The 72,089-nt window shown below is 40.4% G+C and overlaps 1 protein-coding gene and 1 pseudogene across 1 annotated transcript; one reads left to right on the forward strand and one right to left on the reverse strand.

The window, feature by feature from the left end:
• Positions 1–22,946: 22,946 nt before the first annotated feature.
• On the forward strand, positions 22,947–40,881 carry LOC121779030 (annotated as a pseudogene).
• A 7,116-nt stretch (positions 40,882–47,997) lies between these two features.
• On the reverse strand, positions 47,998–50,841 carry LOC121779031. The gene is made up of 6 exons (XM_042176383.1): positions 50,745–50,841; positions 50,431–50,640; positions 49,950–49,975; positions 49,630–49,894; positions 48,617–49,492; positions 47,998–48,416 (listed from the first exon to the last, which is right to left on the reverse strand). The coding sequence occupies exons 1-6, from the start codon at positions 50,839–50,841 to the stop codon at positions 47,998–48,000; spliced, it is 1,893 nt and encodes a 630-aa protein (XP_042032317.1).
• Between the last annotated feature and the right edge of the window lie 21,248 nt (positions 50,842–72,089).

The raw sequence follows: 72,089 nt of genomic DNA on the forward strand, positions 1-72,089 counted from the left end.
ATTCTCCACTCACTATATGCACGAGGGGTTCAAGAATCATGGATTCAATGATAAGATGGGGAAAGGTGGATCAAAAATTAGTCCTTTCTCTTGAAAACAAACGGTAGGAATGACAATTGGTTGATTCATCGATGGATCTTGAGTTTCCAACTCGAACGAAGAATCTGTGAAGGATTGAGTGAGAGGGAGAAGGGGCCTGTGGGAGGAGAGGGAGAGGGAGGGAGGCGTGTGAAATGGGGGCTAGGGTTAGTTTTCCTTTTTATGTTCTAGGATTAATCCCACACTTAAATAAAACAATTAAAATTGCGGGAGAATAAAATAGAAGTCAATGAATAAGTTCCACAATTAATAAAAATAGGCGTGTAGTGTGGGGGAGGGATTTTCAAAAATTTGGTTATTTAATTAGCATAGAAATTGATTTGGTATTTACTTGGAGAGAAATATACTCACAAAATAGGTAAAAAGATATTGAGTATCCCATAAATAAGGTAACAAGACAAATAAAAAATCTCCAAGTAGGAAGGGAGGGAGGGGGCGTGTAATATGGGGAGAAATAAAAGAAAAAATTCAAATCCCCAATGAATTAGGCATATGAATTAATATGATATTTATTTGGATAGGAGGGATCCCACAAAATAGGAACAAACTATTAATTCCTTTAAAAAAAGGAGGGGTCAAAAATAATAAGGTCTCAAAGAAGGAATGAGTCAAATCCTAATTAAAATAGGATATGGAGAGATTTAATTGGATTTTAATTCAATGAAGGAAATAAAACAAAGTAACAATTAAATCTACAAAATAATTTCTTCTCCTAATTAATAGGAGATTTTCAAAAATTTCAAGGAATGGGGCAAAGGTTGAAAATCATGTAGAATAACATAGGGACAATTTGTTTTGGACTTAATTTGGATAAATATCCCAAAATAATTAATTAAATCCAAAAGAGAAAATATTATTTCCAATAAATAGGAGGGTCGAAAATTCTAATAAAATGGCTAGAACAAAAATGCATGATCTCATTTAAACTAAATTCCCACATTGGAAAATATATCACATTATTCCACATAACTCACATCAATTAATTTCACATCTCTAACTCAATCGCATATAAATCAAACTCCATAAATAATTTTTCAATTAACATCCACATTAATAAAAACAAAAGTAAGTCACAAAATTTCGGGTGCTACATATTCAGAGAATGAACGGATCAATTCGGCAGATAGACGGATCAAGAGGAATGAAGTCAAAAACTGTCACGACCGCACTTTTTAGAGATAGAAAGCCTGGTTGATCGGTACTATGGGAGGATGAAAGAAGCGGGGAAGAAAGGGGAAAACTGTGCCACAAAGAACGCAAACTCAACTTTTACATTACAGCGGAAGAGTCAAAGAGCAGATAACGTCGTGTATGGAGACATGTCGCATCCGAGTACTATTCTATCAAAGGATCTTCATCGTCTATGCTCAACACCGCCCGCCGTCATCACTGCTGAACCTGCACATTTTTTAAACATATGCAGGGCTGAGTACTTGGTGTACTCAGTGGACACATGTCGAAATATATTTTACTGAAAAACTAGTTTTATCAAGCCACTCTTGAGTGAACTCGGGGTTTTAAGTAAAAGATCCGAGAACACTAAATCATTTTTCTTTTCTTGTCAAAAGCTGAACATAAAATCGACAAAGGCTAATAATTCACAAGCACTCGTAAGCAACACATAATCACCTCACTTTTCTTTATCAAAAGCGGTCCATTTTCCTAGAACATATGCCATATATAAACTAACTCCTGGTGAAATGGAATTCATAGAATTTCCTGGTGAAACGAATTCACAAAACTCCCAGTGAAATGAATTCACGAAACTCCTGGTGAACCTAATTCACAAAACTCCTGGTGAAATGAAATTCACAAACTCTTGGTGAAATGAATTCACGAAACTCGTGGTGAAACGAATTCACAAACTCATGGTGAAATGAATTCACGCAACTCCTGGTGAAATAAATTCACAAAACTCCTGGTGAAATAAATTCACAAAACTCCTGGTGAAATGAATTCACAAACTCCTAGTGAAATGAATTCACGAAACTCCTGGTGAAATGAATTCACAAAACTCCTGGTCTAGTAGGGACATCGCATCGATAGTCAATCAGATAGGCAAAGTTCAAAACAAAACATGGCTTGACATAACTTTCGCAACTTTATTTTCCTCGTAACATATTTGGAACAAACTCATTTCTATCGGTCAAAGCCGAACTCAAATCTTTCAAAACTTCATTTTCCTCGTAAACATATTTGGAACAAACTCATTTCTATCGGTCAAAGCCGAACTCAAAACTTCAACAAAAGCTACACTTCATAAGCACTCGTAAAGCAACACATAACATCATATAATAACACCAAGCAAATAGCATTTCACATTAAATAGCAAGCTTGCACTTAACATCGTATCTTAAATAGAAGCATACGAAAATACTTTTCATAACAACTGTAAACATACCTTAAACAGAAAGCCTTAAAAATATCTTAGTTTGAAAGCCCACTTCGTTTGCTTAAAACTCCTTAACTTGGATTTTCCTTACTCCACCTTTAACTCGCGGAGATAGCCTTGCTTAAGGAATTCCTCTTGTTTGTTGAATTGCTCTCTTGCCATTCCTCCCAACCCTTGTTGCTCCTCTTATGAATTGTGAATTTTGAGTATCAGGAAGGTGTGTGAAGGAAGGTGGTGGGTTGCTTTTGTAGGAGAAAAGTCTTGGCATTTTGTGGATAATTTGGGATAAATATTCTTTCTCTTTTGAATTTGAGATAAAAGCTTTACTACCCCTTTGGTGTTAGAATTGGGAAGGATGCTCTTGTATTTCTAGCTATGGATTCCTTCCCCTTTTAGCATGACAAAAAGGCATATTGCCTAATCGGTGTAAAGCATTGGGGAGAGTTAAGGAGATGAGGTCACCATCACTTAGTCCTTTGTCTCTATTACATCTTTGAGAAGATATGGAAATCACCAAGCATCATTTCTATCTTTTATTTGGTGCATTTGTTGTACACTAGTTTTGGTTGGGCAAAATCTTACTATTTTTGTGTTTCATTTGATAGGTTGGAGAAAAATCCTTGGCTTGTTGTGGGGTGTAGGAAACGAGATGGACATGGAAGAGATCACCTTGTAGATCAACCTCCTTCATCAATTGTCTTTTTCTTAATTTATCTTCCTATAAGGACTAGACTTTGTAAAGTAGGAATTGACTATTCCTTAGTTGCATAACACATGTATCAAGGCATTCCAATTATAGGTGAAAAGTAGCTTCCGTTATTCCTACTTGTTCAAAATTCTTGGCATTCCCTTTTCCCAATAATTGTAGCTCACAATCCTTGGAATTCCTTGCACTTTAATTCCATGAGGCATAAGAACCAAACAAAGCTTAGGTCATTCTTTAAATCCAATTTAGCACGTGCAACATAAATTCAATCGTCTCCTCATCCTAATTTTTTTTATACTCCAAAATCTGTGCACGAAAAGCCTGGGTGTTACAAAAACTGCAGTGCTGAGTTGATCAAGTCAGAATCAAATGGAGCCAACAGGAGTTCCCCACATAGAAGATGGAGCTAAAGACCCCTCCCCAAAAGCCAAGGGTAGGAATGACATTTCGAGAGGATGGTACCCTAGGGATTAGAGCCCTACGCCTTTCTATAAATAGGAAGCCAAGTGCGAGAAGGAGGGGGGACGCTTACACTTACACAGAAACACATTCTTGAAATTCATCTATCTTCTAGGGCTGAAATGGTAGCTCATTTTACTTCATATTCCTGATTTCCGTCACACACACTTGGGTTCTAGTTTAGTTTTAGTTGGGTGGTAGTTTATCAAAATTGAAGTTATGTAACACCGTTCCAAGAAGGAGCGAAGATACAATCTTTCTATTTCGTTGTTTTGCTACTACAATTTGCTTTTGACTACTTGTTGCTAGTTGATTTGGTTGATTTTGGAAGCTTTCGAAGTTATGAATTCAGCTTTACTCGGCGTGTTTAGTTTCTTATGCATGATCTCGTTTATTTACGTATGCTTCTGATTTCTAAGTATATTGTGGTTAAGTAGGTTTATTGTAAAAGATCTGTTGAATCTGAATAGCTGTTTACGATTTTCTGTTTGATTGCTGAGGATTTCTGAATGGAAGGTGTATGGATGTTTAGATCTGGTCGTTTGTAGTATAGTAGAGTAGATCTAAGCAGGTTTATGTTGATTGAAGGCGTGATCATGTTTGATTTAGCTTCAAAATTGTAGATCTGGTAGTGGATTTGTGATTTCTGCATGATTACGGTTTAGTTGGTTATTTACGTAGATGCAATTGGTTTCTTAGCGCAGATTTAGTTTTACAAGTTTATTATGTTAAGTTTGTTTAATCACGAGTTGTTCATTAGGAAGGAAATGTTCGAGATTTGATTATACGTTGTTTTCTTTTTGATGCTGTGAGGAAGATGAAGTTGTTAGAAAAGATTTACTTTATCGTGCGTTTTGCAGGAGACTGACACTTGTTCACTTTTACTTTGTTTAGCCATTTCCAGAAATTTCAGTACGAGTTGATCAATTAGAGTTAAGTTTTGTTTTAGCGAATGGATCAGTTTAGTTAGTTTAGTCTCTCAGTCCATGCTATCAAGTAGTTTAACTTAAACCCACCCTTTGAAGCGTGGCAATAGCCATCCCATTTTGTCCTCAACAAATGTAGAACACACCGTCTTTGTGGGATCGATCCTTACTTCCCTTTACTAATTAATAGTATTGTGGGCTATAATACAAACTACAAACTTTAATCCTATACACTCCTTGTAAGTAATCAACGGTTAGCAATGTGATTCATATATCAATGTCAACGCCTAATACAAATTCTGTCAATGGAGGGAATTTCAACAATGTCAACGCCTAAAGTTTGTATAGTTTGTATTATAGAGGGTTTGTAGATTATCATGACCCATATGTGTATATATATATATAAAATAATAATTTAATATTCTTTCCTCCTTTAATTTTTAAAATTTATATAATGATGAAAACACAATTAGATATTCAATTTCAAAACAAAATTTCATACTCCCTCCTCCGTCCGCAATTACTTGTCACTAGTTTCCATTTTAGTATATCTGCCAATACTTGTAACTCTGTTTTTTACTACTTTTGAAAAGGACCTCACATTCCACTAACTCATTCCTACTCACATTTTATTATAAAACTAATATATAAAAGTAGGACTCATATTTCAGTAACTTTTTCCATCCACTTTCTACTATATTTCTTAAAATCTATGCCGGGTCAACTTGTGCCAAGTATTGGCGGACGGAGGGAGTAGTATTTTTTTATATGATAATAATATTCATTCAAATTAAAAAATTTGGTACTCCCTCCGTCCACATAAAATAGACAAAGTTGTAAATGATATGAGTTTTAATGCATAATTGGTAAAGTAAGAGAGAGGGAAATGTAGTGATTTTAGAGCATCCACAATAGGGCGGATATCCGGGTAGACTAGCACTAGGACTAGCCAAAAACACCTCATGTCATGTCACTGGGACTAGCCACTGCATTGCCACATAACTAGGACATCCCATTGCACAATAGTGAACTAGCACTAGGACATCCCAACAAACAAAATTACAAATTCACAAATACGAAATTAAAATTTCAACACAAATACGAGGGAAATGCAACCATTTTATATAAATTAAAAAAATATACATAATCAAAATAAAAAAATTTTAAAAAGTACAATTTACCAAAAAAAACAACGATTTCCACAAATTACATTATAAATATCAACGTCCACTCCTCCGCGCCCACAACTCTTCAATTATATCCTGCTAGAGTCGAATATGAGCTTCTTGTTGGCGCATATCGGCAAATGCACGGACCCGATCGGCGTCCTTGTGAGGTATCCCCATTCGTACATTGGCGATGGCCACGCCGTGGCTTGGACCGGCAGCATCAACATCTTCATTGGTCCAATCAGTCAGTTCTGGACCTTCTTGTTCGACGATCATGTTGTGCATGATAATACATGTGTACATGACATCAGCAATGCAGTCGTCATACCACAACCGTGTTGGACCCTTCACCGCCGCCCATCGAGCCTGGAGCACACCAAATGCCCGCTCCACATCCTTGCGCACTGCTGCCTCTTGTCATTGCGCAAAGTAGATCTTCTTTCGATCTATTGCGCCAAATAGTAGCCCATATCGTGCTGGTTTCCGTCGGCGACGAAACTGATGGCCGGACCAATGCCCATGCACTGCTCGTTGAAAAGGGGCGACGTCTGGAGGACGTTGATGTCGTTGTTCGACCGGCTATCCCGAAGTACGCATGCCAAATCCATAGCCGGTAATCAGCCACGGCTTCGAGGATCATCGTGGGATTCTTGCCTTTGAAGCCGGTCGTGTACATCCCTTTCTAGGCGGTGGGGCGGTTGTTCCACTCCCAATGCACACACTATATGCTGCCTAATGAAAGCTCGTAATGTTTGTTGTTTATTATCTAATTGTCGTAGTTATTTTCTGAGTTCTCCTGTCGTTGTGGATTGATCAAATCGAAAGGTCAAACTTATCCAGCTGATCGTCTTTACCTGCAATCACTTGTAAACGTACCTGTTGAACATTTAAATTGATCAACTGGACTTAATTCAAACTTATCTTGTGTGCACTTTCAAAACCTTAACCCACAATACTATTAATTAGTAAATGGAAGTAAGAATCGATCCCGCAGAGACGACGTGTGATACGGCTAATTTCATGCATAGGTTATAGGGTAAAATTCTTGTATTTGCGGGGTCTAACACATGTTTTAAGCCAAGTGTGTGGAGATTTTCGCCAGATCTAGGAAAAGAAAAGGGCAATTGCATGGTCCAAGGAAACTGGCGAATAAGTGAGCAATTTGAAGAAAAATTACAAGACGGAGGAAATGAATGAGCTGAAGAGTAGAATGGAGATTTCTACGAAGGCTTCTAGAAGATTATGTCCGCACCTATATAAAGAAGAAAGCATGCAATCAGAAGGGACCTTCTCGGTGGAGGCCTTATGACCAGATTGTAGCTCTAGCTCACTCACTTCTACATACCTTTGGGTTTCATCGGGAAATTGTAGGGTATTCTCGGGTTTATTTTGCTAGTTAGTAGTTGGGTAACACCGTCCTTACAGAGGGCGAAGAAACAATTTAATCGCTTTCATTTTACTTTACTGTCGTGAATTTTACCGATCTTCGCCGTTCGAAGCTCGGCCCTATTTGCTGTTGCATTTCCGTTGTTTATGAAATTTCTATTTCTGTATTTAAGTTGTTGATTAATTTCGATCGTGGATGCCATTTATTTTGAGTTTGATGATGCTGCGGAATTGGATGTTTGATTTTTGTGATGATCGGAGCAGATCGTTCGAATCAGAAGTTATGGAGTTGATTTTGTTTGTTGTTGGGTTCGGAATGCTTGGATCCGGAGTGGACTAAGCATCCGGCGGTTGGATCTGAAACAGGGTGATCGGAGTTGATGCCTAGCTTTCGTGTTTTCGTTTCATTCCGTCTAGTTTATGTAGATCTATTTTATTTCCGGCTAGTCGCAAGTTTCCGACGTCTGAATTTTTACATTCTGTTTGAATCTGGGTTCGTGATTTGTTTCTTCATGTTCGTGTTTAATTCAGCTGATGAGGTGCATGTTGCTGTTAGTTAAAACTTTAGTTAGTTAGTTGCAGCTTTTTCTTCCGTACTTGTTATTTCTGGAATTTGGTCCCCACTGTTACTCGCTTTCTGTTTGGTTATATTAGGAAGTTGTTTGCTCAGTCTAGGAAGTTAGTTGGTTATTTTGATGTTCGTTGCCAGCGTGATGTTTACATTTCCTAGGTTTAGTGTTTGATTTTGTGCCTAGGTCTAATAGTAGTTAACCTCAACACAATATGCGTGGCAGTAGCCGCTTTCTAAACCAAAGTCTTTAGATGCTTTCTTACGAGTCCATCTTCGTGGGATCGACCCCTGCTTCTCTATACTAGTCTATAGTATAACGGGTTAGGGATCTTTGAAACACGAGCTTTGTGTGTCCAACTACTGAGTCTTCTATATTCCCTTAAGTTCCTAGACCTAGTGATCTAGTGGATTCATTGGAGTTATTAGCTCGACCTAGAACATTAGAACGCACACCGCACACACATCGTCGCTCGATGGAGTTTCAAATGGCGTCGTTGCCAGGGATGGATGGCGTAATTTGTGATTGTGTTTAGAGATTTTGGCGTATATAGTTTTAATTTTTCTTTTTCCTTTATTTGCAGTTTATGAGCAGAGGCTCACGGTTTGGACACTGGGGTGACTCATTTGAGTGGAGGAACGATCAGTTTATTTGGCAAGTCAAGGACAGAGCATCTACAGTTACCACCAGATCGGGATTATCTACAGGAGATCCATTTCCGTTTGGTTCAGAATGGACGAGAGTTGGAGTTCGTCAGGAATGGAGGATCCTAAATCGTCTTCAGAAACAAGTACAGAGGAGGCGGAAATAGGGGACATGGCACAGGTAGTCGATCAAGATCCGGAGATCGGTTCGCTCACGGCCTATCTAGATGGGGAGCCAGCTCAAGCCATAGTGATGAATCCACGACAGAGAGCCATTGAGATCAAGACGAACGTGCTCGGCATCCGACCAACATTCTCTGGGCGTAGGAATGAGTGCCCGTATGAGTTCTTAAATGAATTCAGCAAATTATGTAGCATTCAGAAGATGCCAAATGATGCTACGGAGGAGGATTATCGCATGCGCGCGGTTCCTTTTGCCTTGAAGGGGGAAGCCAACACGTGGTTATTAAGGTTACCCCCAGATTCTATCCACACATGGAGGGACTTTAAATTGGAGTTCCTAGATTACTTTTTCCCCTCCAACAAGACAAATGCTCTGAAGAAGGAGATTGTGGAGTGCAAGCAGGACTACGACGAGTCGTTGAGCCAATATTGGTCACGATTCAAGGGGTTGCTGGACGCCTGCCCGAATCACAGAATGATCGAGGCAGAGATTTATTATTTGTTCTATGAAGAAGCAAACCCTGAGTCGAAGGATTTGATGAACTCCTCGAGCGGGGGAAATTTTACGAAGAAGAGGGGTAGCGAGGCAAGAGAGATTCTGGGAAAGTTGATAGAGGCTAAAAAGGCATATGACAGCCCAAGGAATGTTATGAGGAGAGGATCTGTAAATGCACTGAGAGAGCAAGAAGACGAAAGAGTCGAGGCAAGAATAGATAGGCTTGAGAAAGCACTGTTGAATGCAATCGAGAAAACTAACTCACCAGCCTCACAAGAAAAAGAAAAGTCTCCAGGTCCAGGAGAAATTTCACCTCAACAATATTACGGTCCTCACGAAGGAGAGTACCAGGCCCAGGTGAATGTGATGGATAGTTGGAATCCCGATGGGAGTTGGAACCCAGGAAGACAGAGAGACGTACCCTGGAGGAACCATCCCAATTTTAGATGGTCTGACAACGAACAGAGCTAGCCAGCACCACAACAGAATATCCAGTTTGCACCTCAGCCCGAGAGGCAGGGTAACTGGTCTGGAAGGAATCAAGAAGGGCAGCGAAACTGGAACAATCGAAACCAGTGAGATTATTCGAATTGGGGAAACAGGAACCAAAACCATCAAGGGAACTCCTATGTACCACCGCACCAAAGGAATTTCCAAACCACTTACCAAGGGCAGGGAAATCAGTACAACAATAATTCAGGAGGTCAAGGAAACATTCGCCAGAGTCAAGGAAGTGGTCCACATTTGGATCCAGGACCAAGTTCTGGCCAGCCTAATTCAAAGACACCGAGGAATCTGGATGAAATGGTGCATGACCTCGTCAGTTCTCAGCAGCATATGCAGAACAATTTGCAATCGAACAATGACGTAGTACATAAGCTCCAGGATGCTCAATAGGAACAGAAGGCAGCAATGGATATGTTGGCAAAACAAATGTCCCAGATCGCAACCTCCTTGAGCGAGATGCGAGGAAACGAGGGGAAGATTCCTGCCTTAGTAAGGCCGCCAGACAGAGCTAACATCTATCAAATCACTTTACGATCTGGGCGAGGTTATGAAGGTCCAGCGATAAGGAAAGAGGCAGAAACACCTTCCGTGAAGGGCAATGAGAGTAAGGATCTGATTCCTGAGACCGAGAATTTGGAAGCAGGGGGTTCTAGGAATAGAGATGACCTTCAGGAAGGTGATTTGGGGAGACCTTTACCAAGTGTGGCCGACCCATTTTTCCTAGACCCAGAGCTGGAAGTAGAAAATGAAGTAATAAGGAGGGATCCGGGCAAATTTTCAGCTGAAGATTCTACAGGTGCAGTGAAACAAGTGAAACCGTTCCCACACCGAGGAGAAGCTACTAAGAAGAAAGATGAACCGGTGGATTTTATGGATATCTTTGGAAAGTTGGAGATCAACTTACCATTCTTGCAGGCTCTGAAGTTGCCGGTATTCAGTAAGTTCATTAAGGAGTTCATAGCTGGGAAGACCAGACCCAGTGAGAAGATTCTGATTGGAGAAAATGTGTCAGCAGTAATTCAGAAGCGAAGGATGCCCTCGAAATGCACTGATCCAGGTATGTTCACATTACCTATTTCCATCGGTGATGTAAACATTGAGCATGCCAAGTGTGATCTAGGGGCGTCGATAAATGTTTTACCGCTTTCCATTTACAAGAAGCTGGTAGGAGTAGGGATGGTAGATACAAAGGTGGTAATCCAATTGGCGGATAGGTCGTGCATTTGTCCAGAAGGAGTTTTAGAAAATGTTATTGTCAAAGTGCATGATTTTCTTTATCCGACCGACTTCCATGTTATCAAAATGAGTGATAATGAATCTGCTGAGTCTAGCGGTGTTCTCCTAGGAAGGCCTTTTCTCCATACCGCTGAGACGATAATTGATGTTTTTGATGGGACCATATGCCTGGATTATAATGGGGAGAAATATACATTTAGCATCGATGAAGCAATGAAGAAACCATTAGATGTTGAAAATTTGCATACTATCGATGTTATTAATCCCCTGGTCCAGGAATATCTTGAGACTGAGCTGATGCAGGAGCAGGTGGTTAATTCAGTATTAAGTCACTCTATTGACAGAGAGGTAGCTGGATGGTGCGAGGCAATGAACACAAGGGATTTGTCAGATGAAGAGCTTGCCGAAGCTATTTCAGAGTTCTGCACAAATCCGGAGTCAACTAGGTCAAGAGGATCAGCTCATGTGGCTAGTATGGAAAATTTTCCCAGGTTTTGAAAGGGAATAAAAATTGATGAAAGAAATTATCCCTTGCCCCAGGAAACAAGCAACCCCAAGAAGGAATTGAAAACGCTTCTGCCGGAACTCAAATATGCTTATCTAGAAGCAAATGAGACATTTCCAGTAATCATCAACAGCAGCTTGACCAAGGAATAGGAAAAGGAGTTACTGGAGGTAATCAGAAGGAACAAGAAAGCGATAGGATGAACTCTCTCAGACCTAGTTGGAATCAGTCCTGATCTTTGTATGCACCACATTAGGCTGGAGGAAGGTGCAAAGGCCTGTAGAGATCCCCAACGCAAGCTAAATCCGAACATGAGAGAGGAAGTTCTGAAGGAAGTTTTAAAGCTGCTTTCACTGGGTATCATTTACTCTATCCCAGATAGTGAATGGGTTAGTCCGGTCCATATGGTACCTAAAAAGTCAGGGATACAGGTAGTTAAGAATGACAAGAACGAATTGGTGCCCACTCGACTAGTTACTGGGTGGAGGATGTGCATCGATTATAGGAAGTTGAATGAAGCGACCAGGAAGGACCATTTTCCCCTACCTTTCATTGATCAGATGCTGGAAAGGTTGGTAGGTAAGCAATATTTATGTTTCCTTGACGGGTACAGTGGATACTTCCAGATCTATGTAGATCCCGAAGATCCAGAGAAGACTACATTTACTTGCCCTTTTGGCACGTATGCTTATAGAAAGATGTCGTTTGGGCTGTGCAATGTGCCAGGCACTTTTCAACGCTGCATGATGAGCATCTTCTCGGATCTGCTGGAGGATTATATCGAGATTTCATGGATGATTTCACCGTATATGGGAACTCTTTCGATTCTTGTTTAGCAAGTTTGGATACAGTATTGAGGAGATGTCGGGAGAAGAATTTAGTCCTCAATTTTGAAAAATGTCACTTCATGGTACCCAAGGGAATCGTCCTGGGGCATGTAGTCTCAGAGAAGGGCATACAGGTGGACCCAGCAAAGGTCGATGTGATTTTGAAATTGCCTTACCCTACGAATCAGAAAGAAGTTAGGGGATTCCTAGGGCATGCAGGGTTTTACAGAAGATTCATAAAGGATTTCGCGAAGATTGCTCACCCGCTCACCCATTTGTTGCATAATGATGTTGATTTCATTTTCAATGAGGAGTGCAAGGAAGCTTTTCAGCTATTGAAAGATAAACTAGTCTCTGCTCCTATCATTAAAGCGCCCGACTGGAGTCTACCGTTTGAAATAATGTGTGACGCAAGTGATTACGCAGTAGGGGCAGTGCTAGGTCAAAGAATTGATGGGAAAAGCTATGTGATTTTTTATGCATCGAAAACACTCAATCAAGCTCAGAAAAACTATGACACCACGGAGAAGGAAATGCTGGCGGTCATGTATTCATTTAAAAAGTTTCGACCATACTTACTGGGGTCGAGGGTGATAGTGTTCACTGATCACGCAGCTATTAAACACTTACTGGCGAAGAAAGAATACAAGCCAAGGTTAATCCGTTGGGTGCTACTCTTGCAAGAATTTGATTGGGAAGTAAGAGACAAGAAAGGAACAGAGAATAAGGTAACAGACCACCTGAGTCGGATGGGAGAGACAGACGAAGCAATACCTGATGCATTCCCGGAGGAGCATCTGTATTACATGGAAAATTTTGCTAGACCCATCAGATGGGAAGAGATAATGGCAGTAACAGGTCCAGGGGATTCTGAAAAAGGGAAGTGTCGACTGAACGCCGAACCTTAGTTCGCAGACCTAGCAAACTATTTGGTCACTAGAGAAGTACCCAGTTCTCAAGAAATCACCCGGGCCCAGAAGATGAAACTGAAAAGCGAAGCCAAATACTCCCTCTGTCCCATTAGAAATGAAACGTTTTCCTTTTTGGTCTGTCCCATTAAAAATGAAACGTTTCTAAAATGGAAACAATACTCTCTCTACTTTTTCTTCTCTCTTACTTTACTCTCTCTTCATTAACTCACAAAACAACACTACATAAAACCCCATGCCGAAAAGCAAATGTTGCATATTTAATGGGACGGAGGGAGTACTATTTTTGGGACGACCCATATTTATGGAGAATGGGAGCCGACCAAGTAATAAGGAGGTGTATTCGAGATTAGGAACAGAGGGATGTGCTGAATCATTGCCATGCCCTAGCTTGTGGAGGTCACTTTGGACAAAGGAAAACTGCGAGGAAGGTGTTAGATAGTGGCTTCTATTTGCCTACGTTACACAAGGATGCCTTCGAATTCTGCTAAAACTGTGAAAGATGCCAGCAGACGGGAGGAATTTCAAAGAGAGATGAAATGCCGCAATTCCCAGTGATTGTCTGTGAGATTTTCGACGTTTGGGGAAGGATTTCATGGGACCATTTCCATCTTCATATGGGAACACTTATATTCTTGTGGCTGTAGATTACGTTTCGAAATGGATAGAAGCAAAGGCTACCACTTCATGTGAAGCCGAAGAAGTGGCCAAGTTCCTTAGAACCAACATCTTCAATAGATACGGAGTGCCGCGTGCAATCATTTCTGACCAAGGGACGCACTTCCGTAACAGAACAATAGAAGCTCTGATGAGGAAATACGGGGTCCACCACAGGCTTTCTACCCCGTATCATCCTCAGTCTAATGGACAGGCCGAGATTTCCAATAGGGAGATAAATGCGATATTGGAGAAGACGGTGAATCCGTCAAGGAAGGACTGGAGTAAGAGACTTGGAGATGCATTGTGCGCATACCGGACAACATACAAAACGCCTATAGGAATGTCACCCTACAGGTTGGTTTTTGGCAAGATGTGTCATCTTCCCGTAGGAGTGGAGCACAAAGCATACTGGGCGGTCAAGGAAATTAATATGCGACCCCAGTCTTGTGAGGAAGAGCGAAAATTGCAACTTCAAGAGTTGGAAGAGTTGAGACTGGAGTCATATGAGTTCGCAATGTGGTACAAAGAGAAGACAAGGCTATGGCACGACAAAAACCTCCTGGTCAAGGAACTCCAAGTAGGGCAGAGAGTGCTCCTTTTCCAATCCAGGCTCAAGCTGATGCCCGGGAAGCTAAAGTCCAAATGGGTCGGGCCATACACTATTGTTGGCCTTCGAGCAAACGGAGCTGTGGAAATTCAGGGCAGTGCTTCAAACTCTACTCCTTTCCTTGTGAATGGTCATCGGGTAAAAGTTTTTAGGGATAATTCTGAGTTGTGCGTAGTGGAGGAAGTGCCACTACGTGCACTCTCTGTTATCGCCTAATCGGTCTGATGAGTAAGTGCTTTCGATGAATTCCCGGGTCAGGTAAATGGAAATGCATTTTTAACCTATACACTGAACCAGGGGATCTCGAAGAGCACTCGTTTGAACGTGTAAATAGTTTAACTGCTTTCCTAAAAATAAAAAATTACCAAACAAAGAAAAAAATTCTAATCTTCCAAAAATATTTTCGGAATGCCAGATTTCTTTAGGGAAATTGCTTTGTCACCTTTGAATCCTTGACCTAGGAGTCTGGCGTTTCATTTTTGTTGTTTTTGGCTAAGTGTGGTATTGCGAGAAGGGAGCGTTTACATGGGGCAGAGAGTTTTAGTTTGGGAGGGAAGTGGTACAATTCGAATTTCAAAGTCACACTTTATGGGAAGGCGTACGGTTGCTGACCTCATGCCTGCAACCGCCTGCAACCGTTCCCATTCCTATCTAATACCTATTTTCCTTCCTTATTCTTTATTTCTCAAACCAAACTCTCTCTCACTCTAAAAAAACCCCAAATTTCTCTCTCTCGCAATACCCACATTTCTTTAACCCTAATCGGAATTTTCTTCCAAGTTTTTCAGTGATTTTCAGATTCAAGCCATGGAAAACAAATCGGAAGCCGGGAAACCTACCACATCTGCCGACGCCGGTGCGGCAGCGTTTATGTCAGACTTAATGCAGAAGTTCGGTGGTCCTGAAGAGGCGATGAAAGCCTTTGCCATGTTTACAGCAATGATGGGACAAACCAAACCGTCCGTCGTAATAACCGCACCAACAACAGCACCACCACCACCACCCACTATTCCCGAAGGTTCGGCGACTCGGCATGACGTTTTGCAAACAATAACAGAGCCGACCACCAGTGTGACGGATGCGGCGGAAGGTGAAGAAACAGGGGGTGAGGCGGATCTGGCGGCTGGGTTCGAGTGTTTAGCGGTCGGAGACCAAAGGTCAGCGTTTGTGGTTGAGGGGAAACCCCTATTGTTTCTGCTTGGTTATCTGAGGGGGAAACCCCGTTTAATGTTGTCAGTCTTGGTGAGGGGGAAACCCCTGTTGTTCTTGTTGAAGTTTTGGAGGGGGAAACCCCTGATGTTACTGTTGGTGTGTCTGAGGGGAAACCCCTGTTGAAAATTTGGAGGGGGGAACCCCTGTTCTTGATAGTAATGCTGGTAAGGGGGAAACCCCGGTGAAGATTGTGGGCGGTGAAGCCTAGGAGGAGAAACAGTTGGTGGAGGGGGAAACCCCTATTTACATTGAGGGAGCAACCCCTGAATTGTCTGAGGAGGCGGTGGCCCCCGTTACTGAAGAAACCCCGGAGCCCGTCGATGGGAAGGTGAATCTAGTGGTAGATCTGACAGATGTTCCGAAAGAGACGGTTTCACCGGTAGACAAACAGAAAATTAGGCGGTAGGCTCGGCGAAGCCTGTTGGACGAGATTGATGATATAGCCCAACCTACTGGAATGGAGAAGGCAGATTCTCCTGGACCTAGCGACGAGGAGGAGCGCCGCCAGGCGGCGGAGAGGAAAATGAAGGGCAAACATACAGCTACTTCCTTGGTCAAGAAGTCAGAAAATTAGGCGGTAGGCTCGGCGAAGCCTGTTGGACGAGATTGATGATATAGCCCTAACACGTGAGTTTTTCTCTACCTTCCGACTAAAGCCCACCACAGATTGGGATGCAGATTCGATCACTTTCCGTCTGTTTACTGAAGAACACGAGATGAGTATCCGCGAATGGTCTCTCCGAATGGGATTATTCACTCGTGCGGAGGATGACGAGGGGATTTGGAACGATCGGATGGTAGGAGCGCCGAAATTTACTCCTGATTTCAAACCACAATCTGCATGGGAGTTCATCACCCATCCGAAGTTGGGACAGTTCAAAACAAGCTACTCGAAAGGGTTTCACATTGGGAATCACGTACTTCGTTTTGCTCAGACCTTTATCAGTTACAATCTTATGGGTACTGCCAACTCTGCCTTGACTACGGCGGATCTCTACTTCACATGGTGCATGGCCAAAGGAGTCAAAGTGCACCTAGGCTACTGGTTAGCCCAGACGTGTCATCAAATGGCCGTCAATCCTTCCAGACATATGTACACATGTCACCTCTTAGGGGCTTACTTACAACGCAACACAATAATGAAGATCGCCAAATCTGCCCCCGAGGTAGATATGTGTGAGCCCCCAGAGGTTTTTAATGTGGAATATTTCTTCAACAAAGGATTGTTATACATGTCTGGAAAGGATGTGTGCTTTTACGAAGTCGGCAGATTGGTGTCCCAGGTCAAGCAGAAGCAGGACGTTATTGAGTCGAAAGCTAGTTTTGAGTTTGAAGAGATGAAAACGGAAGTGAGTGTTATGCACAAGGAATTGGGTGCAGTTAGAAAAGAAGTGGCAGAGATCAGGACAGAGCTAGGCGGAATTAGGGATGAGATGCTGGCCCTCAAGGGGCGCATCACTATCTTGGTGGGAAAGTCATCTACACAGAACGATCGGATGGCGGAAGCCATCAACCTGATGATGATGATGACAAAATGGCTGAAGGAGAAATTTCCCGAGCCACAAATGAAATTTCCTACTGGACCTAGCAGTGTGCCTAAGCAGCCAGGGCCAGGAAGATCAACTCCCCAGTATCCTCCACCATCGTCAAAGCCCTTGACAGCCCCGTCTGCATCAAAGCCCGTTTCAGTTAAGAAGACCGTGTCTAGACCAAGTGAGAAGGAGTTAGATAAGCCGGAGTCGCCGGCGAGAAAGAAAGCAAAAGTAACCCGCCCTTACGTTCCACCGCAGTTTGGCTCCCGTGGGAGCCAAACCACGAAATAAACCCTCCTTGACCAAGTAACTTTACTTTTATTTTTTTTTCTTTTCCTCTTATTTTATTTGTTATGTGTGTTTATTTGTTGTTTTGTGTTAGGTGTTTTTTTTCCGGCATGCTCTGTATATATTTGCTTGCGTTTATAATTGTCTTCTCCCACTTAGCCCAATCTTTGGTCTAAGTGTGAGAAGTTTGTGTTCTTTTCAAGCATGTTTTGGTTTTGGTTCTGTTGGAATTTCTTTCACTCAGCCTGATGTTCGGTCTAAGTGTGAGAAGTTTGTGTTGTTTATGAGTGATGTTTGTTTTGTGTTTGTTTGTCTGTTGTGTGTTGTTCATACTTCCATATTTCCCCCATTCACTAGGATAGCTTGGGGACAAGCTTGAGTGAAGTGGGAGGGGGAGGAAGTCAGTGCAGTATGTGTTTTTGTGTTTAGGAGTCTTTGGGTCTAGTGTTTTTGTGTACCGCATGAGCGAGTGGATATAATAAGGTAAGATCCCTTTAGTAAGAGCAATTGAAGATATGATGCATGTCAACTTTGATGCCTTTTTTCCTTAATAAGTTGAATTCGGTTTGAATGAAGTGAGGACGATAGAAGACGCCTTAGATGACTTAGTTGTGAAGCCACAACATAAATGTGAGTTATAAGCCTATACACTTTGAGCTGACTTGTATAAAAAGGGGCCACCACTTGATGCTTAGGGAGTAGAGTCAGAAGGAGAAAAATAAAAAATTGGGAAATGGAGGTATAAGCTGGACGAAGTCCAGGAAATGGAGGTATAAGCTGGACGAAGTCCAAGAGAGGAATAAAATTTAAAAAATCGGAGGTATAAGCTGGACGAAGTCCAGGGGAAAATATAAAAAGGGGGATAAAAGAGAAAATAATTCCTAAGGGCAAGAAGCAATAATAACCTGACCCAGGAATTAAAAAATTAGAAAGGATGAGATTGTAGAAAGGAGAAACTCTCATAACCCGACGCATCAGTGGTATAACTTTGACCTAAGAGTGATTCGATCCTAACATCCCTGGTGAGGAATGAGTGATCGAGTGAATCCAACAAGTGGGAAGTCAATAGGCTATCTTGACGAACTGACAGACCGACTAGGTAGAAGAAGGAAAGGGGGAGGATTTGAAGACTGTAGACGAATCGGATTGACCTTAAGCTTGTGGGGACGGCTGCCTAAAAGTTGAAGCTGGTTCATGCCTTTGTGTTTTTCTTCGTGTTTAAGTGTTTTTTTTTTCTTCTTCTTTGTGAGTCTGTTTTATGTCTAGGTCTAGGAGTTTGTTTTTTAGAGTTGGTCATAGGATAATCTTGCATTGAAATTAGCCTTATTCCTTTTTCTTGTCTTTATACTTGAGGACAAGTATGGTTTAAGTGTGAGCAGTTTGATAAGGCTAATTTCATGCATAGGTTATAGGGTAAAATTCTTGTATTTGCGAGGTCTAACACATGTTTTAAGCCAGGTGTGTGGAAGATTTTCGCCAGATCCAGGAAATGAAAAGGGCAATTGCATGGTCCAAGGAAACTGACGAATAAGTGAGCAATTTGAAGAAAAATTACAAGACGGAGGAAATGAAGGAGCTGAAGGATAGAATGGGGATTTCTACGAAGGCTTCTAGAAGATTATGTCTGCACCTATATAAAGAAGAAAGCATGCAATCAGAGGGGACCTTCTCGGTGGAGGCCTTATGACCAGATTGTAGCTCTAGCTCACTCACTTCTACATACCTTTGGGTATCATCGGGAAATTGTGGGGTATTTTCAGGTTTATTTTGCTAGTTAGTAGTTGGGTAACACCGTCCTTACAGAGGGCGAAGAAACAATTTAATCGCTTTCATTTTACTTTACTGTCGTCAATTTCACCGAGCTTCGCCGTTCGAAGCTCGGCCCTGTTTGCTGTTGCATTTCCGTTGTTTATGAAATTTATGTTTTCGTATTTGAGTTGTTGATTAATTTAGATCATGGATGCCATTTATTTTGAGTTTGTTGATGCTGCAGAATTGGATGTTTGATTTTTGTGTTGATCGGAGCAGATCGTTCGAATCAGAAGTTATGGAGTTGATTTTGTTTGTTGTTGGGTTCGGAATGCTTAGAACCGGAGTGGATTAAACATCCGGCGGTTGGATTTGAAACAGGGTGATCGGAGTTGATGCCTAGCTTTCGTGTTTTCGTTTCATTCCGTCTAGTTTATGTAGATCTATTTTATTTCCGGCTAGTCGCAAGTTTCCGACGTCCGAATTTTTACATTCTGTTTGAATCGGGGTTCGTGATCTGTTTTCTTCATGTTCGTGTTTAATTCAGCTGATGAGGTACATGTTGCTGTTAGTTAAAACTTTAGTTAGTTAGTTGCAGCTTTTTCTTCCGTACTTGTTATTTCTGGAATATGGTCTACACTGTTACTCGCTTTCTGTTTGGTTATATTAGGAAGTTGTTTGATCAGTCTAGGAAGTTAGTTGGTTATTTTGATGTTCGTTCCCAGCGTGATGTTTACAGTTCCTAGGTCTAGTGTTTGATTTTGTGCCTAGGTCTAATAGTAGTTAACCTCAACCCAATTTGCGTGGCAGCTGCCGCTTTCTAAACCAAAGTCTTTAGATGCTTTCTTACGTGTCCATCTTCGTGGGATCGACCCCTGCTTCTTTATACTAGTCTATAGTATAACGGGTTGAGGGATCTTTGAAACACGAGCTTTGTGTGTCCAACGACTGAGTCTTCTATATTCCCTTGAGTTCCTAGACCTAGTGATCTGGTGGATTCATTGGAGTTAGTAGCTCGACCTAGAACATTAGAACGCACACACCGCACACACACCGCTCGATGGAGTTTCAACGTGTTCTACATTTGTTGATGACAAAATGGGATGGCTGCTGCCACGCTTCATAGGGTGGGTTAAGTTAAACTACTTGATTGCATGGACTGGGAGACTAAATTTACTAAACTGATCCATTCGCTGAAACGAAACTAAACTCTAATTGATCAACTCGTGCTGAAATTTCTGAAAATGGCCAAACAAAGTAAAAGTGAACAAGTGTCAGTCTCCTGCAAAACATACGATAAAGTAAACATTTTCTAACAACTTCATCTTCCTCACAGCATAAAAAAGAAAACAGAGTATAATTAGATCTCGAACATTTCCTTCCTAATGAACAACTCGTGATCAAACAAACTTAACATAATAAACTTGTAAAACTAAATCTACGCTATGAAACCGAGTGCATCTACGTAAATAAACTACTAAACCATAATCATGCAGAAATAAAAAATCGACTACCAGATCTACAACTTTTGAAGCTAAATCAAACATGATCACGCCTTCAATCAACATAAACCTGCTCAGATCTACTCTACCATACTACAAACGACCAGATCTAAACATCCTCATACCTTCCATTCAGAAATCCTCAGTAATCAAACAGGAAATCGTAAACAGCTACTCAGATTCATATGTGAATGTGGGGTAGGGGGTATTTATATAAAGATAATTTTCGAAGTTAAAAAATAAAAACAAAAAAAAAAACAAAAACAAAAAAGCTTTGCATCGTCCGCGTCTGGGCGGACGATGGCGCGGACGATGCATCAGGCATCGTCCGCACACCCACAGTGGCGGACAATGGCGCGCCCGAAGCATCGGGCGGCCTATCGTCCGCCCCATTGCGGATGCTCTTATATAAAGTCAAATATGATGTAATTCCATGTGTGTGTGTGTGTGACTCAAACATATGGATGAATTACTAATATTTAAGATGAAGTCAAATATGATGTAATTCCATGTGTGCGTGTGTGTGACTCAACATATGGATGAATTACTAATATTTATGATGATGACGAGTTCTCTAAATTTCTAGCTATATAGTGAATCCAAAAGGAATTAATTTGAAAATTAATAATGTTAAATTAGTATAATTTTGTTGAATTCGGTCATTTATATTTCGCTCTCTTTTTTAGCTTCTTTTCATACTATTGGATTATACTATAATTAACTAATAAAATATAAAATACAATCTAATAAATGATACTAGATGCTTATGTTGTAAGATAAATGAATATATTTATGGAAGAATGATGAATTATTGAAGCATTGGATTAATATGGTTTCAAGTGAATATAGATATCTTTACAAACATATCATCGTATATTCAATATGAGGAAAATGAAATGGATTATGAGGAAAATGAAATGGATCGTGCTATGCACGTGGGCTAATACTAGTTAGAATAATACTCCACTTAGTTTTATAACATGAAATAGGTGTAACAAAAAATTAAGTGTTAATGATTTTTACATGATATTTTATAAAGTGTAAATGATGAAATTCTTATAATAAAAAAAACAAAAACAAAACTAGTATAATCATGGTATATGAGATTTCATCACTATTTACACTTTTGAATAAAACAAATCAGATTAATAGTTAGTGATAAAAAAACTTGAAAACAATTTTATTCAAAATTATTTACATATATTGACTAAAGAGATAATGCCTCGTGTGGTGGGGCCATGTGGATGGAATGATGTGAATTAGTAATTGCCTAAAGATAATTGTAGGAAGAAGAATTGAAACTGAAGAAACAAGTTAGAAGTACATATCTGCATTTCGTTCATTATTCTTTGCGTTTCATGCGCAACAGGTTGGGCTGTGTTTTAATTTTAAATAACAGTAGAGGATCCGTTCCCGTTAATTAGAGAGATGACGACGGAGCATGTGGTGGCAGTGAAGCCATGGTGTGGGGTCGACATAAGCGGCGACAGTGGTAACTTTTGCCCTGGCCCGTGAATGGGCAATGTCAATCCGGTCATCCCAACAGGTTTCTGACCAACCCTATGGTGCGGAATCGGGGTCGCCGGGAATCGGAACAACGACCGGAATTGCACCTACTTGAACTGAACCACGAGAAGGAGAATAGAAGGAAGAAAGAGTAAATTTCATTGATATTCTGAGAATGAGCTTACAAATGAGGAGAGTTCATCTTATATAGATGAACTCTCGTAACTAACTCTCACTTAACCGTAACTAACTTGCAGTTACAATCAACTAACTGAGCTAACTCTTCTTCATGCCATGTGTCATCTTCCTTTACTTCCATGCACACGTGAAGAACTCGTTTCATGCACCACCCTAATCGAATTTCAGGTTAATCGGGTGCGGACAAACTAGGTTGTGATTTTTATCGAGTTATAAATATTCAATGCTAACCCTAAAAGTTCGGGTTTCAAGATAGCCCAGTGAGTTAGTCAGGCTGCAATCGATAAAATTAATATGTCATCAATATAATAAATAATGATGTATCCCTATCTACTTGCTCTTGCTTTAGGGGGAACACTTATGTCTTATATGCATGTACTTCTTTGATTTGAAATTTTAAGTCTCTAAATCAAAATTTCACGCCTCCTTCTCAAATTTGATTTCTTCCTCTCTACCCTTATGAGTTAAAAATTGAACCACTCTAAAGTCTAAAATATGAAAAATAACCATCTTGACGTAATTCATGAGATGCCACTGCATATGATTTTCTACATCTCATTTTTATAATGTTTATTGATGTGTGCCTATCATATACATTACATGCTGTAGCATCATGTCTCCAATTTGGAGCTAGCAAGTTGTTATTAACGTAATTTATTTATGGATGGTGCTTGACTAAATTGTTTCTTGTTATACCGTGTCTTATAAGTTATTTCAATCCATTTTTGTCCATATACAGCTCTGCGCTTGTCCAAGTTGAGATAAAGAATCAAGGTGAAGATGCTTTCAAGCATGAACTGTATGGAGACACCATCACCGTGGAGCGTAGAATCTCAGAATCTGCTGGTGGCAGCATCACATTAAAAAACAGTCAAGGTTTTATTTGCTTGGTCTAATATCTCATTTGTTGTCGGTACATGTCCAGAAAAAGTTGAATATTTCCAATATCCCTGCCTAAACTGCTATATTAAGAAATATATGTACGAGTAGAAGTGATTATGAATTTGTGAGCTCATTTGTTCAGATGTGTTGATGCTTTGTCTTAGCAATAAATATGAATTTGTGAACTCATCAAACAATAAATTAGTTTCTCACCATTTTACTGCAACTTACAAAAGAATTAGTGCTAAAATTACCATAATATTGTTTTATATGCATATTTTTATCATAATTGTGAGTGGAATGTGTTAGTGAAAAATGAGGTCACTGAAATGGGACAATTAATGGGGAATGAGGAAAATGGCAAAATGGAACAAGTAAGGGGGACCAGAGGGAGTAGTAAAAATTCACTTTTTATATAGGAAGAAAATTACAGTGTAACATTAGCTTTGAAAATTTACACTAATAAAATCTTTCTTGATACTTGATTGTGTTGATTTTTTTTCACACTGCTCAGGTGACAAAGTGATTTTTCTATGATGTGTTCCTGCATTTGTCAATTCATTGTAAAAAAGATTTTTGCCCAAGTTGGATTACTGATGATCATTGACAATGACATCTGTTCCTTTGGAAAACTGGTGTAAGAAAAACCCTTAGTGAGAGGTTGTTTCCTTTGAACTTTTCATTTTGAGAAATTTCAAATATATAATGATATTCTTGAAGTTCGTTTGTGGCATATTTTTACTCATAAAAGTCAATTTGTAATTGAATAAATGGGATGTTCTATAATGCCTATACTTCAGTTTTTCTGTTGAGTTTTCTCTTATCTGCAGGTTGGTTGATGGTTTATTTCTATAACCGAGAAATTAAATTTTGTCAAGAAAATGTTTCTCTCTCCTCAATCATGGGGATTTATTTTTCTTCCTATATGCTTGTCTGGTTCCATCCTTCCTATGTGCTCTTTTTCCAGAAAATGATTTAATTGTGGGGATTTATATGACATCTTGGTTATCTTCAATTTTTATTAATATCTATTGCTTGTCTCTCTTTATTACTTAGTTAATAATGACAACTATAATATTAAATATTTGTATGCTATCCTGATTGCTCACTATCCAGGTAGAAAAATTGGCTCCAAGAGAGAGGATCTCCGTGAGATTGTAGAATACTTCAATGTCAGTACTACTAACCATTTCAATGCATTTTTTAAACTTATGAAAGATGAATTGATTCTGCTGCATCTTTATCTCATTTTACGTCATTGATGACCTGAAAAGCTATCTTTTTGTTTAGTTAAATGATATGGACATGTTATTGACTTGGTTCTCTGTCCCTTATCTAAGTTCTTGTGTCTGACCTTGTTGCTGATTCAGGATGCTCTCTCACTTGATGTTTATAGATCAAACTTTATTGGGTCACTAAGTTACTTAGCAAATGACATAGACATTTGACTGAAAGGGTGACCACAGGCCTATGATGGACAACTTCAATAGCTTTTACTTCACCTCAACTTAAAGAATATATGTTTGAGTGTACACATATGACATATCTTCCTATGCTGTCTGGTTCCACCCTTCCATTCCATGTTGCTAGTGAGATAGCATTATATTGACACCTTATCTCCCGTCCTTAAAGTATGCCATTCTTTGTGTGTTAATGTCTTTTAGGCTCTGGAAATAGTTTACTAATGCAAATATTGTCAATATGTTTTAGTAGTTGGTTAAGTTTTATATGATGCAGCGTTTCATGGAATGTTTGATGCTTTAGTGTGCTCAACTATCTTTCCCATTTGAGAATTACCACATTATACTAGTGGAGAGAGAAAAAGATCAGATCAAGAATTAATTCTGTCATCTGCAATGCTGTCCTCAACTAGACCAATGGTTGGACTATCATTTTGTGTTGATATCGTATTATCTTAGGTACTGCGGTATCAATTCAGGAGAGGAAAATGCTACTAGCTAGAACTTATGTGCCTATTACAATTATGGGATTTGTTTTTACTCTTAGGGATGTCAATCCACTCTGAGACTAGTGCATTGGCCATAAAAGACCGAGAAAAATAAAGAGTTTTATAACCTTGAACTGAATGGTTAGAGGGATTGGAAATCTAACTCCATATATTTTTAGCCACATGTTACTCAGTTTGAGATTTCAAGTATTGTAAGAGTTAACTATATAATTTCAAGTATTGTACTCCCTCCGTCCCAGCTAAGAGTTGTATGCTTTGACTGTGCTAGTTAATATGAAAATTCCATGTGTAATTTTCCACTGAGCTTTTTTACCAGCATTGTCTGTTTGTTGGCAAGAATGTAGCTTTTGCTTAGCTTTTTATATGTCTTGTGCACTGAGAAAGCATATATGTCAAATTTAAACAGATGTTGGTCAACAGGGTTGAGCTGTCATGTGCTGCGTTGCTTTTATTTGTCATTGACAGTGGCAACAAAATCTATTAATGAACATGGCTTTCCTTTTCTTAGTACATAGATTTAGAACCTATGTTCATATTAATGTGGAATATCAATATAAATATTTCAGGTAGTGTCTTTACTTGGGACATACATGTTTGGGATTTATTGTAGCCACTTTTGGTGTAAATGATCATAGTGCTTTGATGGGATTTCGCTACTGCATCTCATGATTCTCATTTTAATATTTCATTATTATATTGTTCAATATCGAAAAAGGTCATACTTCTCAAATATGAGTGTGTTCTGGGAACTAAAAGGGACTTAATACATTTATTGGATAGTTTCATTTTCTAATCTAATTATTATTCTCTAATCTAATTATTATATCCTCTCCCCACTCTTTGCCTTCAGTTTTTATGGATGATACTACAATCTTTCTGTTAATGTGGTTGACCTGTTTCCGCTATATAGATTGATGTAGAGAATCCATGCACAATCATGACACAAGACAAGAGTAGAGAATTTCTGCATTCAGGCAATGACAAAGACAAGTTCAAGGTAACAGTGAACTTGTAATTAACTACTTTGCTACTTCCACATAGCCAACTGAATCTCATTAATTTGGATAAATGTAATCACTAGTTTTAGTTATAACAAAACAAGTAACACCATCTTTACAGTTCTACTTCAAGGCAACACTTCTTCAACAGGTGGATGACCTACTAAGCGGTATTGACAAGCAGCTACAAGATGCAAATGGCCTAATTAGTCATTTGGAAGATTCCTTAAGGCCGGCAAAGAAGGAACTTGATGAATTACAAGAAAAGATAAAAAACATGGAAGTTATGGAGGAGATGTCACAACAGGTGCAGCTATTAAGAAAGAAACTAGCTTGGTCGTGGGTATATGATGCTGATAGAAAACTTGATGTGCAACATAAGTTGATTGAAAAGCTAAAAGGAAGGATACCTAGCTGTCAAGCAATGATTGACCAGAATCATGTATGTGGTTTTTCTATCTCCTGGAAAAATCTTTTATGTGTTCTTTGTCTGTGTCTCCAAAGTGACCTGAAAGCATATTGCGGAAGATCTTCTGTGTTGATGTTTGATTTACCGCCACTGAGTAGTGATAATAAGCTGCTGGTGATGTCATTGATTGCTTTGGTTGTAAACGATTTAGTGGAAACTCCCTACTCTTCAGATTACATAGTAAATTCTTATTGGGTTGTTTCCAAAGATAAGACTAGCTAAATGGTGACTATTAGTGCATCCATCCTGCTGGGTTCGTTTTTGGCCAAATTTATTTTGCCAAATAACCTGAGATGCCGGCTGAGATTTGATTCAAAGAGTTGGCTAACTGATAATACCCACATTGCTTATTGCAGCACAAGATGGAAAAATTGAATGATCGATTGGCAGCAAAGAAAGATGAAATATCAAATATGATGGAAAGAACATCTGAAGTTAGAAGATTGAAGGAGGATCTACAGCAAAATCTTTCTATGGTATGATATTCTGTATTACACTAGATTCTTTTAATTATCAAAGGCTGATGAAAAATGTATTCTTGCTCAGATCTCCCATTTCCCTTACGTTCTAGTTTTGTCATTCATTCTCTATAACGTTCTTTTGCCTGTGCCAAATAACTGTTCTTTAGAGTCTGCCTCGACTAAATCTTGAAGTGTATATCTTCTCCTTTACAAGTTTCTTTGAGAAAAATTGTTTGCCTCATCTTGTTTGGTAATTGCTTGAACTTCTTTTCTTCTATACACAGCAGCATAATCGGTGTACTCACTCTTGTAGAGTTCTATAGCAGTATATTGTTTTTGTGACTAAGATCCTGAAATGTAAAGATTTTATTTTAGGCTGTGAAGGAGCAGCTTGAGCTAACAGGGGAACAAGAGCGCATAAATAGGCAAATTAATAATATGGTTAAACAGGTCAGATCACTCGAGAGGCAGATCCAGGAAATGCATGAGCAGTATCAGCAAAATACACAGGTAACACACTTGCTGAGATATGATATACATACCAATTGGCCTTTTAAAACTAACATTGGTGAAACAAACTAATCCAAGGTCATTGGTGTTACTTTGAGTCTTGAGATATGCATTGATGTTATTTACCGTGGGAATCTAATACAGATTACTCCATAAGTGCAGTTTCTCCCAATGCCAATATAATTTAAGAGTTCAAATGTGCTCCTACATTACCCCAAATGATTAATTATATATTCCAATACAATTTTCTTTTACAATTTTTTTAGAAATTAAGTATTTTCTAATTTAACCCTCTGATATAATAAGTTATATGAATTATATTTTCTAATATATTTTTTTGAGAAAATATTTATTTCCTTGTAATTTTAAGCTTGACATAAGAAGAGTTTCTTTTCAAGAAAATAAATAATTTTTTTCTCTAAATGTTTTTCTAAAAATATAATTATTATTTTTATTTAATTAGTTATATGAATTATATTTTAGACTTAAGTCCAAAATCGGTAGAGTACATTTAACCAAAAAAACTTTTTGGTCCTATACATTATGTGTAATAGCCTCTGGTCCTAAACAATATGTTTTGGTCCATATTTAATGGTTTTGTAAAAAATTAAACGGTCAACCATGTTTTGGCCTGATTATGGGTTAAATATTATTTTAATTAATCAAACGGAAGTACAAAGTTGGTCTTGCACATTTGTTCAAAAAACCTATTGGTCCTATACACTGTTATGTTTTGGTCCATATTTACCCCAGTAATTAATCAGGTCAACGCGGTTGATAGTTAGTTTTTGACAAACCTTTACATATGGACCAAAACAAATCTAAGATGAGAAGCTAACACACTCAATGGGTCGAACCAAAAGTTTTTTTGCACATTTGTAAGAGACCAATTTTGGACTTTAGTCCGGATGTTTTGATATAATTAGCTATATGAATTGTATTTCATGATCTAATTTTTCAAAAATAAGTTATATTTTCTTTTACTCCCTCCGTCCCCAAATATGCGCTTTGGGTTCGGCACAGATTTTAATGCAAAATTGGTAAAGTAAGAGAGTTAGAGAGAAAAAGTAATTAATATTGTTTGTGGAGAATGGGTCCCACCTCATTAGAGAGAAAATAGTTTCCAAAATTAGAAAGTGCATATTCTTGTGGGACGGAGTAAAAAGAAAAAGGGTGCATATTCTTGTGGGACAGAGGGAATATAATTTTTGGACCAATTCATAATGTGTAGGACCAAAAAGTGAGCTTGGGAAAATATTTGGGACCAAAAATGGATTTCAGACATTAAATTTATTAGGTTAAACTGGTTAGTTAATAGTATATGGTTAAGTGGCCAAACTGGTCAAATGCATTTGACCATCAATTTTATATGGCTCCAATTTTTGACCGATTCATATTGTTACAGACCCGATGCTACCAAACATAATGTTAAGGAACAAAAAGTTCATTTGGGCAAATGTATAGAACCAATTTTGGACTTTAGTCTTTCTAAAGCAAGTGCCTCACTACTTTCCAATAGCTTATGGCTAAAGCTACTTTTAAATTTTATATTCATTAAATGAATATAAAAATACATACATACTTAAGAGATAATGCCTGACGCCAAAGTTCTTAGGTTCGAGTCCTCTATGGTACAGTCTTTAAATTTATATTCGTTTACCCATAAAAAAGTATGGATACTAAATCATTGAACTCAGACTTGTTTTTAGAGTGAGTTGGTGTTTTGAATGTGACATATTAATATGGGATCATAAGGAATCTGTTCATAAAATGTACTCCCTCGGTCCCAATGTAGTTGAGTCGTATTCCTTTTTGGGTTGTCCCAAGTTAGCTGCGTCGTTTCCTTTTATGTCAAAAACTTTATCTTTTCTCATACTTTATTCTCTCTTCATTTCTCTTACTTTATTCCCTCTCTTACTTTACTCTCTCCACTTTAACCTTTAACACATCAATTTCTTAAATCTCATGCCCAAAAGAAATGCCCCAACTACCTTGGGATGGAGGGAGTATATCTTACACCAAAATACAACTGAACCAGATATAACTTGCAAATATGATATGGTTCAATAGGCTGAAGAAAATGAGATGGAGGAAAGGCTTAGGGAACTTCAAGCTGAAGTTGATAAAGCTAATGTCAACATTCAGAGGTAGCATTCCATTCTAAAATTCTTTCATCTGCTATGTGCTAGCTTTCATACTTTCAGAATTCAAAGGTCTTTTCATCAAAATGAAATCGTCATTCAGATCGAAGGAAGAAGAGGAAAACATGCAGCAGAGGATAGCTATGTTAGAAAATGAAATACACCAGATTTTCATTCAGGTAATGGTATCTGTATGATGCGTCAGCTTGTGCATCTTTAAAATCATGCACCAGGACAGTGCAAGCTAAAGACATGCAATGGAATTGCATACCACGAACTGGTTGTATGTTCTATATGTGTGGAAATGTCAAAAGAATTGAAGTCATTAGTCTTTACATTGTCCTTTTTTGTTCTCCCCATGAAATTTAACAAATTGAACTTTCGCAACATGTCATGTTTCTAAATGTTTCCAGTTCCTGTTTCTTTTCAAGAAAATCTTCATTTATGGCATAGACGAAGCTACACTAGCCCCCCCCAAAAAAAAAAAAATTTGATGTTGCCCCCAACAGTTTCAGTTTTATCTATATTATGTATATATATCGAATCTTGCTAACAACATCCCTTTATATTATTTTACATGCCTATTCATCTTCTGTTTTTATTTTTATTATTGTAAAAATTACTACTCCCTCCGTCCCACTATAACCGACACAATTTTCTTTTTGGGATGTCCCATTCTAAATTGCACATTTTTTAAAATAGAAACTTCATTCACTCTGTCTCTTACTTTATTCTCTTTCAACTTAACTTACAAAAACAACATTGCATAAAATCCTGTGCTGAATAAGAAATGATCCACATAGAGTGGACGAAAGGAGTATATGATTATGTTATTTTCATCTATGTTATCTCTTAATGGGAACATCACTTTAATTTGCACACACCCATTTTATCTTTACAAAATATATACTACCTCTGTGCCCTAAAAATAGAAATAATTTGTATTTATTCATTCATTTTCTATGTTTAATTGTACTTCATTAGTTTCCACTAAATATATTCAATATTTCAAAATATATATGTGGCCAAAAAATTCTACTATTATTTTCTAACAATGTTTTTCGATTAATGATGCCTAGAAACATATCAATAAATTTAACAATGGCACATGGTTGCATCCGACGATGCCGATACCGATACCGACACCAATTTTTTTCATAATTGTTAAAAATGATTCGGGAGTAAAATTGTTTGAGATGTTCATATATTGCCACGTGGTGAGTTGAATCGATCACAATTGCAGAAAGAGGGAAAATAAGATCAAGGAGTGAAGTGGTTTCTGCATATGTGATTGGTTGGACACACCTTGTGGCGATATTTCTGGACCACTGACTTTTTTGGCCCACTAACTACTTAGTCACTGTTCATGGAATAATTTAGTCAGCATGTCCTTCTCCAGATTGAAGATGTCGATAAAAGCAATCGTGATATTTCCTCACGGATACGGGAAATCCAAATGCATCAAAGGAATAAGGTCTCGATTCTCATCTTGTTGATATTCGTATATTCTGTTACGTTTACATTGTTTTTTTTTTTATCTCAGTTTCTTTTTCTTTGAAGGTTACTGCATTTGGAGGAGGTCGGGTAACGGTTACCCGGTAACCAATCTTTTACAGGCGATCGAGCGGAATCAGCATAAATTTAGTATTCCACCCATTGGTCCCTTAGGTGCCCATGTGGTATATTATACAAGTTCATTGGCATACTTCATCCCGCATGATATTGATGCTACCTATTTATGCTTGTTAACGGATCTTCATGGTTTACTGTTGGTTTTTGTAATATATACTTAATTTTCTGCTTTTGTTTCTCCATATATAATTGATGAAAATGTAACCAATTAGTGCTTTTGGAGGATGAAAAGGTTTGTTGTTGGATTCTGGTGAAAAGGAAAAGTAGATAACTTCAGCCAAAGTTTGGGAGCCATTTAAACAAGCCATAAATCTAGTGTACCAGAGTTTTTCTTGATCAATTAACTTAAATGTGTATCTACATGGAACATACATAAGGGGATCTGTTTTTTGATCTTTTATGAGTATCATAATGTTGCATTTGTTCATTGTCAAAGTAATCACCAGTTCACCACCATCCTTTTTCCTTTTTTTTTCATAAAGTATCTGTACTGTTTCAGTGATTGACTCAGTAAGTTATAGGTTGTGATCCCTTCTTGTTTTTTGATTAGAATCTAGATACTTTTGGACTTTAACTGATGACAAAATGGAATCATATTAAAATGACTCTTTTTCTCAGTGACTTGATGACAACATCAAATGCTTTCCCCGTTCTCTGTGTATGTCATTTTTTTTAACTTGTTAAAATTTCACCCAAGAGCATTATGTGACTTAGTTATTAATTCATTGACGAGGACATAATTTTCTAGTAAGGAGATTACTGTCTACCCTCACCCAGATCCCGATTCTGGTGTAACAGGATAGACACTTTCGTTTTTGGATAAAAGGATCACTTAGTTGTTTTCAGGCATGTGAGGCTTCTGAAATATTTTGAGGTAGTTTAGGTCTTTACATTGTTGAAAAATTATTGCAGGAATTGGAACATGGAGACATGTGGGCTATTGCTATTGAAACTGCAGTTGGCAGGTTGCTCAATGCTTTCATTGTCACGGATCATAAAGATTCTCGTATCTTAAGAGCATGTGCAAGGGAAGCTAACTATAACCACTTACAGATTATCGTACATGATTTTCGCAGACCGAGGTTGCTTGTTCATGTCTATGCAGTAGTCAATTTCTGACAATGATTTGCAGTTCCTATTGGCTCTAATAGTTTAGCTGTGCCTATTGGTAGGATCAACATTCCAAATCACATGCTGCCTCAGACTAATCATCCCACTGCATTGTCTGTTCTGCATTCAGACAATTCTACAGTACTCAATGTTTTGATTGATATGGTAGGCTTTCAGCATTTTCTTGTTCTATCCCTGGTTTTAACTAAAATAAAACTATTATCTTAAGGTTTTGCACTATAGTGATGGTTCATTCCTTGTATTGTTTTCTTTTGTTATAAAAATATAAAATAAAGGAACATTGCATACATTCAGAGAGTTACTGCAGACATATTTTTTTTTGGAGAAGGCTTTAGCTGTTTGGTTATGCAGTGTTAAATTTGATTTTCCCCTTCATGTTTAATCAAGAGTCTTCCTGTTTATATTTTGTTTCTTCAGCAGGGTATTGGTGTTATTACCCCCCTTTTTTTATATTATATGTGCATCTTTTGCAGGGTAATGCTGAGAGGCAAGTGCTTGTCAAAGATTATGAAGTTGGTAAAACTGTCGCCTTTGATCAGAGGATACCAAACCTTAAGGAGGTTTACACATCGGATGGGTACAAAATGTAAGCTAATCTGGAACCCCTGCACATCCGAATAACAAGAGTCTTCTCTTGCCTTTTTTATACCATTTCTTTGTAGGAATGCATCACACTAATTCATCTTCTGCTGCAAAATTTAATTGATCTTGTTTCAATAGAAAATCAATGGGATGTTTAGTATTGATATTATGCTGTTTGGTACAGCCTGTGAAATACTCCCTCCGTCCATGATTAAATGTCCCATATTTGACCGGCACGGGTTTTAAGAAATTGTTTAACTTTATGTAGTAGTAAAGTGGGTAGAAAAGTTAGTGGAAGGTGGGGCCTACTTTTATATATTGGTTTTATAATAAAGTGTGAGTGAAATAAGTTAATGAAATGTAGGGTCCACTTACCAAATTTAGTAAAAGTGAAATGAGACATTTATTGGCGGACGGACGAAAAAGAAAAAAATGGGACATTTAATGGCGGACGGAGGGAGTAATAAATTGTGAGTAAGTTGGCAGATTTTTTTGAAATTTTGATGTACTACTTGTGAAGCTAATATTAGTAACCTACTAAGTCGACAAAAGAAGAGAGTAAGTAGGAATTTTGATGGACTAATTATTTTATGAGTTTTTAACTTCTTAAGGATAAAGTAAGTGCATTCATATTACAAGTATATTGATCTAAATTCTTATTTATATAAGTTTCTTACATAAACAAGTAATGTTCCTATTAAATTGCTTCATCTTCTTGAAAACACCGTGTTTTCTTTATGTTGATTACAAATTAAGTTCCTGTTTTCCATCTATCCATGTGCCCCCATAAGTGTGGTTTCTACTTTCAAGTTTAATTTTTGGGTGGAAGTCAATTATAAATTAAAGGAATTTTGTAGGTTTTACCGTAGTTCAGCTCAAACAATTCTTCCCCCAAACAAAAACGTTAGGGCTGGCCGTCTTTCTGGTTCATTTGATGATCAAATTAAATATCTGGAGAGAGAAGCTTCAGAAGCAAAACTAAAAGCCCAACAAGGCCGTGGACAGAAACGTGCCAAGGAGGAAGACTTGACGGATCTCCGAAACACGTTAGGCAATATGAAGGTAACCCCTCATACCCTCCAACTTTGGAGTCAGTAATAGTCTCTAAAATATTGCATTAATTGCAGTCTCAGTATTAGCGATAGAACTGTAACATTAAAAGCCTGTAGATAATTCTTGCTTATCATTAAATCTTAATTGCAAATTCATGATGTCATGTAACACCAAAGCAATTGTAAGTTTTCTGGACTTAAACTGCCATTATGTAGGTCCAACTTCCAAAGCTGCTAGTGTAATCTAACAAAATTAAAGATTAATCTTCTACACTGAAACATACTCCCTCCGTCCCCAAAAAATAGGCTAGTATTTCCATTTTAAGTCTAAATAAGAAAAGTTTTGAACAGTTAATAACATGGGCCCCACAATCCACTAACACCACTACCACTACCTTTCTCTCTCTCTCTCTTACCTTTTCTTATCTCTCTCTTACTTTACCAATTGCACATTAAAACCCGTGCCTTATACAACTTTGTCAATTTTTGGGAGACAGAGAGAGTATGTTTTAAGGTAGGCTTCCTCGGGCCATAAAAATAACATGAGTCATTTACTAAGACTAACATGCGTATAATATCAATAATATAGTTAACACTATATAAGAGCTCTTAACTTGCTCTTAACTTACTAAACTCTCTCTTATGCTGAATGCTAGAGGATTATTATTATTTCATTAAGACATAATAGTTTGTTGAGGGGAATAGATATTCCATGTAAGGAGCTAAATGATATTGTTTGAATCAATTGGTAAAAGAACCTTAACAAAGCTTCACATTAAATCAAGACATGATCGTTTTGTAATAAAAGACTATACTCCCTCTGTTCCAACTAAGTTGAGTCACTTCTTTTTTGCACTCGTTTTGAAAAAATCATACTCCCTCCGTCCCATAATAGATGTCACACTTTCCTTTTTAGTTTGTCCCACAAAAGATGTCATATTTTCTTTTTTGGAAAAAGTTCTCTCACATTAATATAAATATACTATTTTCTCCCTCCACCTAACACACAAAACAACATCTCTTAAAATCCCGTGCCATTCCCCAAGTGTGCCATCTATTATGGGACAGAGGGAGTAATAAATAGTTAAAGCGGATATATAGTAAAGTAAAAGCAAGAATAATGTAGATAAGACTCAACTTAGTTGGGACAGAGGGAGTACTATATAACAGGGCATTCTTAAAAGAAATTCAAGTAAAAAAGTAAATGAAATTAGGATAAATATCACTTTGACATATAGTCATATTGCTTATGGTATTCAATTTATGAATTATGCTAAAATTGTTGGTACATTTTTTTGTATTTTCTGAAGTGTTGCTTCGTTATGCTGATTCATAGTTGGTCTAAATTCTTGCAGAGAAGGCGCATGGATCTGGAGCGGCATTGTAGGTCAAAAGAATTAGACCTGAAAGATGTGAAGAAACATCTTTCCTCAGAAGCTAATGGAGCAGATGATTCTAATCTGGACGACATTCGTCAAGAGATATCTGTGCGTCTTTTTAATAATTCCACCTTAATCCTTGGCCTACTTTCTAGAGCTAATTAAATAGTGTAGCTAGAGAGATCTGGTCTGTATATTGGGCATCTTATATAGTTATCTATTCATGTTTTCTGACTTGGAATTTATGTGCAGAAACTGCAAGATGAAATACAAGAAAAAAAAGCTTTACTAGCAAAAGTTCATAATAGGGTGAAAGAAGCCGGAACTAAAGCTAATGAACCTAAAATGTCACTGGAGAATCTTTGTGGTATCCTCTTTCTGTATCAATTAGTTATGTTGAGTCTTATTGGTTTCTTTATTCCTTACTTTAGCATTTATAATGTAGATTCGGCAAAGACAGAAATTGAGGCATTAGCAGAAGCAGAGAATGAATTAATGATGATTGAGAGAGATCTAAAAGAAGCAGAAAAGGTCCATTTCTTTGCCTTCTTACTTATTCTCTCACTGTTTCCCTTCTTTTTGCTACAAGTTCTTTGACGTTTACCTATATGATTCTTGTTCAGGATAAAAAGCATTATGAAGGAGTTATGCAAACAAAAGTCCTTGCTGACCTAAAAAATGCTGAGGCAGGGTATCGGGAGCTTGAGCACAGCTGTCAGGTGCTATGGAAAGAGATGGATTACATTTTGTGTTTGTAGTTGATATGGTGGTGTCTTTAGTAGATATTTTAAGTTTCTTCAAGTGCTAATATATTTTTACTTTTCTAATAGCTTGCCTTGCCGCATCAGTTCTAACACAATTGTTTCCGATTTTACTCCCCTGCGATCGTCCTTTTTTAATTGCCCTATTACCCATTTAAACCGACATTACTTAATCACTGCATTCATAGGTCTCAATTGTAAGTTTGTTCTCAAATAAAATCTACACTTGGTTTATGATGAAATTGCAGGAGAGTCGTCGTAAAGCATCAATTATAATTCCCGAGGGTGAGATTGAGGCATTAGGATGCCTTAAGGAAAGCAATCCCGAGACCCTCAGTGCTGAACTTACTAGGTTGACTGAAAGACTTAAGCGTGAGGGCCAGAGTTAAGTAAAATATTGAAATACATAGACATTGGGTTGATTTGTGCGTCTGTGGTTTGAAATGGTAGTTTCTAATGCAGATTTCCGGAATCAATTGATGATCTCAGAATGTTACATGAGAAAAAAGAGCGTAAAATATCAAGAAAACTGCATACTTACAAAGCCTTCAAGTGAGTTAAAGCATCCTTAATGTCTCACGCTTGTTCTTTGCTATAAAAGTGGTCTATAGTTGTTTTGCATCTTGAAGTATGTTAATTTTATATGAAAGTTCATTTTAGGCATTTGAAAAGGCACTAAACGTGAGATGGGGCAAATTCCAGAGGAACTCAACTCTTTTGAAGCGTCAGCTAACATGGCAGTAGGACCTCTTCTCTTTTTGATTTTTGTCCCCTCATTAGATGTATCTTTCTTTCTCTATTTGTAGGAGGACAATGATTTGTGATCTAATGATTATATCTGATAGATTCAATGGCCATTTGAAAAAGAAAGGGATCAGTGGTCAGATCAAAGTTAGTTATGAAGAGCAGACTCTCTCAGTAGAGGTAAAGTGCTTGAACTATGAAACTCTACCTGATCAGAATGGTTACTTTCATGTCTCCAATCTAAAAATCAGTGATATGTGGCTGGATAATTTCCCTCATTGTTCCTATCTTACCAGGTAAAGATGCCGCAAGATGCATCAAGCAGCACTGTTCGTGACACTAGTGGACTTTCAGGTTTGATCCTTTGCAGATATATGTTTCATGTTTTGACTGCTAGTGGACAATATGGAGAAACCAATTTTGTATCATTTGTGCTAATTTACAATAATTGCTACTCCCTCTGTCCGTGAAATATTATCCAGTTTTGCAATTTCGGTCCGTCCGTGAAATGTTGTCCACTTTGTTTTTTTTCTATTTTTGGTAAATGGACCATACTTTCAACTAACTCATTACACTCACATTCAATTATAAAACCAATATATAAATATGGGACCTATATTCCACTAACTTTTTCCACTCACTTTTTCTTCACTTTTCTTAAAACCCATGCCAAGTCAAACTTGGACAACATTTCGCGGATGGAGGGAGTAAGAGCTAATTTGTATATTGCTGCAAAACAACCAGCTCTTTGAACATATTCTGTAGAAATGATAATATACTATGTGTAGATATAAGGTGTGAACAAAAATAAAGAATGAAACGTCTCAAATTGATTAGAAATAGGGTACAATACTTAGATCATCACTTTCAAATTAGTGTTAGTTTGCCGAATTAGCCAATGAGGATAGTCAAACTAATAGTAAGTTGGGAGCTTAATAAAACTAATACGTACCCAATTTTTAGACTTTCGGATGAGTAGTGTACCCTATTGTCCACACCTCTCTTCAATTATCTCAAAATCCCTAAATCCCCCTTCGCTTTCTGCATTTCTCTCCACACTTCTCTCTCTACATTCTCTCCACACCGCCCCTACCTGACGCCAACTGCTCACATTGTCGTGCACTGCTACACCCTTCCTCTGGATCAGAGTGAACCGCGAGTCCGCGACTGCCCATCTGCTCGAGCTGCCTGACCAAACCTCTACTTTGCTTTTGCCTTTTCCCGCTCCGCCCTTCCCTAAAATTTAAGGGCAACATGAGTGCAAGTTTGGTATACAAATTTGGTTCCGATTAATTCTGTTGCCCCACTGCCACCACAGTGTTTGCGGCAGTGCCTAAGTTATCAAACACACCCCCCCTGTTCTTATTGCCGCAACATTTCGATCCAGAGTTGCCTTTCTGTTGGTCTGAACCCACAGTTTTTCTTCTTGGCTTCCGTATGCCATTTCCACTACTGCCGGCCCTGCCTCAGTACATGATTCCTCTGATAAATTGTTTGGTTTTGCATGCAGCCTCATGTTCTCAAACATGAACATTGTGCTGCAATAATTATATTGTGATTATAATGGAGTAGTGAAGAGTTATTACAAGGAGAGGTTACAGATGGTGGAGTGGAGTTTCTAATTATTAGACTATGATCATTATCGTAATATTTATTTCCTTAGTCTTTTTAATCTTTTGAAGGTCCTACATGTAGGCCCCTTGAGGTTTGTGAGCAATGTTCAATCATTTGTTTAGTTTAAGGAATAATATGTCGTAGAGCCTCATTAGATGAGTGTCCTCATAAGAGTATTATCATTTGTTTCGTTTCAGTTTATATATTAATATCAACTATATTTTATATTCTTATTGTTCGTTGCCAGCCTTCTTCGTCTCTTTACTCTTAACAACTTTGGCATGTCTGGAATCCAAAGATTACGGAAATGCACAATGCCAATCCACAGTGCTAATGCTAATGAAAAGACAAAAGTAAAATAGTTAGTTTAAAACTCAGGCAATGCCTCTCATACATCTCGTTCTATCTGCATTTTAGATTTATCATTTAATTGTCTGAACTGGTTAGAACAGCGAGTAAATACTGTTTGATCAATGATTAAATTAATGCATTGCACATTTCTTTTGGCTTGTGATTCCTAGAATTTTGTCATTGGCTTACACTTTTATATTAAACAGAAAAAAGTAAAAAAAAAAGTTAACTGAAACAAAACACAATCGGGTATGGTGGTATTGCTTGCGATTAACTGTTATTTGATGTTTCAACAGGTGGTGAGAGATCCTTTTCAACATTATGTTTTGCCCTTGCACTTCATGAGATGACAGAAGCACCTTTTCGGGCAATGGATGTATTCGATGTATTTTTGGTATGTCCTCCCTCAATTACTTTTGGCTTCCTATCCACAAAATGCTTCTAGATTGACTATATCCTATGCGTTTGTCATTAATTTAAATTTTCTCTGATTATTGTAAATCATTTGGAGTTGAGGGTTGACATGTTTTAGGTTTTGATATATTCTGAAAATTAAGGATACAGAAATTTTGGGAATCCTTCAATATATACCATATAAAATTACTTCAACTGTGGAAGGAACTGCATATTTATTAATATATGATACAATGATGCAAAGAGCAAATATCATCAGAATGTGTTTCCTCACTGGTAACAATAAAGTGGCATCTGTAGGTTTCTTCGATGGTTACAAAAAAAAAGCAAGTTGATGCCCAATAACCTAGCTAAATACACTGAATATATAGTACTTTAAACAAGAACCGTTTTCATAAGATTTCTTATATGCATAGAAAAGAAGAATGAGAAGCATATCTATATGCCTTGTACTGTACCATACAAGTTTATTGAATCGTAGTGGTCTTTCAGTTATTCAGTTTGCTTAACAGAAATTCGTTTTAGTTTAAAGTAAATATTGGTTTCGAGTCTTGATGTTCAGCTGAAAATCATGTTACTTGTAGCCCAGAATTGAATATTGGCTTTGGTGGTGCTATCAATGTTAATGATACATGTATTTCTTCGATCATATACTTCAATATGATTCACATGACTCACAGTGTCTTCAAGTACGATGAGGTTCATGTAGTCAGTGCTCATCATTATGATATCTGAAACTAAACAACTAGATAAGAGCCATAATTTTATATGCTGCTCTAAATTGCAGGATGCAGTTAGCAGAAAAATCAGCTTGGATGCTATAGTGGATTTTGCTTTGGCCCAAGGTTCTCAATGGATATTTATAACCCCACATGACATCAGGTAACAGATCATAAATCAACCCATCCATTTCCTTACGCTTTCCTAGACTTTTATTTACTGTGCAAAATCCTGCTGGCTTCTATTTAACAGCTTCGAGCATAAAAAATCGGGTTTTGTGTCATTAAACTATACGTTTAGAGCTATGTTAATCGTGCAAAATGGGTAGATCTCAATGATGAAATTTCTAGTTTAGTGAAAATTAATATACTTGGGCATACACTCAAATCCATAGTCTTCTGCGCTTTGTTCAGTATGGTTAAAAATGATGAAAGGATCAAGAAGCAACAAATGGCTGCTCCTCGAGGGTGACTCTTCAAAACTGCAACTCGTATCACAGGGTGTTTCGACTATCAGTTCTGCCAATTATCTAGGTTTTTTTTTATCATCTCTGTTGGGTGGTCTCTTCGCTTTAGCTATGTAAGTTTTTCCCATTGGTGTTTATGGGTTCAGAAATGGCACAGATTCTTGCTTGCAGTTTCACTTAGTCTACGAGTCATGTTGAGGAGTGACTTGGTGTGAACTTGCTTTCCCAGACAGCATTGTTTTGCTCACTTAATTTTTGCCTACTTATAGCTCTAATCCATCTTGAAATTTACATCTAATACAAATTTTTTCTGAAAAATTCATGGTTTTATTTATACGTGAAACATGATATATATATGTATGCCCGATCTGGCCTCATCCGAATTATGAACTGTTTTTTTTATATTTCAAAAAGGGTTAATTATGTTTTGAGCCATCAGTGTCCTGAATTTAATTATTTGAGTTCCAAGGATATTTTTTGATACTCGAGGATCCCCTCTTTGAATATACTTTGTCCACCAAATATTGTTTACATGACTCAGCGTGAGTTTTAAGAAATTGAAGAAATGATTAGTGGAAAAGTTAGTCGAAGGTGAGTCTTATTTTTATATACCTGTCATAGACTTTGGTTTAATATTGAGAAATGGATTTGTCCACTTTTTGAACTTTTTTCTACCAAAATACATTCCAGCCTTTAAATATAAATAATTTTTTTATTTGCAAATATTTTGAAACCTTTAAATAAAACTTAATGGACATTTTAGTCTATTGTGGTGATAGAAATATAAATAAATTTTTTATTTGTAAATATTCTGAAACCTTTAAATAAAATTTTAATAAGTTAAATTATCCTATGTAGGAATATTGTATATAAATTTATTTTATTTCTTTGCACATTTAGAAAAGAAATGGTAAAAGTCTATTGTTACAAATAAACTAAAATGCCCCTTTAAGATTGGAGGGTAGTTTGGACTAGAAAAAGTCGAAAAATGCAACACTCCACCATTGATATTAAATCAAAATCTACGTGTGGCAATATTTTTTAATGTTTAGATATCATATTTAATAAGTTTAGGTAAAGAAAATATAGTTCAGTCATATAAAAATGATTCAATGTATATTTTGAGTGTAACACTCCATATCCGGCTAATTTAATAATTGAATAAGTCATGTCACATTTAGGTATAAATTTCATATTAGTATAAAATCCTTGATTGTATAACCTTTTTATATATAAAGATGATTAATTTCCTTTACTTGGAAAACGGAAAAAATCGCAATATAATGTCTATATATATTTATACAATCGGGATAACTATTTGTATAATATACATGTTTAACAAAAGTGTATGAAACAACTAAAACCTTCCAATTATATCACACTTCCTATATGTGCTACAATTAGCAAATCCAAAAGTATTACCCAAACGCAAAAGTTTAGCTAGTGACCCGAGTTGAGCAGCTATACAAAAAAGCAAAAGGGCTAGTCTAATCACCTAATTCGCAGGGGGAAGGAAAGGACTGAGCTTCGACAAGTTCAGTAATATACTCAACATTAGAGCCTACTTTACAGAGTTAAGTAAACGTTAGGAATCCTTACATTTTCATTATATTATTTGCTATATCCGTAAAAAAAAATAAACATAGTTGTGTATGGCACGATTTTTAATGTACAATTGATAAAGTAAGAGAGAGGAGGAAAAAGTAAGGAGGGGGAGTATTAGTGGATGGGGTCCACATATTAGTAAAATTCTAATGTTTAAAATTTTCCATATTTAAAAACTGATCTATTTTTAGTGGACAACCGAAAATGGTAAAACTAGTTATTTTTTGTGGATGGAGATAGTATGAAAACACTCCAGCACCAACATGATCCTATCCACATGCATATATTTAATATTAGAAACAAACCATAGTATAATCTTACATGTATGTCATTAATCTTTGATTTAATCGAATTTACCTGAGTCATAATTACATATTAACTCATGAAATATATATGATAGAATACAAAATAAATTGCATATTGCCAATTATCGAATGAAACACAAAGAATATATGACAATCTTACCCAGTCACCAACACGCATATGAAGATCACCAACAATTTCACATATTCAAATACATATAGCTCCCTTTAAGTGCTTAGTGACAGATTAGGGTACGCAGACTAGATCACAAACAGACACAGGTGCAGATTTAGCCCTCGATTGAACTCCACATACTACTCATTGAGGGCGCAGACAGATAATCAGACCATCTATGAGGGTGCATATTAGACATATCAGATAACAAATGATTCTCACGTCAATTATCAAGAAGATTAGTTATATTTATTTAATTGAAAATATGTAAAATAAATTAATTTAAATTTAAACTCATTTATTTAATTAGATATATGACTTAAATTATACTCCATCCAACCATGAAAAATAGTCTCATTTGTGGACGACACGCTTTGCTATTAGATCCATTTAGTACTATACAACACCAATGTCATCTTATTTCAGTGAGGGTTAGAAATATACAAACTAATATTGCATCCTTTCACGATAGGTATTGAAAGGCCTATATAGGTTGTGAATATTTGTTTTTCATTTGTTCAAAACTGACCGTGTTACCTTAAATTGGACGACGCTCACAACCAATCTAATAAAACAAAGACTTAGACTTGTTATGTGATAAGGCTCGTTTCATGCATTGGTTATGGGGTAAATTTCTCTGTTTTCAGGGAGCTAACATGTGTTTCGATGTTTAGGTGCGTATGAAATCTGCTAGACCCAGAGATTTGTGCAAATTGACATGGCAGTTGCAATCGAGTGAATTTGAAGTGAAGTACCAGAAGTCGCCGCACGGACCTAGGAGAATCAGAAAGATGGCGACAGGAACAGAATGGGAGCAAAAGAGATAATTTTAAAGATCCTTCTCAGGGGTACAATTGTCAAATCAGCCAGAAGATGCCCTAGGGATCAGAGCCTCACCTATATAAAGGGATGGATATCCAAAGAAGAGGCAGTTCTACTCTTAGCTCAAGTTTCCCAAGAGCTCAATCCACTTAAATTCTACTTCATTTTTTTCTGCGCACTTGGTTATGGGGTGAAGTTCTGGCTGTTGTGGTGGTGTCTTGTTCGTGTTTAGCCGTGTAACACCATCCCAAGTGGGCAAAGAAACAATTTCCAATTTCTGTTTTAGTTTAACTTTTATGCTTTGAATCATTTTCGTAACTGAATTCCGAAGTTATTGTTGATGTTTTGTTAAGCTCGGCGTTGTACCTTTGTGTTTGAACTTAGCTGAATGCTATGGATGTTTATGGATGTTTCTGTTGATGTCTCTTTGGATCTCGAGGCGTTGATATTGGGTCTTTACTGTTTTGGATGCGTTTAGCAATTGATTGGATGTTGGGTGTTGGAATCGGTTGTATTCGAGTTGGACTTTGTAGATCTGAGTTGAGGAGGATGGATCTGAATGTGGTGATGTTGGGATCTGGTGTTGAATTTGAGTTTGAGTTGGCGGATCTGATCTTTTTTGTTTTAATTCTGCATGGTTATGGCTTGTTACTGTTCATTCTCAATTCTGCTTGGTCGAGTAGAGTAGAATCTGGTAGTTTCATGCTTAAATTTCACTGTTATGTCTTGATCCGAAGTTTAATATGTTTGATGCCCTGTTTCGCTAGTTATATGTATTATTTATGTATTAATACATCCAACCACTTTATTCTTTCTCTAGTTAAATATTCTACCCTCTTTCTCTCTCCGTTTAATACTTACACCCACTCTTTTTCTTTTCCATTAAGGACCTGTTTAAGAAAGATGGGATATGAAAAGAGGGTCCTGTTAGGTTGAGATTTTTGGGCCTAATTGAGAACTAAGATGCATTTTCAGCCACTCATTCACAATTTTCGCGCGATGTCAACTACAGAGACATTATGTCAACTAGGGGGCATAATTGTCATTTTCGCGCGATGTCAACTACATAGACATTTTGTCAACTACGATGTCAACAACAAACGTTATTTATGTCAATTATTATGTCAACAACAACATTTTACAAATAATTAATGTCAACAAATATTTTCATGTCAACGACCTATATTATTTATGTCGACAATAACGTTTTACATATAATATATGCATATATATATATAGTTGACATTATATGTATGTAGTTGACATGGATTATCTATGTAATTGACATGAATTTTACACATCGTTGACATTATATGTGTATAATTGACATGAATTGTATATGTAGTTGACATTATATGTGTGTAGATGACATGAATTGTATATGTAGTTGACATGGATTGTACACATAGTTGACATTATATGTGTGTAGTTGACCTGAATTGTATATGTAGTTGACATTATATATGTGTACTTGACATGAATTGTATATGTAGTTGACATTATATGTGCGTAATTGACATTAAAAAGGGAGATAGCTAAATCTTTAATCTAACTCTTAGTAACTAATTCCTAAATAGGGAATATCACCAAACACCTAGAGTGCATTATGATTAAGCTTGATTTCCCAATCCAACTCACATCCAACACAATTCATAATCCAAACCCTAAAATTTCCAATTCCATAAATGAATCAATAGTTAAGCTCACAAAAGCTTGAAGAACACTCAGACAAATTTTGCCATCATTATTCCCAATACCTGTGAGTCAATTAAAACTGAAATGTTACAAAGCAATGATTGCGAAACGACACCAGTCAGGTGATTACGAGGTAACGAGATAACCTAAAGGTTCTGAAGCAAACCTATCGTCGCGGAACCACGCCAGACAGTATATTATCGCCGACACTGATGTGAAAAATGAGGGACGAGCAGTTCGAAAGTGCCGACAAAATTGTTCCGTGGACGTTATTAGCGTCGATCCACAAATACTCCAGCTTCTGCAGTGCTCCGATTGCCTCTGGTATCTCGCCGGAAAAATGATTGTACGACAAAGTGATAAGCTGGAGGTGTGTTAAGGGTCGTCTTCCCTTAACAAGAGATCTGCACACAAGAAATAGATACCGTAGACAATCCGACGTCCAAGAGTTTTGGATCGGCGGTGTTTTCCGACGAAAGAGAGCTGGGCGTGAGTGAGAAACTCGTCGGCAGCGTTAGGGATGATAGGGTTTCTTGTTGCTCAATCAAGTGGACCAATAAACGATTTCATTAATTGAATGAATTTAATGAAATTGCCCTATTTATAATACTAAGTACCCTAGGGTTGGTTCGACTTAACCTATACGTTCGGGAAAGAACCAACTAAGAAAATCCGAACGGGGCTTATAAAACGTCTGACCAAAATAATTCAAAAATAACAATAAAAACTAATGAAAAGAAACAAATGAAAAACTAATGAAAATAATTCGAGAGATCTTGAGGAGGCTTGAGTCGATCTCTCGGTCTCAAGGTCTTTGCTGTTGTTCAGGTTTGCTGCTGTCGTAGCGGCTCTTCCCTCCCTAGATGACCGCCCTTCGTTGATGGAGTGTCCGAGTCGACTTCATTCGCTGCTGCAATGCTCTGCAGTGGCTCATCGGAGTGGCTGGAGATAATCTTATCAACTCCCCTGGTTGGGAATCTCCTTGTCATCAAGGGAGAGGGACGGAAAGCGCTTCCGAATAGACTCCAGACGTTCCCATGATGGAGATTCAGTACCGTCCGACCACCGCACGGGGACGTGCTCTACTGGCTTACCATCATGCCACATAGTCTGGGACTCCAGAAAGCTTACTGGTTTGACGATGGGTCTATCACCCATGAATTCCTGTGGCAGCTTGACAGTCAGTGGCATATTGTAACGAGCTACAAATTCTCGGAGCAAATTAACATAAAACACGTTGTGAATTCTACTCCCCTCGGGCAGACGGAGACGGTATGTGACCGGCCCCACACGTTCCGTGACTTCAAAGGGGCCACAAAACCTCCGCGCCAACTTAGCCGAAAATGGTTTCGCTACAGAATGTTGACGATACGGTTGTAGTTTCAACTACACCAAATCACCCACCTCAAATTCAATATGACGTTTGTGCCTATTGGCAGAGTTCCTTATCCTTTGCTGGCCTCGCTCAAGATTCGCCCTCAATTCGGTAAGCAATTGACCCCACTGCCTGATCAGATCGGCGACTTTCGGAGGGGTCTGGGTCGATGGTGGGGCATCGACTAGGAACGGCGGTTTGCGACCATAGAGTACCTGAAACAGCGTCATCCCTATCGTGGCGTTATGGAAACAATTTAAGGCCAAGTCCGCCCAAGGTAGGAAATTGAACCATTTAGACGGTCTGTCAGTTGTGAAGGCTAGCAGATACTGTTCCAATACCCGATTGCGGACCTCCGTCTGGCCGTGTGACTGTGGGTTGTATGCAGTCGAAAAATTCAATTTCGTGCTGCTGAGGCGAAGCATCTCTTCCCATGTCACATTCAAGAAAACTAAGTCCCTGTTAGATACCAAAGTTTTGGGAAACCCATGATGATGCACCATTGTGTTAATAAATAGATACGACATTCGCAGTGCATCAAAACGTGTAGGTAAAGGTGCAAAGTGTGCATACTTGGAAAGGCGGTCTACCACCACTATAATAGTCGTATAACCTCTAGAAGGAGGCAGACCAGTGATGAAATCAATTGAGACGTCCTCCCATACCTGCGACGGAATCGGTAGTGGCTGCAGTAAGCTTGCAGGTTTTTGCGTGGAGTATTTTGTTGACTGACACACGGCGCAAGACTCAACAAATTTCTTCACATCGTTGCGCATATTAAGCCAATAGAAGCCTACAGAAAGAAGTTTGAAGGTAAGTTCATAACCCGGATGGCCAGCCATGGGCGTGCAATGGTGTTCCGTAAGCAGCTGACTTTTAAACCTCGAATTCGAACTGAGGAGGACCCGACGGTTGAAATACACCAAACCATCCACCCAAGTCAGATGTCTCGGCGCTGTACCCATTCTGACCTACTCTACCAACGCAGATCCAACAACGATGCCGTTTCAGCCTGCAATAATTCCAGTAGCTTTGGAATGGGTTGGGCTACAGCGGCCAGGAGAGCCCCGTCGTCATCCACGATCTCCACTGGCTGGTCGTTCTCCTCCCGGCGAGATAACGCGTCTGTCGCCTTATTGGTGCACCCCTTCGTGTATTCGATTGTGAACTTGAAACCAATTAACTTTCGAACATAAAAGTGTTGATCTGGCGTCTTCACGACCTGCTGGCAAAGGTCTTTCAAACTTCTTTGGTCACAACGAATAATAAACACCCCCAACAGATATTGACGCCATTTTTGAACGGCCTCCACAATTGCATAATGTTCCTTGTGATATGACTACGCCACCCGCCTGCGAGAGCCCAATTTTCGACTAAAATACGCAATTGGATGCTTGTCTTGGATCAACACTGCCCCAATGCCTACATCTGACGTGTCGGTCTCGATACAAAATTGCTTCTCAAAATTCAGAATGCTTCACTGTTTTCGGTTGAGGCCACGATGTCAAACCGTCGATCTTCGTCGGGTCTGCCTTAAGGATGCCATCAGAAACTAAATGACCCAGGTACTCTACAGTGCTACTGCAGAATGAGCATTTGGAGAGTTTGACGAAAAAATTATGAGCTTGTAGCAAGGATAAGTCCTCTGCGAGGTGTCTGCAATGATCATCCAATGTCGAGCTGTACACCAAGATATCATCGAAGAAAACAATGACACATTTACGTAGCAAAGGTTGAAAAATACCATTCATCGCTGCTTGGAAAGTTGACAGTGCATTTGTGAGACCAAAAGGCATCACCGAGAATTCAAAGTGCCCGTCGTGAGTCCGGAAGGCTGTTTTAAACACATCTGCCTCGTGCATCCGGATCTGATGGTAGCCTGACCGAAGATCCAATTTTGTGAAAAACTTTGCATGTCCCAAATCGTCGAATAATTCGTTCGCCGTTGGAATCGGGAAGTGATCAGGAACCGTGGCAAATTGAGAGCCCGGTAATCAATGTAAAATCTGAACGTTTCGTCCTTCTTACGGATAAGCAAAACCGGCAAGGAGAAAGGGCTTTGACTGCGCTGGATTATACCTTGATCTAGAATTTCCTGAACCTGCCACTCAATTTCATTTTTCTGAAAATATGGGTAGCGATAAGGGCGGGCATTTACTGGTTTAGCATTTGGAAGAAGATGAATACGGTGGTCAAACTCTCTGCGCGGAGGCATACCGGACAGCACACTGAAAACTGAGTGAAACTGCTCCAGCACTTGCTGGATTCTCTGTCCGCGTGTCCCTCGGAAAAGCCTCGGTCTCCCAGGCGTCTGGGTCAGCAACCCGGCCTCCACCGGAATTGTCTCGTAAAATTCATGAGCAGGGGAATGGGCAGCCAACATAGCCAATGACTGTAGAGAGATCAAACGAGGGGTCGGTTGGACTCCTCGTAAAGCAATAGGAATCCCGTTTTCTTGAAACTCTAAGGTCTTCCCCACAAAATCTGCTGAAATCTTTCCAAATGACTCCAACCACGCCATACCTAGGACAATATCAGGCCCATGTATTTCCATAATATGAAGGTCCAGCAGAAAATCAATTCCCTGCACCGAAAGCTTCATCCGCCAGGCCACATGGGAGCAAATCAACGAGGCGCCATTGCCCACATAAACACAAAATGGGCGAATGGGGGTTAATGCCAACTGCAGTTGCTCCGCAATCCGGGGGTGAAGAAAGTCGTGAGTGCTTCCTGTGTCGATAAGTATGCTCTCGTTTGTCGCCCCAATAGCTCCAATTATGTTGAATGGGCGGGAATCGCTGCTCCCGGACAAGGCGTGCAAGTGTGATAAATCGACGGTAATAATCGCCTCATCTTCGGCGCTGGACCCTGACTGGTCCGAGGTGGCATCATGCTCCTCGTCACCCACATAAGATAAGATCTTTTGTTTACAAACGTGTCTAGGGGCCCATTTCTCTGGACAATGATAACACAATCTTTACCTCGACCGTTCTGCCTTTTCTGCATTCGAAACACGAATTTGGTCGAATCCGGGCCCGATGGGGTCTTTGGCATTCGTTCCCGATGGAAGAGAGGTCTGCCCAGAGGTTGACCCTCGACATGGGTGACAGCACGACTGTCCCTACTATGCCACTCTCCTCGTGATCCGTGGCAGTGGCGTTCGTCACGAGATGCCGCAAATGGCAGGGCTAATGCCATTGCTTCCGCCAAAGAAGAAGGCTGCTGCAACTCCACATTCTCCTGTATAGCCTCTTTAAGGCCAGTGATAAAAATAGGAATCAATGCTAACTCCGAGAGCCCCTCCACACGATTTAAATAGTGCTCAAACGTGTCGTGGTACTCTGCAACCGTGCTAGTCTGCAACAATTTTGACAAGGGGCAAATATAATTGCAGAAGCTTTGGGGATCAAACCTGTGGCGAACGTCTTCCAAAAATTCCTGCCACGAGACAAATGGGTTATTGGCTCGATAGTTAAATATCCACTCCGCTGCCGGTGGCTGGAAGAGCATGATCATGTAGTGTATTCGATCCTGATCTGGCATCTGTAGATTGTCAAAAAAGTAATCAACTCGGGAAATCTAGTTGGTCGCAGCGGACCCGTCAAAATGTGGAGCCTTCATATTATGATCCCGAGGTCTATTCCCTCGCGTCGCAGGAAACTGGTAGCGATGGCAGGGAGAATCCCAGCTCGTAGGCTGGCCATAACCATGGAAGTTTATGTCCAAACCTCATCGATATCCCCCCAATGGACGGTCCCAACTTGTACGTTGCTTGGAGTATGAACGAGAGCGACGCAGATCCGACACCGGTTAACGATAAGTGGGTCGCGTGGTACGCCAATGTGAATCACGATATGCTCCCCGAATCGGACGGTCTTTCCCACCACGCTCACGCCGACCGTGGATGAAAAACCGGGGGTCGGTGTCCAAGTCACTTCCAATCAAAGCACGATGCCCCAATTTATTGTCATCTTGGGCCTCGTCGGAAAAATAAGGCGGATCCGGATCGGGGACGGCTGGGGCCTCCAAATTATCAACACGCCTATCCGTCGAATCCAAGCCAAACTCCAATTTGTCGAATCTCGCCATGATCCTGTCAAACCCTGCGATGAGGGGTCAGTAACAGATGTCTCGCCAATAGGCTGGGGAACGGTGTCAAGATCGTCCCTTGGTGGCGGTCTGGGACCATTAGGGTTATGCCGATTACCCGTCTGGTTGTGGCCTCCTGCCCCGAGCACCAACTCCTGAGTGTTACCGCCCATAAGAAGACCCGATGGAGGGAAAGCTTCTTCACTTCCAGCCATTGTGAGTTCGATATGAAAGACACCAGTTGTTAAGGGTCGTCTTCCCTTAACGAGAGATTTGCACACAAGAAACAGAGACCGTAGACTATCTGGCGTCCAAGAGGTTTGGATCGGTGGTGTTTTCTGGCAAAAGAGAGCTGGGCACGAGTGAGAAACTCGTCGGCAGCGTTAGGGATGATAGAGTTTCTTGTTGCTCAATAAAGTGGCCCAATAAACGATTTCATTAATTGAATGAATTTAATGAAATTGCCCTATTTATAATACTAAGGACCCTAGGGTTGGTTCGACTTAACCTATACGTTCGGGAAAGAACCAACTAAGAAAACCCAAGCGGGGCTTATAAAACGCCGACCAAAATAGTTCAAAAATAACAATAAAAATACTAATTAAAAGAAACACATGAAAAAGGCTTGCTAACTAAAGAATTGCGCGCTACTTAGCGACGTAATTCAAGAGCTTCTGTGGAGGCTTGAGTCGATCTCTCGGTCTCAAGGTACGAGCTGTTGTTCTGGTTTGCTGCTGTCGCAACGGCCCTTCCCTCTCTGGCTGATCGCCCTTCGTTGATGGAGTGTCCTAGTCGACTTCATTCGCTGCTGCAGTGCTCTGTAGTGGTTCATCGGAGTGGCTGGAGATACTCTTATCAAGCTGGTGAGAAGGGGAGAAGTTTGTCGGAATTCGACCGGAGAGGGAATTAAAGGAGAGGTCGAGCACACACATGCTCGTTGGGATGTCGACGGAGATTTCCCCGGAGATTTGGTCGTGCAAGAGGTTCAAAACCCTGAGATCCTGATAAGGCTCATTTCATGCATCGGTTTAGGGGTAAAATGTATACTACTTGATCGGTTTATCGCGCAAACAAGTGTTAAAATGTGCAAAAATGCTACTTGACCAAGGCAACAAGGCCAAACTGATCAAACAAGTACAAAAGGCGATAAAAGGCCAAAAATCGGGGGAGTTGATCAAGAGGGAGTGATCAAGCAGTTAAAGTGGGGACCGCTGGCTTCTAGAAGAAGAACACGTGTAGAAATGAACTGGATGTGGTGCACCATTCTATTATCCAGGACGATGATCTAGAAGGGGACACGTGCTAGTTTATGAAGACGCCAAGATGAGCCGGTCAGAAATCGGTTACCCAAAAGCGTCGTCATTCTTGAAGAAAGAGAACGTAGCAATCAATGAGTTGCTCATCCTCTGCATGAGTGAATATTCCCTGTCAAGATCGTTATCCAGCTGGAGGCTGAATCGAGATTATAAGTAGTCTGCGCCACCACAAGAAGAGAATCCGAAAAAACTTTACTTTCCGTCTAGTTTAGCTTAGTTTAGCTTAGTCCAGCTCTCTAGTTTAGTTTAGTTTAGTCAGCCTTCTAGCTTAGTTTAAATTCAGTTCTCTAGTTAAGTTTAGATAGCTTAGTTTAAAGGGCGACCGATGGGAGCGCTGCAGAATACCCATTTCTGTTAGCGTAACTTAAGTTTCCTGCTAAGATTCTTCTCAGTTTAATTGCTTTCTTTAATTCAGAAGTGTTAGCTTAGTTAAATTTCACGCTGTAATCGTTTTTAGTTTAATCAAAGTTATTTTTGGTTTTAATCCTCGCATTTACTTTTCTGTTGTTACCTGCAATTTACTTGACCAAGTAGTTAAATTTCCGTTGATCAAGCTAGCTAGTTTAATTCTGTCTAGATTAAAAGTAGTAGTTAAAAAAAACTCCCAAGTTAAAGCGTGACAGCAGCCAACCCCTTGTTCACTAATCACACACTCGATACACCAACTTCTCTGTGGGATCAATCCCAAACATGCCGCTTTACTGTTATAGTAGTGCGAAATCGGGAGTTATAAATATTTTCTTTCTTGAGTCGTGAGTCGGATTGAGGATTGATTTGATTAAGTGGCAACGACAATTTTCTAACTGATCCACCCGGTTCAGTTATCTCCCATATAACCTGATCCAATTTTAATCCGTCGTTCTCGTCCTCACCAAAATGGCGCCGTTGCCGGGGAAGCATGGTGTTACTTTATGTTTGTGTGTAGTGCGTAGGAGTAAATAGTTTATTTCTTTCTTTTCTCATTTGTTTTTCCTGCTGTTGATGAGAAGGTATCACCAAGGTGATAACTGGAATCATCCCTTGATATAAAGAAGAACTAACACTCGTTAGAGAGTCCAGGAAGCCGGAGTAGTTACCACTCGTTACATAACAGCATTAGAGGTAGCAGCAACAGCTGAACAGAACACGCTACCACCATTACCAAAAAAGAATAGAAGCAGAGATGGTCGTTGTCGCTGACGACTCGGGAATCGCCTCTTTGCACGCTCATGATGAGAAGGAGCCCACACATGCCATTGCCGCCACACCTGGGATGCGGACCATCACGATCAAATCAGGAGTGCTGGCCGTATTATCCCACTTTTACGGTCTGTCGAAAGAATGTCTGTACACCTTCCTCGAGGAGTTTTGCCGATACTGTGATATTCAGCCCATCCCGGCTGGATCCACGTCCAAAGATTATAGGCTCAAGGCTATTCCCTTCGTTTTGAAGGGGGACGCGGGTGTCTGGCTGTCAAGGCTGTCAGAAGGATCCATCAGGACTTGGTCTGACTTCCGCATGATATTTTTCGATCGTTTCTTTCCAGCATCGAAGACAAGTGCCCTGAAAAGGGAGATTACAGAGGCCAGACAGGAGTATGATGAGACCTTCGACCAGTACTGAGACAGTTTTCAAGGGCTGCTTCAAGCGTGCCCCAACCATATGTTGAGGGAGAAGGAGATCTACTCGATCTTCTATGGCGGACTCACAATAGACAACAAAAATGATCTCAACCTCACAGCTCAAGGGGATTTCTCGAAGACCGCATTTAGCCAAGCCAAGAATATACTTGAGAGGTTGATTGAGGCCAAGCAGTCGTATGAGACAACCTGAGGGCAGTACATACGAGGGGCAGTGCACGTAGCAGAGGCGCGCAATGATGAGAAGCTAGATGCTCGTTTTGAGCAAATGGAGAAAAGGCTGCTAGAGGCAGTGGAGAAAGCCAGACCGCCGCCACCACCTGCACCTAAGGAGACACATTATGTGCCGCAACAGCCCCCGCCAGAAGAACATTACTATTACTATTGCGAGTTTCCCCCTGAGGTGGAACCGCAGGCCCAAGTGAATGTTGTTGGCAATTGGACCCAGGGGAAACAGAGAAATGCTCCATGGAGGAATCACCCCAACCTCAGGTGGACTAATCAGAATCAAGGCCAAGTAACCCCACCGTCGATACCTCAGATACAACCCTCTAACGGGCAGTTCAACAGGCCTGCTTTGATCCAGGATAGGTCAAGTAATGTAGGAAACAGAATAGAAGGTGAACCTCAAGGTAACTGGTCCAGTGGGGGCAATTCAACTGGTCGAGCAGACACCCAAAAGAAACCTGGGGATACAGACAGAAAGGTTCTCAGCCAAACAACCAGATGGTTAGCTATGTTCCGCCACACCAACGAGGAAACTAGTACCCAGGTAATCAACTCTACAACCAACCACCATACCAACAAGAATACTACGGGCAATCTGACTACCAAGAAGGGAGGCCACAGACTCAGAGATATAACCGCCACCCCAGCGATGGCCCAATCAGTATAATGGTACCACACCATCCAAATGATACGATGAGGGAAATCCAGGAGGCTCAGAAAGAGCAGCGAGAGGCATTGGAAATACTAACAAAACAACTTTCTCAAGTTGTGATGTCCCTGGGTGAGCACAGTGGGAATGAAGGAAAAATCCTAGCTACTGTACAGCCGTATGGTCGCGAGCACATCAACGAAGTATCTCTGAGGTCAGGAAGAGTTTTACAGGCCCCAGTCATTTTGCATCGTCGCCTACAAAGGATTCTGGACCCAGCCGTGAAAAAGAAGGAGGATCCAATGTTGAAGATCGAGCAAAAGAAAAAGGAAAGGAAAAGGTGGGAGGTGAAGCCTCATAAGAGAGTCGGCCGGAAGAAGCTGAGAAGGTTAAGCCATATTCGTACCGCGAAATGGTGACAAGAAGGAAAGAAACCACAATCGATATGGCATGTATGTTCAAGGATGTATACGTGAAAGTGCCGCTTTTAACGGCATTAAAAATGCCCCCGATCAGAAATTCATTAAAGATTACATAGCAGAGAAGATTAATGAAGAGGGTAGAATGATCACCGATGAGACTGTCTTTGCAGTATTCCAGCAGAGTGATCTTCCTTCAAAAAACACCGACCCAGGAATGTTCACACTCCCAATTTCAATCGGGGACATTCAGGTACAACACGCCATGTGCGACTTAGGGGTATCTATCCATGTTCTTTCATACTCCATCTATCGGAAGCTGGGAGAGGCCAAGCTAATCGACACAGATATAATGATACAATTGGCCGACAGATCATGTATTCACCCCGAAGGAATTCTGGAAGACGTTATTGTGAAGGTGTATAATTTTCTATACCCAACAGATTTTTTCGTAATCAAGACGACAGAGCCCACAACAAAAGAGTTGAGTGGAGTCCTACTTGGACGACCGTTCTTATCCACGACCAGTACTATAATAAACTTCCAAAATGGGACGATCAGTCTGGACTTCAAGGGACAGCAGTATACGTTCAATATCGATGAGGCCATGAAGAGGCCAGCCGACGGTGAAAATGTGTACTCCGTGGATGTGACTGAGCCTTTGGTACAAGAGTTTTTGGAAGAAGAATTTCTAAACAGGCAGTTCACTGACTCCGCAGTAGATGAAGAGGTCGAAAATGAGGTAAAAAAGTGGTTTGAAACAAATAAGGTCAGAGAAATGAACGACCAAGCCGTCGCAAAAGCAATAACAGAGTTTTGTGAACGACCAAAGCCAACTGGGTCGGGGAAGATAGCTTAAGTATCTAGCCTAGCAAAGCAGCTTGATCAAGGAAAGCCGCTAGGTAATGAAGCTATAGAAAACCCTCTGCCCACTGAAGAGCCAAAGCCCGTGAAGGAGTTGAAACCCCTTCCAGCACATCTAAAGTACGCCTTCTTGGGCAAAACTATGCCCGTTATTATAAATAGTCTATTGACCCAAAGGCAGGAAAACAAGTTGCTGGAAGTATTACGAAGGAATCAAAAGGCTATCGGCTGGAAGCTGACAGACTTGGTGGGCATTAGCCCGGATTTGTGCATGCATCACATCAGGTTGGAGGAAGGAGCCAAACCACACTGCGACCAACAACCGAAACTCAACCCCAACATGAGGGAAGAAGTGCTAAAGGAAATTGTCAAGTTGGTTTCAATCGGAATTATCTATTCCATTCCAGACAGTAACTGGGTCAGCCCAGTGCACATGGTGCCTAAGAAATGAGGGATTCAAGTGGTGAAGAATGAAAAAATGAACTAATCCCGACTAGGCCAGTTACTGGATGGAGAATGTGCATAGACTATAGGAAGCTGAACCAAGCCACAAAGAAGGATCGCTTCCCACTACCGTTCATTGATCAAATATTGGAGAAGTTGACAAGGAAACAGTACTTTAGCTTCCTGGATGGTTATAGTGGCTATTTCCAGATCGCTGTAAACCTAGATGACCAGGAAAAGACGACGTTCACATGCCCCTTTGGCACTTACGCCTACAGAAGGATGTCCTTTAGTCTCTGGAATGCTCCGGGCACTTTCCAGAGATGTATGATGAGCATTTTCTCGGACCTGTTGGAAGATTGTATTGAGATCTTCATGGACGATTTTACTGTCTACGGGGATGACTTTGATCAAGGGCTGCATAACCTGAACAGGGTATTGGAAAGATGCCGTGAGAAGGACTTAGTTCTGAATTTTGAGAAATGTCATTTTATGGTTACTGAAGGAATAGTTCTAGGCCACGTAGTATCAAGTAGGGGAATAGAGGTCTACCCAACAAAGGTAGCAGTCATTGCAAAACTCCCATACCCTACCAACCAGAAGGAAATCAGAGCCTTTTTAGGGCACGCTGGGTTCTACAGGATATTTATCAAAGATTTCGCAAAGATAGCATAGCCTCTAACAATACTTCTCCAGAACGATGTGGAATTTAAATTCTCAGATGCTTGCAAAGCCGCATTCCAGTTTCTGAATGACCAATTGATAAGTTGTCCAATAATACGTGCCCCCGATTAGAATCGCCCATTTGAGGTGATGTGCGATGCTAGTGACTATGCTGTGGGGGTGGTATTAGGTCAGAAGTTCGAATGAAAGAGTTACGTCATCTTTTACGCCTCCAAAACTCTGAATCAGGCACAAAAGAACTATGATGTAACCAAAAAGGAGATGATATCGGTAGTCTTCGCATTTGAGAAGTTCAGGCCTTACCTGCTTGGGTCCAAGGTGATCGTCTATATGGACCATGCGGCCATCAAATACCTCTTGGCGAAAAAGAATCAAAGCTGCGGTTGATCAGATGGGTGCTTCTTCTACAGGAGTTTGATTGGGAAGCAGTAGATAAAAAGGGATGTGAGAACAAAGTGGCAGATCACCTAAGTCGAATTCCGCAAGAAGATAATGGTGAAGCTATTTCAGACGCTTTCCCTGAAGAGCATCTCTTCCTGATCAAGTCAATACTTGAGTACCAGTGGATCAACCAAGCAGAAGAAATTGCTCATGCCAACCAAGGAAGCAAAGGAAAGAACACGAGGAAGGAGCCATGGTTCGCAGACATGGCTAATTACTTGGAGACAATAGAGTTACCCAGAAGTGAAGAAATTTTAAGGGCACAGAAGTTAAAGCTTAAAAGCGACTCCCGATACTTCTATTGGGATGACCCTTACCTATGGAAAATGGGAGCGGATCAAGTAACCCGACGCTGTATACCAGAATGGGAACAGGAAGATGTAATGATCCACTGCCATGCGCTAGCTTGCGGGGGTCATTTTGGCCCAAAGAAAATAGCAAGGAAAATACTTGATAGTGGGTTTTATTGGCCATCCATCCATAGAGATGCTTATGAATTCTGCAAGAAGTGCCCTCGATGTCAACTTACTGGAGGAATATCTACTAGAGACGAGATGCCTCAGATCCCCATTATTGTCTGTGAAATATTCGATGTATGGGGAATGGACTTCTGGGACCCTTTCCCGCATCTGAAGGTAATCTCTACATACTGGTGGCAGTGGACTATGTGTCCAAATGGATCGAGGCGAAGGCAACTAGGACGTGTGAGTCCAAAGAAGTGGCGAAGTTCTTGAAATCTAACATATTTACCCGATACGGGGTGCCACAGGCTATTATCTCTGACCATGGGACTCATTTCGTCAACAGAACTATCGAAGCTTTGATACGGAGATATGGGGTCCACCACCGCCTATCCACACCTTACCACCCACAATCCAATGGCCAGGCTGAAATCTCTAATAGAGAAATCAAGGCGATTCTAGAGAAGACGGTCAATCCCACGAGGAAAGACTGGAGCCGTCGATTGGAAGTCACACTTTGGGCCTACAGGACAGCGTTCAAAACGCCTATTGGAATGACCCCGTATCGGCTGGTATTTGGGAAGATGTGTCATCTACCGGTGGGAGTTGAGCATCAAGCTTACTGGGCAATCAAGGAAATGAATATGAATACTGAGGATGGAGCTGCAGAGAGGAGAATTCAGTTACAGGAGCTGGAAGAACTTCACCTGGACGCCTATGACTCTGCCATGTGGTACAAAGAAAAGACAAAAATGTGGCATGATAAAAACCTTCGCAAGAAGGAACTGAAGGTGGGCCAGAAGGTTTTGCTGTTTCAGTCCAGAATGAAATTGATGCCAGGAAAGCTCAGATCTAGGTGGATAGGCCCTTATACCATTATCGACATCCGAGCGAATGGAGCAGTGAACTCCAAGGAAGCGATTCTGATTCACCTTCTTTCATGGTAAATGGACATAGGATTAAACCATACAGAGAAGGAATGGAGGCATTTGTAGTGGACGACATTCCACTACTAATGCCTAACCCCCCAGTAGACAGGTAAGGAGGGTTGACTGGGTACTCGTGAGAAGTCTGCTTGATCAAGCGACAAAGACTTAATCAATGAACTAATCAAGTGACGTCCTAAGAGAGCCTGGTCAATTTCTTAAGTAGGTAGTGTAAATAGTTTTTATCATGCTAAATTTATTTTCATAATTAGAAATTAAAAATCGGAAGTAAAGACAGAAACTGATCAAGGGGAATTGATTGAATTTTCATGCATGGAATTAATGGACCACTTGATCAGAGCAATTGAATTTAATTGTTGGAATAGTAATTAAGTTGAGCAGGGCAGGTGATGAGAGGACGTGCACAGTCACCGAAAAGGTATCGGGAAGCGCCAACCGTCACAGTGAAAGGACACCCTGGAGAGAGGAATGAAGCGTATCAAAGAAGTTAATCCAGCTGGAACTCTGAAAAAGGCATGCTCGTACTTGAAGAGTTGCAAGGATCTAAACGGCCGCGAGGATCTCAACAATCGAGAATCCCAACAGTCGCGATATCGTTATAAAAGGCAGTTTTCAGATCCGTATGTCATTTTTACCTAAGCCGCCTACATATCATTCCTTTGCTCTAATCGAAAATTCTGCCTAATTTTTAAACCCCTTTTCAAGAACATCATCTTCTCTACAAGGACTTACCTACATTACCAGTGAAAATGCTGCTTAAACAACTCCTGACTTCGTCCTCCTCTTCTTCCAGCACCCGTGCTGATAATGATAACCAAGAAAACTCCTCACAAGCCCGTATGGAAAACCCTAGCCCACCTACACCTCCACCTCAAACAAGCGCCGCCACTCCACTAACCGAGGTAGACGAAGAAGCTCAACGGCGCATGACAAGAATCCTCCGGAGTTTTTCCTCCGGTGTGGTTGTCGCGACAGTTTACGTCGCTGTAAAAGCCTAAATGGGAGTAACTCTGTCAAAGGATAAGGCCGTAGCATCCACATCCCGAAACCCAACAACCACCGCCCGAGCGCAATCTGCCGCCGTCTCGACCGGAGAAGCAGAATCCGTGCCACCACCACATGCAGAGGACACGGCCGCTCTTTACGCTCCGATACAACCAATCGAGGTTGTGAATGTTGACGACGACTCTGTGGAAGACCTTTCGTCTCCTCCCAACGAAATGCTGCAACAAAGGGATGTGGAATGGAACTTTATTCCATATGTAAAAGACGAGTCGGTCCCGGATAGAGAGGATGCGCCGCTGCGCCGCTGGACGCGCATGATAGAGATCAACCGGGTGGTGGCGGAGGTGGAGGCTATGGCGACCAGCATACAAGGGGCGAAGCAGGTGGGGAGACCTCGCGTAGTACGGATAATTTTGGATGAGCTGGAAAACCAAGGGGCCAGTGAGGCCGCTGAAGGACGAACGGCTGTCACGAACAACTGTGAGAGGACTGAACAAGGAAGGAAGAGGAAGGGGAAGGAAAGTGTACCCCCTCCACTGAAGAAAATCCACCCCGCATCCCGGGGCATCGTTATTACTGATGCAGGCCAACCAGCCCCTCCACAACAAGGAGTTGAGAGCAACAACACAGAGGGAAGAGAACTCCGGGGGGCTCGTACATCCCGCAGACAACAAGAAAGACCTGCAACAAACTGTGGTGTTGACCACAGACCTCCTCCGGCAAATGCTGGAATTTGAAAACCCAAAGTGGAACGAGGAGGTCCACCATCGGGTGACGCCTACAAAACAAATGAAGGCAGGCAGGAGACTTTACCAGCCAGCCCTGGAGACGATCCGGGTTGAGGAGAAATTTACCCAGTACATTATTGGGATTGGGTTCGATTGGCTGCTGGAGATTGAGGATACCTACGTGCCCACAAGCCTAGCCAAGGAATTCTTCACATCCTTTAGTTTTACCGGAAGTACAAACTTGGAGGCTAGGAGCGTTTCATTCCGGGTGTTCGGGCTGAAGCAAAAGATGAGCCTGAACGAGTTCTCAGTGAGGATGGGACTCTATATCGGGGCCCAAATAGACAGTAGAGAGTGGGCCGGGCGCAACATCGGTTTTCCTCATCAGAGGCCGGATTTTGATCAGCAAACAGTCTGGCAAAATCTGTGCAACGGACGTGCCCAAGAGTTCAAGGCTTCTGAGTCCAGAGGGGACCACATTGCTGATCTAGCCCTCCGCTTTGCCCAAGCCTACCTAGCCTGCAATCTCCTTGCCCAAGCCTACCGAGCTCTACTTTATGTGGTGCATGAAGGAGCAAAGGAGGGTGAACCTGGGCTATTGGATTGCCTACTCAATAAGTCAGATTGCCATTCGCCCTGCGCGCCACCTCAACATCTGCCACCTTCTCGGAGCCTACCTAAGGTGAAATTGGACCCTAGAATTACAGGAGGGTGTGGAGCTTCCCAGTCGCTGCCCAAAGCCAGAATTATTTAACATAGATTTCTTTGTGAGAATTCAGGTACTTGAACGGCTGCGCGACAGGAGACTTCGCTTCAACTCGAAGGCACAGAAGGAGAGGCAGATAGAGCAACAAGAGACCAGACAAGAAGAACTGCAGGACGCCAGACGCGAGAAAAAGAGGAGGCCAGCCGATCGTCCGGCAAGCCCTGAGAGGCAGCAGAGACGTAGGCTGGAGATGGTCCCCATGACAGAACCAGAGGAGGCTGCACGGACTACCAATGAATGGAGGCTTCGTATGGAGCAAATGATTACGCAGCTGGTGGAGAACTCACAAGCCCAGCTCGTTGCTCAAGCTAGGATTTTGGAGGCCATCCGCCAACAGACCCTTGCCAGCCAACCGCCACCTCCCTCTACAAGCTCTCTTCCCACTCGGCGCCCACCATCCTCTCGGCCACCCTCGGCATCTCCCGGTCAACCCCCCAGAAGGCATTAAGTATACTTCCCCCCAAAAATCTCTGTCGTTTTAAGTTTAAACAATTTTCTTTTTAATTTGTTTATGGTATGTATAATTGTCATTCTATTCCGTATCACACTTAGACCAGTGTTGGGTCTAAGTTTGAGAAGTATACATGCCACTGTGTTATGTGTTTGTGATACGAACGAAAGGTCCAAGGCCCAGGCTGACCTGACCACGACTCCCCTAAAGCTGCCCGGAAGGCCCGTCACGAGATCTATGAGACAAAAGCTTCGAGAGGGCGTTTCAAGCTTCATCGGGAGAGCAATGGAGGAGGCAGATGGAATGCCCGGTCGGGCGAATCCACCCCTCCAAAATGCCTGATCGGGCGTTTGCGAGCTAAGTGTCGTCCACATTCCAGAGAGTTTGCCCAGTCGCGAACTCACCCTCCCAAAATGCCCGACCGGGCGTTTGACAAAGCTGCGAAGAGTCCAGGGAATTCGCCCGACCGGGCGATTTCACATCTCCAAAACGCCCGGCGGGGCGATTCAACTTTTATAGCCGAATTTCTTATGTTTTAACCCTTTATCTTGGGATTCTAACCCTAGGTATAAATACCATTTTGTAAGACTTTAGTTGGAAGACTTTGTTGAATGAAAATTATGAAGACTCCTTTGAGAGCATCTCCCTTGTGAGATTTCTATCCAAATTCCTACATGTTAGGTTGCTTGGTTTATGTTCATTAGACTAGATCAAGTATAGGTATGCATTTATGGTTGTGTAGTCATGAATGTGGAGCCAATGGAGTATTTGCTTTGGGTGAAAGTAGCCAAGGATTGCCTTCATCTTTTTGAGGGAGGTCATAGGTTCCCAAAGAGGATTCCTCCCTCTTTACACTTTCTTCTCACCTCTTTTTCTTTCCATCAAAATCCATTTTGAGCCTAGTTTTTGTGGCTAACTCAACTTATCTTTGTTTATCATAACTAAAAATTTGAATCAAACACTAGTTTGGGTATTTCTTGGGAACATGGAAGGATTCTCTCACAAGAACCTTTATCATTTGGTATCTAGAGCCTAGGTGCCTACCAAGTGTTTGATTTTAAACCTCTATGAAATTTCCTTTTCCTTGTTTTTCCTTATTTCTTTTGTTTTAGCCTTTGCTTGTGTATTGGTCATTTGTTGTAGGATTGAGCTGAATTTTGGTGTGCATGAACCTTGATATATGAACTACTTACCTAAAAAATCTCAGTAAAAAATTCCATCATTTGATAGGTTAAATTAATGTGTGAAGTTGCTGCCCTGTTTTCTGCCCTAGTTTGATAGATTTGGGGAAAACGTAAAATCGAGGGTCTTCTCGAAAACCTGCTATATTGGGGATATTTTTCCCTCATTATAAACCCTTTGATCTTGTTATCTACCAAGTTTCATCAATTTTGTGGTTGGGTAGCCATATCAAAAAAATTCCTAAAGATCAGCCAAGAGTTACATAAATTTTCAGCTCAACTAAGTTTCTTTGTTAGCTTCCTTAGGCATTGAACCTTACTTTCACATGCTTGATTGGCTTTAATTGCTTGGTTATATTGCGTATGTGTATACCTTGATGATTTGTCTTAGCCCTTGCATTTAGTAAGTTGGATATTGAGAGTGAGTGAACCTAGCCCTCACTATATTCTAAGCCTTGTTCCGAGTGAGATTGGTGAGTGAATTGGGGGTGGGATTACCCATTGGGAAGTGAGTCCTTACTAAAATCTCCCCTTCTTGTGTGTGTGAGTGTGGATTTTACTAACCCCTAGGACTAGATCCTAGTTTATTTTTATTTCTTATTGTAGGTATCATTGTGAATGCCACCTCGTACTAGATCCACCACGATGGGGGATCTGCAACCGGGTGCGAGCACGAGTCTTAGTGTGGCGGGGGATGAGTTGAAAAGCTTGATGGAAAAAATTATGACGGATTTGAGAGATCTAAAAGAAGGCCAAACAACAATGCATGTCACTCAAGATGCTATGTTCGGGGATTTGGAGGAACTCAAGGAGAACCAAGTATCCATCCATGAAAACCAAACTTTTCTCCACGACGAGTTCAATGCTTTAAAGGCCTTGCGACTATCAAGGTCAAACACCCTTAGGAGCAATCACACACATCATGATGTCTCCGAGGGGAGTAATGGAGAGGAAGAGCCCTATGGTTGGTACGATCATGGGGGACGTGGAGGACAGGGAGGAGGACGGAATGGGAATAGGAATGGTAGGTTTGGGAACATGATGGGCGGATGAGGGATTGGAAATATGGGGCACCATGGGTGGGATAGTAGGAATAGAAGGAATAGAATCTATGAGGAGGCGGAGATGGAGCCAAGGAATGATGATCCCACCAAATCTATCAAGCACACATTTCCCGAGTTCCACGGCAAGTTTGATCCCGAAGTCTACTTGGAATGGGAGTCCCAAATGGGCAAAATTTTCTCACTCCATAACTTTTCGGAAGGTGATAAGGTGAAGGTGGCCATAGTCGAGTTTCGTGGCAATGCGGATACGTGGTGGAATGATATGATGAGGAGGAGAAGGATGGTTAGGGGAGGAGAAGTGGGATCGTGGGCGGAGTTGTGTGAGCTCATGAGGACTACCTTTGTACCAAAGTCCTATTTCCTCCGACTTCGAGGGGAGTTTCAAGATTTGAAGCAAGGGACCAAGAGCGTAATGGAGTACTACTATGAACTCCTATGATTGATGAGAAAGGTAGGGGTGGAGGAGCGAGAAGAGGTGACTCAAGATTGTTTTATCCATGGTCTTAACATCAACTTGAAGCATAAGGTTCAAGTGGAAGCATTGAGGGGAATTTCCTTGGATGAGGTGATTGGGTTTGCCGACACTTTTTAGTGGCAAAGTAAGGAGTTGGTTTCTAGCCGGACTAAATGGGCGTCTAGCCAAACCGGAGGGACGGAGACTAGCAAGTGGAGCGCTCCTGACAAGAAAACACGACTAATCCAAATACCCAAGGGAGACCGACCATGAAGGCTTTACCGGGTACTCAACCTATTAAAGCTATAGCCCCTATGGAAGACAAAAAGGTTCAATGTTTCAAGTGCAAGGGGTATGGCCATTATACACGTGAGTGCCCAAACCAACGGGTAATGGTTATCGGGCAAGATGGTAGCGTGCATAGTGAGGAAGATGAAGAAGAAGGGGAGGGTGTGGGCACTAAAGAAGTGAGCCCGGACACCGACATAGCCTTTTCTAGTGGCGATGATGAAGATACACCCTGAAGGGCTATGGTTGTACTCCGAATGCTCAATGTACAACCCAACCTTGAGGAGCATAAGGAGCAAAGGTGCAACATCTTTCATATGAAGTGTAAGGTGAAGTCCAAGACGTGTTTGGTCATTATAGATGGAGGGATGTGTACAAATGTGGTGTGTGACCGGTTGGTGGCCAAGTTGGGATTGAAGGTACTTAAACACCCAAACCCCTACAAATTGCAATGGTTAGGGGATTCCGGGGAGTTGAAGGTGAAGGCTCAATGCAAAGTTCCATCGAAGATTGGGGAAGTAGAAGAAGAAATCCTTTGTGATATCATTCCTATGACGGCATGTCATGTTTTGCTAGGGAGGCCATGGGAGTTTGATAGAAGGGCCTACAAAAATGGCTTCACGAATGAGTATTTCTACATGCTCAACGGGGTGAAGGTTCGTTTGAAGCCATTGCGCTCTAGTGCCGTGTTTGAGGCTAGCCAACATCTACAAAAGGAAAGAGAGAGAGATAGGGAAAAAAGGCTAGTAAAAGAATGTGAGCTAAAAAGCCAAGTGAGCGTGGGGGTGGTGAGAGAAAAATAAAAACGTCCAAAGGAGAGCACCCATAAACAAGAGAGGGAAATGAATGTTTGTTAGCTAGTAAAACCGACCTTGGGTGGGTACTAAACAATTACCTCTCCGTTATACTCATGGTCCGTAAGAATTTGTGCTTAGCTACTAACCTTGACCCGTGTCCTTTGATTGTCCAAAGCGTGTTGCAGGAATTTGAAGATGTATTCCCGGAGGAACTCCCGAGTGAACTCCCTCCCATGAGGGGAGGATTGAGCATCAAATTGACTTTTTGCCGGGATCATCACTCCCAAACCGGGCCGCATACAAGGCGAATCCCAAGGAGACACAAGAGTTACAAAGGCAAGTCGAGGAACTCCTTACCAAAGGTCTAATTCGTGAATCTCTATCTACTTGTGCCGTACTCGTCATTCTTATACCTAAGAAAGACGGTAGTTAGATGATGTGTGTCGATTGTAGGCCAATTAACAAAATCACCATCATATATAGACACCCTATACCTAGGTTAGACGACATGTTAGAGGACCTTTGTGGCTCTATATGTTTCTCTAAAATTGATTTGGCTAGTGGATATCACCAAATTCGCATGAAAGAAGGAGATGAATGGAAAACTGCTTTTAAAACCAAATTTGGCTTGTATGAATGGCTTGTGATGCCTTTTGGTTTAACTAATGCCCCTTCTACATTCATGCGTTTGATGAATCATGTGCTTCGTTCTTTTATTGGGAAATTTGTGGTTGTATATTTTAATGATATCTTGATTTATAGTCGTATTGTTGAAGAACATGCTAGTCATCTTCGGAATGTGCTTGAAGTGTTGAGAATGCATGTTTTATATGCCAAATTACCTAAATGCACTTTTTGTGTTGAGGAAGTTGTGTTTCTTGGTTTTGTTGTGGGAAAGGACAGAGTGCGGGTATACGAAAAAAAGGTGAAAGCCATTAGGGAATGGCCGACCCCTAGGAATGTGAGTGAGGTTTGGTCTTTTCATGGACTTGCTAGTTTCTATAGGAGGTTTGTTAGGGATTTTTCCACAAAGGCTTCACCCTTGAACCACCTTGTCAAAAAAAATGTTGAGTTTAAGTGGAGGGAGGAGCAAGAGAGAGCGTTTAGTACTTTGAAAAATGACCTCACACATGCTCCCTTACTAGCACTCCCAAATTTTGATAAAACTTTTGAACTTGAGTGTGATGCAAGTGGTGTGGAGATTGGGGGAGTTCTCATGCAAGAGGGTAAGCCCATAGCTTATTTCTCGGAAAAACTAAATCAAGCCCAATTGAACTACCCCACGTACGACAAGGAGTTGTATGCTATAGTTCATTGCCTTGAGAATTGGCAACACTACTTGATGCACAACGAGTTTGTGATACACACGGATCATGAGTCTATTAAGTTCTTAGGAGGGCAACATAAACTTGATAAAAGACATGCTAAATGGAGTGTTTTCCTAGAGACTTTTCCCTATGTCATTAGGTATAAGAAGGGAAAGGACAATGTGGTTGCCGATGCTCTTTCTAGGAAACCTTTTGAGACCTTGCATGATGGTGCTTTACTTGTGAGTGATACCGTGTGTTTGAGAAAACGTGTGCTTGCTATGTATGCCTCCAATTATGTAGGATTTGAGTTTATTAAAGACCTTTATGAGCATGATCATGACTTTTCTTCTATTTACGGAGCTCGAGAAAAAGGTGCTTTTGATAAATACTATAAGTTGGATGGCTATCTTTTTAGAGAGAATAGGGTGTGCATACCTTCATGCTCTTTGAGAAATTTGTTGATTAAGGAGGCTCACCTAGGGAGCCTAATGGGTCATTTTGGGTTGCTTAAAACTTTTGACATACTAAGTGAGCATTTCTTTTGGCCTTGCATGAAGAAGCATGTTGAAAAGTTTTGTAGTAGTTGCTTAGAGTGTAGGCAAGCCATGTCTAAATCTAACATTTATGGTGTTTACACCCCTTTGTCTACCCCAAGACATCCTTGGGTAGACTTATCCATGGACTTTGTTCTAGGTCTCCCAATGTCTCCTCGAAAAAATGATAGCATCTTTGTGGTGGTGGATAGGTTTTCGAAAATGGCTCACTTCATTCCATATCAGAAGACAAGTGATGCCAACTTCATTGCTAGTTTATTTTTCAAGGAGGTTGTAAGAATCCATGGGGTCCAAAGAACTATTGTAAGTGATAGAGACGTCAAAGTTTTGAGTTTCTTTTGGAAAACACTTTGGGGTAGGATGGGTACCAAACTCCTTTTCTCTACCACCGCACATCCCCAAACGGATGGTCAAACGGAAGTTGTAAACCGTTCATTGGGTACTCTTCTCCGTGCCTTGGTTTTTGAAAATAAAGCTTCTTGGGAAGAATGTTTGCCTATAGCCGAGTTTGCTTATAATAGAACCATACATTCCACCACCCAACAATCCCCTTTTGAGGTTGTATATGGTTTCAATCCTCTCACCCCATTGGATTTGTCCACGGCCAATTTGCCTTTGTCTTATATGGTTGATATAGGTGGGATAGAGAAGGCTAAGTTTGTGCAAGACTTGCACACTCGAGTGCAAGAACGAATCCGCAAGATGGGAGAACAAGTAGCTCAAAGGGTGAACAAAGGGCGGAAGAAATGTTGTTCAACCCCGGAGATTGGGTGTGGGTACACTTTCGGAAAATACGTTTTCCCGACAAAGCAAGATCCAAGCTTTCCCCACGAGTGGATGGCCCATTTATGGTCCTAGAGCGTGTGAACGACAATGCCTATATCATTGATCTCCCCGGTGAGTATAACTTGAGTTGTACCTTTAATGTGGCTGACTTGAGCCCGTTTGATTTTGTAGGGAACGGCCCAGATTTGAGGACAAATCCTTCTCAAGAGGGAGAGGATAATACGAACGAAAGGTCCAAGGCCCGGGCAGACCCGACCACGACTCCCCTAAAGCTGCCCGGAAGGCCCGTCACGAGATCTATGAGACAAAAGCTTTGGGAGGGCGTTTCAAGCTTCATTGGGAGAGCAATGGAGGAGGCAGACGGAATGCCCGGTCGGGCGAATCCACCCCTCCAAAATGCCCGATCAGGCGTTTACGCGCTGAGTGTCGTCCACATTCCAGAGAGTTCGCCCGGTCGGGCGAACTCACCCTCCCAAAACGCCCGACCGGGCGTTTGACAAAGCCGTGACGAGTCCAGAGAATTCGCCCGACCTGGCGATTTCACATGTCCAAAACGCCCGGCCGGGCAATTTAACTTTTATAGCCAAATTTCTTATGTTTTAACCCTTTGTCTTGGGATTCCAACCCTAGGTATAAATACCATTTTGTAAGACTTTAGTTGGCAGACTTTGTTGAATGAAAATTATGAAAACTCCTTTGAGAGCAGCTCCCTTGTGAGATTTCTATCCAAATTCCTACATGTTAGGTTGCTTGGTTTATGTTCATTAGACTAGATCAAGAATAGGTATGCATTTATGGTTGTGTAGTCATGAATGTGGAGCCAATGGAGTATTTTCTTTGGGTGAAAGTAGCCTAGGATTGCCTTCATCTTTTTGAGGGAGGTCATAGGTTCCCAAAGAGGATTCCTTTCTCTTTACACTTTCTTCTCACCTCTTTTTCTCTCCATCAAAATCCATTTTGAGCCTAGTTTTTGTGGCTAGCTCAACTTATCTTTGTTTATTTTAACTAAAAATTGGAATCAAACACTAGTTTGAGTATTTCTTGGGCACATGGAAGGATTCTCTCACAAGAACCTTTATCAGTTTGCTTACTTGTCTTATGTGTTTGTTGTTGATAGCATGTGTTGATCGCTGGCATTGTCTCGCACTTAGCCTAGTATCTGGTCTAAGTGTGAGAAGTTTCCCTTGTTTTTTGATATGTCGTTGCATGTGCCTAACCCTTCTTTCCACTGCATCCTGTCCCTCGAGGACGAGTTCATATGCAGTGGGGAAGGGGGACAGGTTAGTTACAGAAAAAGCATACATGCTAAAATTTTTCAAAATATATATATATAAAACAAATTTTAGATAGCAATAAGATAGGAAAGATGCATGAAATTGGATAAATGGAAGACTTGATTACTTTTTTGGGAGAGTTAGATAAAGGATTCAGTACGCTCACATTTAAAACTTGATTACAAAAACTTGATCAATTTGAATGACGCAAGTATGATGGAAACGCTCAATTTCTAAACCAACCGTGAAACCTCTCTATATGTGAGTTATAAGCCAAAAGTAGAACAATTTCTACTATTTTTAGCCGTTTGAGCCGTTTTCTTCCTTCGTACCATGAACCAGCCTCATTAATCAAGGCACCCCTTAGTTAACCACTTTTGAGCCCATACACTCTTACCCATTCTTTGAAGCATTAAAACCAAATTCAAAGTTTCATATCACATGAGGAAAGAGAGTCAAAGAGATGAATTTTGTTAAAGGAAACAAAAAGGGATAGCATAGAATGGTCGAAATAAAGGGTAGTCGGGTTGATCAAGTTAGACAATCGGGTTGATCATATAAAAAATGAATGAAGAAAAGGTTTGAGACAAAGAAAGGGGCAGGAAATAGTTGTAACCTGACCCAGAAAATCAAAAGTCAGGAAATAAGCCGAAAGTTTATAAGGCTAAGGGTCAACATTTTGACCAAGAAGGAGCGTCAGGCAGAAGAAGAAATAAACACCCCAAATCTGATCCAGCGAGTTTAGTCAAATCTTTGGCTTTGTGACTTATGTGATTTTTCTTTTTACAATTTAAAATTTTATTTTTAACTTAGAACCCCTAGAACCCTACCCAAATAACGTTACTACCCTTGAGCCCCGTAACAACCCAAAACAAAGACCTTAAGGAACTATCTTGTGCAGTCCGATTCAAAGTATTAAATTTGTGGCAACACCAAGTGAACATCTGTAGTGAGAAATGAGTGACTGAGTGAATCCAACAGTGGTTTTTAAATTGAGCAATCTTGAAAAGCTGACACCTTGATCAAGCAGAAGCGAAAAAGCAGAAACATAAGCTACTGGCTAATGGATTGACCTCGACCTCGAGTATGATTGTCGGGAAATTATTCGGTCCAATGCATACATGTGAATACGTGTTTTTATCTTAAGGTCTTGTTCCTCATTTCGTTTATTTCTTTTACTTGTAAAATAAGTAAACCATGCCTGAAATTTGCCTTTTCTTTTTTTTTTCTTTTCTTTATAGTTGAGGACACGTATGTTTTAAGTGTGAGCAGTTTGATAAGGCTCATTTCATGCATCGGTTTAGGGGTAAAATGTATACTACTTGATCGGTTTATCGCGCAAACAAGTGTTCAAATGTGCAGAAATGCTACTTGACCAAGGCAGCAAGGCCAAACTGATCAAGCAAGTACAAAAGGCAATAAAAGGCCAAAAATCGGGGGAGTTGATCAAGGGGGAGTGATCAAGCAGTTAAAATGGGGACCGCAGGCTTCTAGAAGAAGAACACGTGAAGAAATGAGCTGGATGTGGCGCACCATTCTGTTATCCAGGACGACGTTCTAGAAGGGGACACGTGCTTGCTTATGAAGATGCCAGGACGAGCCGGTCAGAAATCTGTTACCCAAAAGCGTCGTCATTCTAGAAGAAAGAGCACGTAGCAATCAATGAGTCATTCATCCTCTGCATGAGTAAATATTCCCTGTCAAGATCGTTATCCAGCTGGAGGCCGAATCGAGCTTATAAATAGAGGTTGCGCCACCACAAGAAGAGAATCCAAAAAAACTTTACTTTTCGTCTAGTTAGCTTAGTTTAACTTAGTCCAGCTCTCTAGCTTAGTTTAGTTTAGTCAGCCTTCTAGCTTAGTTTAAATTCAGTTCTCTAGTTAAATTTAGATAGCTTAGTTAAAAGGGTGACCGAAGGGAGCGCTGCAGAATACCCATTTCTATTAGCGTAACTTAAGTTTCCTACTGAGATTCTTCTCAGTTTTACTGCTTTCTTTAATTCAGAAGTGTTAGCTTAGTTAAATTTCACGCTGTAATCGTTTTTAGTTTAATCGAAGTTATTTTCGCTTTTAATCCGCGCATTTACTTTTTTGTTGTTACCTGCAATTTACTTGACCCAGTAGTTAAATTTCCGTTGATCAAGCTAGCTAGTTTAATTCTGTCTAGATTAAAAGCTGTAGTTAAAAAAACTCCCAAGTTAAAGCGTGGCAGCAGCCTACCCCCCTGTTCACTACTCACACACTCGCACACCAACTTATCTATGGGATCGACTCCGAACTTGCCACTTTACTGTTAAAGTAGTGCGAAATCGGGAGTTATAAATATTTTCTTGCATGAGTCGGATTGAGGATTGATTTGATTAAGTGGCAACGACAATTTGCTAACTGATCCAACCGGTTCAGTTATCTTCCATATAACTTGATCCAATTTTAATCCGCCGTTCTCGTCCTCACCAGATCCGTGAGGTTAGCGAAGTGCGGGGCAGGAATGTCACCGGAGAGGGAGTTGTCCTGCAAGTAGACGGCGCGGAGAAGCGAGCACTCAGAGAGAGCGCAAGGGATGGAGCCGTTGAGGCTGTTGGAGTGGTGGCTGAGCCTCTGGAGTTGGGGAGGCCAGCGAGGCGATCGGTGAGGCTGCCGCTGAGCTGGAGGTGCGATAGGCGGAGCTAGATGACGGACCATCGAATGCCACGCCAATTGCAAAGAGGCGGCGGGCGCCCATCCGCCTGCCCA

This window comes from Salvia splendens, chromosome 19 (assembly GCF_004379255.2).
Source record: "Salvia splendens isolate huo1 chromosome 19, SspV2, whole genome shotgun sequence".
Classification (NCBI taxonomy): Eukaryota; Viridiplantae; Streptophyta; class Magnoliopsida; order Lamiales; family Lamiaceae; genus Salvia; species Salvia splendens.

Excerpts from the sequence above, each read along its gene's own strand:
- LOC121779031 (XM_042176383.1), bottom strand. The coding sequence starts at position 50,841 with ATGGCTGGAAGTGAAGAAGCTTTCCCTCCATCGGGTCTTCTTATGGGC. Across the intron at positions 49,895-49,949 it reads TTGGAAGACGTTCGCCACAG|ACTAGCACGGTTGCAGAGTA; the intron begins GTTTGATCCCCA and ends AAATTGTTGCAG. Across the intron at positions 48,417-48,616 it reads TCAGGAAATTCTAGATCAAG|GCTACCATCAGATCCGGATG; the intron begins GTATAATCCAGC and ends ATCTTCGGTCAG.